This window comes from Telopea speciosissima, chromosome 3 (assembly GCF_018873765.1).
Source record: "Telopea speciosissima isolate NSW1024214 ecotype Mountain lineage chromosome 3, Tspe_v1, whole genome shotgun sequence".
NCBI classification, from domain to species: Eukaryota; Viridiplantae; Streptophyta; class Magnoliopsida; order Proteales; family Proteaceae; genus Telopea; species Telopea speciosissima.
In genome coordinates, this window is record NC_057918.1 from 627,570 (window position 1) to 698,841 (window position 71,272).

A 71,272-nucleotide genomic window follows, 5' to 3' on the forward strand; every position below is an offset into this window, starting at 1 on the left:
AGCAAAAAACAGATCGTATTTTACCAAAAAAAAAAAAATACAGATCGTTCCTCATAGTATTAATTATGACCATAGATTGTTTGATTGATTGTTTATATGCAAGAAAGGAAACTCTAGCACCCATTGCAATTCATTTGCATATTCGTCAATGTTAAGGCGATAGTTGCAAATTCATATGCACTGAAAAATGCAGTTTTTGGAAGATCCATGTCGTATCTTCCATTTTAGATGGCCCCCGCTGCTCTTCTGATTTAGACCAATCAGAGTGAAGGGGTCCTAAAGGCTTCAGGATCCAGATCTCCTATGGCACAGCTGCCCGTAGCAGCCTGTGCAACATGACAGGGCCGCATGCGCAATGACCACCTTACCCCCGCTCAGGCAAAGCGCTGGGCAGGAGATAAGACGGTCATTGTGCACACGGCCCAGTCTGCACCGCACAGGCTGCTACAGGTAGCTGGGCCGTAGACGATCTGCATTGAAGGCTCCATTGGGTAATTTAGAAGATCCGGGGCCATTTATCAGGGAAATGTTTTGGCGCGGTAACGGGGCCGTTTTCTTGGCCGTTTTGTAACCAAAATCGTCCCCTATTAAAGAACAGGTCTAACAAAAACTAGGGTCTATGGTCCTCCACTTGTCACCTTCAAACAGGTTTTGTTGTTTGATCCAAGAAAGAGTTTTTCCCCCTCCCCCCTGTCGAGCTTTTTCTATTTTTGAGTGGATTGTGGGAGGGGGGGGGGGGAGGCAGATCCACTCCCCCTACAGGACGAGACTGACTGGACAATACTTGAGACCTTTGACTAAACTCCATACAAACTCCACTTATTTCCAAGTCCCCAATTAGCTATTATAATACATGGATTGTAAACACACTCTCAGCCGGTTCATGGTTTGTAAATAGGAATGGAGTGAAAGAAGAACTGAGTTAGCTTTAACTCAGTTCAGACATCAGATGCAACACAGCCGGTTTCATGGATTATAAATAGGGATGCAGTGAAAACGAGCTGAGCCATTAGGTCTATATACAGACATGGTCTTTAATAATCTTGCGAGTAATTACTATGTAAATATGCATCTAGAACTGTCAACCCTGCTCATATATGGGAAAAGTTTGCAACTAGATCAAGTCACTGCCGCATGTATAGCGGCCCGTATGGTTAGACTGTCCTAACAAAATATGAGAATAAAACCAGGTTCACCTACCCCCACACATATCAGACAACACACAAGAACGTTAGAAAATTGGTTGTGATAGAAGAAAAGCAGTACCTGTTATCACCCATCAACCTCTCCAAAAACAGATCTCTGTGCATGTTCCCAGTGGCAAAATCAGATACACCCCTTGCCAACAGCAAATCCTGCCCATACTTAACAAAGATTTCTTTTCTCTTCCTTTTTTTTCACTTTTTGGATCATTATCATTACTATCATGAGGAACAATTATCCCAGTTATCCTTGCTTCCTCTTCAACCTTTGGAAATTAGGTTTGATTGGCTGGGTTGAGGTTGAACTGTAGTCAGTCACATGGTTGGGCTGAAAGGGGACCAGAGGCTTCTTCATGGACACACATGCATCTGCCCTCACACTGCCTATGACAACAGAGGGAGATAGCTTTGTTTTCAGCTGCCGGGGAACCTCCAGCCTTTCCAAGATCTTTGAGGTTTTCTCATCCAAGGGTTTAATACCATCCGGTGGTGTGACAACTGATTTCTCCACCTTGGGCTTGGAGATACAAGTGGGGGTGGGGACTTTATTGACAATGAGTTGCTCCCATTCCACTGCCATACAAGCAGTAGTATTACCTCCTTCAGTGGCCTGGGTCAGTTTCCGTTGTCCCTCTTCTCCTTTGTAACCTGCCTTTGTTGATGATATCAATGACATGATCTCTGAAGGCTCTAGCTCAGATAAGTCATGTTCAGATATTATCTCCTTCTGTTTTGTTGGTATTGACCTGGGAAATTAAAGCCAAGAAAGTAAGATAAAGAAAAACATGCAAACTGCAAGGGACTTGGAACACTGCCAAGCTCACTAAGTCTGGCCACGTTGATGAAATAAGCCTCACAAACTCAAAGTTGGACTCATTACAAACTGACATGGGTTTAATTGGGTTTAAATTGAGTCCACAAGTAAGCTCAGATAACCTATATCTAATTAGATGTGAAATAAAGAGGCAGATATTCTTGCTTAATTTGCTTATGTATGCAAGCAATGATTCAGAATGCACACTTACTGTTGGAACCCTCAACCAAAGTATCAGATTCCAAGGGGATTCATGCCACTACGGGCTGGTTTTAGGGAAAATACAGAATCCCACTGGAAGTCTTCAACAGAATTGCATCATATCTGAGATCTTTTCTAATCGATGTCCCATGTAAAGGATAGAAGTATAATAAAATACTTGACATTTTCCTCACTAGCAATTTCACACAAAACTGTTGACTCCCAAGTTTGAGGTTGTAAATTGAATAAAAAATTTTGCTAGTTCTCTGCAAGGAAGGGGGAGAAAAGCTCTCACCACCAACTTGGGTAAAAACCAGAATTAAAAAACCCAGGAATGAGATGGGAGACTCCTCCAGAAAGAACAAAACCGATTCAGTCAAGTTCTGTCAAGAAAAAGACTTTTGCTTGCCTGTATTATAGAGGATCCATAGTGCTCTTTTAATGTAAGACTAGACCAGAATACGTTAATCCCAGGCAGGATCAAATAGAAAACCCTCCAATAAACAAGAAATCATATGAGGAAACCAAGAGAACAATGGGAACGAAAATCATATGAGGGAACCAAGAGAACAATGGGAACTAAATTTAAGGGAAACAAGTGAACAATGGGAAGTAAAATCATATGAGGGAACCAAGAAAACAATGGGAATTAAAAATAAGGGAAACAAGAGAACAATAGAAACTCAAATGAGGGAACGATTTCCTTGGTTGAAATAACAAATAAAAACCCACAAATTTGTAACATGTTGAAGCAGGAATGATCTTGATGTAAGAATCTTCAAAGAAATCAATGTAAATCTGTTGAAAAGAAATCCCAAAAAGCTTGTAGCACTCTTGAACTCAATTTGACTGAAACTAGGGTTTAGAATGAAGAACCGATGGAAGGGAATGGAGAAAGGTGGGGTTGGCTATCTCAGCCTAGGCATCTCACCCATCCTATCTCAGGATTTTCACAAAGGCTAAAGCTAATATTTCGTTAATCAAATTCGTGCTCAATGCTGGCCTCCCTTACAAACTTATATAGAAGACTCAAAAAATGACTTGGACACTAAAAAGGAAAGGCCTAACCCTATCCTTAACTAATAAGGTAACCTAAATTAACAAAGAAAGTGAAATAATAAAGAAACAGACTCAAAATAGGACTCTATCTAAACTAAGGAAGTAAACCCCGTTTTCCTACTTTCTACCCCTATTTTAGGCTCATTAAATTGGCCAATTACAAAGTAAACCCATGGGATCAAAGTCCCAATACATATGACCAAACCAAAGCTTATTTCCACCAAAATAAGCCCTAAGTGACTTATCTACATTATCTTTTCTCAAGTAAAACTGTCCCAATGACACCGAGAATGCTCTAATGACTGATGATTGCCAACATATGGTTCGTTATAGAAGGATCCATAACACTTTCAAGTTTTAATTAAAAATCTGCAAACATCACTGCTCTTTTTTCAGTGAAAGTGTCACAATGATGCTGAAAATGCTCTAGTGAGTGAATGATGAAGTAAAGATAAAAAGTGATAATGCTGTAAAGTGAAACTTTTCCTGGGGCAATGAGAGATCTCTCAACAACCATCCTCAGCCATTTTCTAGTAACTGGGACCTAAGGTTTCTCATCAATGATCTGAGTTAAGTTGGGTCCTTTGCAGAGACGGTAGAGTTTTGCTAAGATAAAATCAGAAGATCATCTAGAGATCCACCAACTTAACTGCAGTAAAGATACAACGATATTAAAACATCGCAGAAAAAGTCCACCAAAGACCAAAGTACATTTTTTACTTCACTATGTCTACTATGAGAACTCAAGGAGGGTGGAAATGGTAGCTACCCAAATTGTAAGCTCTCTTTTACTAGCAAGTTTAGCTTTGGATGAAAGCCTCTCTCGTGCTCTAGAGGGTTGTAGTCTCTCAAGTCCATCTGGAAAGCAAGCCACCAAAAAATGAAAAAGAAATATATAATGCTCAAGTTATAATGAGAAAAAATGTCCAAAAAAAAAATATAGAGATGGTAAAAAATCTAGATGATTCAAATGGCATGAAATAGAAGTTCTTCACTTGGAAAAGAGAGAGAAAAGGATTTCTTCTAGCATCCAAGCTCGATAGGAAGGGATTTCATGATAAGGTCATGAAACTAGCATTTCATGAAAAGAGGCCCAGCATCACTAATAGTGTGTAAAAGCTCCTATTCAGTTCTGCTTAATTGAGAATAGAACGAAGGAATCTACCCCACCCACGGGCTTAGGCAAAGAGATCCTTCATATTGTGCATTGACGGTCTTTCTGGTTTGTTGATAAGGGATGAGAAAAAGAGATCTGTCAAGGGAAGGCCTTGATAGATTTTTACTCTCATGGATCAAAAATCTATCTGATTTTCTCAAGAGATAAAAGTTGTTGAAAATCTCAAACTCGTGGAGGAATTGGTGAAGAAAAGCAAGGCTCTGGGACAATGTACACATTCAAAAATCGGTTCTTATCTCAGGTGGCTTAAAGATTAGCTATAACTCAAACTATGTTAGATATTTTGTGCTTGCTACATTATTTGAAGATATAAAACATACTTCTGGTTAAGAAAGTTAGCCAAGGGAAAAAGAAACCTCCAACTCATGTGGGAAAGGAGTTTTATTGAAGACTGTTAGCACTTGAATTCCTAGCTTTGCCATGCCTTGTTACATATGTTTGTCAAGAGAATGCAACTTTGAGTAATTTCTCTTTTGAGAATGTGTTTAATGGATGTCAGAAAAGGCAGTATACAGTGGAGTGCATGGTTTTTTAGACACCCAGAACAATCCAACATCCTTTTTTAGCTTAACACATTCTGTAGGGCATGCAGAAGATGCTCTGGCTGTAAATGACAGTTTGAGGGAGAATTACATCCAAGAGACGCAGCTAGCATGGGGCAGAAAGGGAAAACTGTTACCGATGCCTTATTCAAATGCCTCCACACCACCTCTGCTTTTTCTGGAGCAGATTTTTTATGTTAACGAAAACTTAGTACAAGATTACAGATCCATTCTGATATGCCATCTAACCATGCGATTCCTCTTATCCTTTGGGATAGATTCTCTGGCAATACACTCATATCTCAATTACGGGGTTCCATCTGCTGGTCAATATGGAAGGCACAATCAATAGTGTTTTCAGGGGCATCGAACCTGATCCTCTTAGAACAATCACCAGGAACTGCATGTAGTGATTAAAACAGTCACTGATTATGTGACCACGAAAAGTTGTTAATCAACAAAAGCAAGTCCTCCTCCACCCCTCTAAAAAAAATGTCTCTATCTGGTTTCTTTCTTTCGTTTTTTGTTTTTTCATTTAAAAAGTAAATATTATGTATAAAACACTTTCTGATGACCCAATAAACTTGGGAAAAACACAGCATCCAGAGGATTTTCCCTCCGCGAATTTGGGACTATTCAGATAAAAAAAAAAACTGAGGCTTGTCATGATGGTCTTCCTGACATCAGATCTGGGAAAGCATGCCTTTTAGTCATAAAAGTATCATCCACCCTATCTTCGTGTAGTTGGACGATTGGACCTGTTCGCTACTGTTTCACCTAAAAGCTTGAACTGTTAGGGAAGGGCAACGTAGATGTATACATCAACAAGACCCATTATTTTGAAACCAGTTTCCAAAAGTTAAACAAAATGGTTAGAAGTTTTATCACGAACTCACTTCTGGTTCTTCCAAGGTGGGATTGAATGTGTTAAAAACAATATCTTACCTTTGATAAAGAGGTTTGAATGCAAAACTCTATCTCCTCTGGAGCTGGAGCATCGATTGATCGAATTGCGTCATGAACAGGCAAGATCTCCTCTGAGCCGGCAAGCCTCTGCAAATTTTATTTTTTTTAAATAAACCGTTAAGAAAATACACAGGGGGAGAAAGAGAGAGAGAGAGACAACAGACTGTAAGTCACTGATCAGTATGCTGCACCAGAAGCAAAGGATTGAGAGGTTGAGAATATACATCCTGCAGATCAGTACAACAAGAGAGTATAAGAGTATTACCCTGAGCAACATCAGCCCCTTGTCTGATGGTTGAAGGATATAGAAGCAATGGAAGGTTGCCTCCTTCATGGTTTCCATATTACAGTTTGAACAACAGACCAAACCCTGATCCAATGAATGTAGTGCTCGACAAAGCCCTTGGAAAACTGCTAGGAAAGGAAGGAAACCTAACTATTAGATACAGATAAACCGAAATGGGAAAAGTTTTGGATCATCCAGGTTAAGGTCCATATTGGCCTCATGTCAAATTTGAGGCTGAACACCTTCCCATCCCCAGGTATGTCCATGCATCCCCTCGTAGTCCTCGATTTTTTAATGGTTTGTTTCACCACCTGACCAACTCTGATTGGAGCCACTGGGATGAAACTTGACATGTAGACAGGGACCCCAGGGTCAACCTGTTGCCCAAATTTGAGCCCCATCAGAGCTACCACGTAGCAGATATTTGATGTCAGGTGCAATTCATAGACAACGTATGTGGGTGTTCCATAACACGACCCAACTGCAACTTTGAAATTATGAATAATTCGAATCAGGAAATTAGAGTCAAGAAATGTTATGAAGAAATATTAACAGTCCAAATCAGGAATTGAAATGAAGTCAAGGCATATAGCAGGAAAGACTTAAAGTCCAGACCTATCACATAATCATGTCAAGAAAAGATTGGAAGAAATATTCATGTCCAAAGCAGGAATGTACAATTAAAAAGCCACGTACGTTGAGTATTCAATTCCGGCTTGTCATATTCATCAGAAGTAGTTTCCGTCTCATGATTCGCTGGAATGACAATGTAGGAAGTTCCAATTACAACACCTGTTAATATTCACCAGAGAGGAAAAAAGGCATCAATAGGATTATTTGGAAGAACATGCCATAGCCATGAAGAGACCAACAAGAATAATCAAATGCATGGCAGAAGCATGTGGTTCAATTTGTGGATGACATGCAGTCTGACCATCAGGTCACAGGCCAATCTCAGCTTAGCCACCAGCCAGGGGGCAGAAAATTTAATGGGGATTTTGGATAGCAGCTTTTGATTCTGACACAATGCAGTGTTCATTATATATATATATATATATATATACTTAATTTACTGATTCCGAATCATCAATCGTCCAACTAAAAGGCTCAATGCTGATCTAGGAGATTTAGCTAGAAAGACATAACTGAAGGATTTAATCATCCGATGAACACATTTTCCAATGAACCGTTGAAAGTGCCCTTTCCTCTTTTTCTTTTTCTTTTGTAGCTTATCTAGGCAGCTACTATTATACTAGTAGCTTATGTCTTCGTTAATCAAAATAATTAATAAAAGTACTAAGGATAATCAAAATTTGGGGTGTTAAGAAATATCTAGGCAGCGACGATGCTGCCTTGATTAACGAAGACATAACCTACTAGTATAGCAAGATACAGACATTCTGAGTCCATTAGTAGCAGCACCAACCATGAACCTCTGTCCAAACACCCCCAGACAGAGAAAAATATTAGTGGCAAAGGGTAGCAAAGAGAAAAATTCATCAGCCCAAAGTGTTGCAAGGAGAAGAAGTCATCAGCCAAGGAGTGCAAAAGCAACCAAAAGTTTACAATGAGATTTTACCTTCACTAAGGGCATCCAAGTTGGTGCGCTCAATGACATTGAAAGCTATAGGAGTGGAAACTGGCTGCAGCTTTGGACAGCTACAGAAGGAGGGTAGAAACAGGATTGTGTGTTCTCCGACCTTGACTGTGTTTTCAACCAAATCGTGAACCCCCAGATCCTGACATGTGACTGGACAAGAAGTCCTACTGATCCTATTTCCAACAGCAATCTCTAAGGGAAAGCCATGACACCTGCATGTCTATTTAAGAATCACCAATAAATAAAAATCAACTACAAATATTCTCTAAAATATGTTTCAGATTCCTTACAGATATGCCTCGTCGGTAGAACATATTGGACTTGGTATGCTAAATCCATCAGAATGTGACATGCAAATTTTAAAAAGAAATGGCTGTACTTAAGATAATTGAAGCATGGAGTGAGCATTGTGAAGCTCAATACTGATGGTTAATCCAGATTAATCCAGGATAAGTGCCAGTTGCACTGCTTTTATCTTCTCTTTCTACTATGGAATCTGTTCTGACAACATAGTAGAGATCTTTGGCCTTCTGGATGGATTGAAGCTTTGCAAGAAGTCATATATTCTCACTTTGATGCACAGGGCAAGTTTTTTCCAATTTTTAATCTCTATGATGTATCTCAAAGGCCTTGGATGTTTGGTGGTAATTTTGTTTGGAAATCAATGATCTTCAGGAATTCCAAACGCAACAGAATTCACACTTTCAGAAAGAACAATCATGTGGCAGACAGCTTGACTACAAAGCATCTATCCATCACATTATAGTCTATAGTTACCTATAGCCTCTTTTCTCAACTCCCTTGTGCAACTATGTTATCCCTTTTTCAGAAATTTCTCCATATTTTTGGGGAGGGTGCTTTCTCTCTATCTTGCAGAGGGTTTGTACTCCGGCCTGACCCACTCCTTAGGGCGTAATTCTGCATCTCAATTAATAGAAGTTGAAGGGCATGCCCAAGGCCTGGAGTAAGATCATAGTTCGAGAACTCGCAGAGTTTCTCGGTTTTTCGAAATCCCGAGACGAGACTGCCTACGAGTCTCAAAATGTCAATATCTCGCCGAGATCTCGGTTTGACATAGGAAAATGCCCATCTAGGTCCTTTATATGAGTGCCAGATCTCGAGATCTTGCTGGAAATTCTTGGTATACAGGCACCTATCTATGCCAGGAACCAAGACAGACACTTATTTATGCCTAATATCATTTAAGTAAATGTTTTTGTATTTCATTTACTTAAGATATTATTCATAAATAAGCAAATACCCCCCTATTTGAATCCAATAAAAATAGTTAAAAAATCAAATTCCAAAAGGAAAAAAAGTCAACCCCCCAGTTCAAGAACAAAAAGTGGATTTTCGGCGGTAGGTGCAATTTTCAACTTTCTAATGCTGGGGTTTTTCTCAAATATAAAAATTCCATAAATCTTATTATGGTAAAGCATTGCTAAAAACCAAAAATGCGGTAAAATTTTCATTTGTTTTGATGTCCAAAAAACTATTTTCATTCAGAGCGATTTTGACAGCATTCACGCATACCGAATTAAGTTTGACAGGTACATAACTCTTTCAATATAAATAAGATTTTAGCAATCTTGGACTTGTTGGAAAGCTTTCAAAAACAAAGCTTTCCAACAAGTCCAAGATTGCTTAAATCTAATTTGTATTGAAGGAGTTATGTACCGGTCAAACTTAAAAAATCGCTCTAAATGAAAATATATTTTTGGACATCAAAACAAATGAATATTTTACCGCCCTTTTGGTTTTTAGCAATGTTTTACCGTATTAAGATTTATGAAATTTTTAGATTTGAGAAAAACCCCAGCATTAGAAAGTTGAAAATTACACCTACCGCCGAAAATCCAGTTTTTGTTCTTAAACTGGGGGGTTGACTTTTTTTCCTTTTGGAATTTGATTTTTTAATTATTTTTATTGGATTCAAATAGGGGGTATTTGCTTATTTATGAATAATATCTTAAGTAAATGAAATACAAAAGCATTTACTTAAATGATATTAGGCATAAATAAGTGTGTTTGTCCTGTGTCTGTCCTGCTTTCCCACTAACTGAAACTCCTATTTGGACTTTGTTTTTGCAAAATCTGATAGTGTCATTGTGTTTCAGACCCAAACTAGGTCTAAAACCCACCGAGATGAGGCTTAGAGTCTAGAAGAAAAAAAAATGCACCAACTCGGCGAGATCTCGACTCGGTTTTTCAAGGGTCCGAGTTGGCACCGAGACCCAAGTTTTCGAACCTTGAGTAAGATATGGAAATTTTTTTGGAAGGAAAAAAGATATAGAGAAATTTCTTACAGCACAATGAGGCCCTTCATTCAAATGATTTCCTATATCTTTCATTATTTAAGAAAACCAAATAATGGGTTGATCAGGTACTTTATACATTGCTGACAGGTCATCCCAGTCTTGTGCATGATACAAGAGCAGCAAGTTATTGGTAATAATGTTATCTTGTATGTACCAAAATAAAGAGTATAAAACATTCAACTTTTATTAACATTTACATGTAAGGATTATAGTAAGAGTTTCCTTCTCATGGAATTTATTCTTCTGGAACAGAAAATTCAGACTGAAAAACATGTTACCAATTTAGAGGCTGTAAAAAATTGGAATAGGTAAAGGCTCGGTAATTTCTTCTTGTCATGTTTGGGTGGGTATCCCCCCGCACCCTTCATTGGAGATGATGTACTTAAATCCAATTGTTGTAGACCTTCTAATCGAATTCTCATTCTCTTGCATCTCCTCCCCTCCCCCCCAACCAAAAACAAAAGAAAGTAAAGGCTTGGTTCATGGTGTTATTGGTCATAACCCCAACTTAACCATATGTGCATGGGAAACCAAAGAAATTTTTTGGATAACTATTTCAAACTAAAGTGATGTCGTTCGGAGCACTTCACTAGCAAGCAATTTGGGAGTTAGAACATGAAAATAAAGGACATTCCATATACATGAAGACCATTCTGTAACTAATGACTACCAATTTCCCCTAGCCATTGAGGTGAGTTGATATGAGTGGTAATCGAAGCACTACGACATCTCATATAAATCAAGTCAAATAGTATCTACTATGAAAATCAACAGAAACAAACACCATGAAACTTGACCAGCAACCCTCTTGAGCTATAATAAGTAAGTATCTATGTGGGGCTCTTGGATTATAACATGTAGTTAGATACATGTTCATTGATTACTAAAGGTAATCTTTAATGAATATTGAGATGACGCTACATTTGATATTGGAAAACGTTGGTTGATGGGATAATCGGTTTGTTAATATGACAGAGGCCAACCTTTATTTATAATGAATAAAACCCTAATATGAGAGAGTACAAGTACAGAAATATTCCTATAGACATAACTACCCTTATACCCAAATTACAACACTCCCCCTGAAGTTGGTGCATATATATCACGCATGCTCAACTTGCACACAATAGGATGAAACAACTTACTACTTAAACCCTTGGTACAACTTACTACTTAAACCCTTGGTAAAAACATCAGCTAATTGGTTCCCAAATTTGACAAAAGGAACATAGATAACTCCACTATCTAATTTTTCTTTTATAAAGTGACGGCCAATCTCCACATGCTTCATACGATCATGCTGAACCGGATTGTGAGCAATGCTAATGGCTGATTTGCTATCGCAATACAACTACATGGGTAATGGAACACAAACAACCAAGTCTTCTAGAAGACTCTGCAGCCATAACAACTCACAAATACTAGGAGCCATAGCACGGAATTCCGCTTCAACGCTGGATTGAGCAACCACAGCCTCCTTGCTTCACCATGTAACAAGTTTACCACCTACAAAGGTTCCATAACCAGTTGTTGACCGACGGTCATCAAGAGAACTTGCCCAATCTGCATCAATAAAGGCATATATAGATGGTCATGGGGAGAAAACAACACTCCTTTACCTGGGGCAGACTTCAAATAGCGCAGGATGCAAAACACAACTTCCAAGTATGTACATTAAGGGTCATGCATATAATGGTTGACCAGACTCACAGCATAAACAATGTCGGGCTGAGTATGAAAAAGATAAATGAGTCCGTCAACTAACCTCTGATATCGCCCCCGATCAACTGGTTCACCATCCTTGCTCAAGAGATGATCATTAGCTTCAATAGGAGTGTCAATGGACAACAACCTAACATCCCCGTTTCAAAGAGAAGGTCAAGAGCATACTTCCATTGAGAAGAAAGATACATTGAGTGGACCTGGCCACTTCTATGCCAAGAAAATATCGTAACTGTCCCAAGTCTTTAATCTCAAATTCTTTTCCCAAGTGTGCTTTCAAACGGGAGATTTCTTCAGTGTTACTCCCAGTGACAACAAGGTCATCAACACACACTATAAGAAGGGTAATTTTCTCACCCAAGTGCTTGATAAACAAAGTATGGTCAACATTACTTTGTTTTTAGCCAAATGTCACCATCGCCTTATGAAATCTACCAAACCAAGTAAAAGGTTATTGTTTCGAGCCCTATAGTGCATGTTTTAACTTGCAGACTTTCCCTTGAGTTTTGGAACAAGAAAAATCATGGAGCTCCATATACACTTCTTCCTCAAGCTCTCTATGAAGAAATGCATTCTTGACATCTAGTTGTTGCAAAGTCCACCCCAAGTTAACTGCACAGGAAAGTATAACCCAAATAGTGTTCATTTTGCAACAGGGGCAAAAGTTTTCTGGTAATCGATCCCATATGTCTAGGTGAATCCACGAGCAACAAGTCTTGCTTTATATCTCTCCACCATGCCGTCCATCTTTTGCTTCATTATAAACACCCACTTACAACTCACAGGTTTCTTCCCTGAAGGAAGAGTTACCAAATCCCAAGTGTCATCCTTTCGTAGAGTTTACATCTCTTCAACCATAACCTCTTTCCACCATGGATTCACAATTGCCTTTTGCCAATTCTGTGGAATAGAGACAGAAGACACAAAGGCAAGATAGGAAGGAGAAAGTGAATCATACGAAACAACTTGAGATAGGGTGTTGAGTACTAGTCCGCTTTCCCTTCCAAACAGCAGTAGGTAAGTCAAGAGAAGGATCAAAGGCACTAGAAGGTGAAGGATTACCATAGGGAGAAGTCGGTCCTGGATCGAAGGACACCGATTGGCTGGGAAGAGGCGGTGCAGTGGTGGTGGTGTTTATCTACTGTTTCCGAGAGTGAGTATACACCAGTAGTTCTGGCCGAACTGTCTCCTCCTAAACCGAGCATCAACGTCTTCAATGGAAGTGTCATCAGTAGAAGGTGCGCTATCCATGGTCACAACTAGCACCACATCTTCAAGTTCAACAAAAGTAGAATTCTCCCCTTGAAGAGGTGCCGAAGATTGATAATAGGCCACAGATTCATGAAAAACCATATCCATGGAGACAAAATCACAGCGAGATGGAGGATGATAACACTTGTAGCCCTTCTGGGTAGCTGAATAACTAAGAAAAATACACTGGAGCCCCCGAGGATCAAGTTTCCTATGAGCATGTTGATTCCTTGCGAAGCACACACAACCAAAGATTTTGGGAGGAACCTTGGTACATTAAGAAAAGAGCTAAAATTCAGTACCCAAATAGGCATCCGATTGATGAGATAAGTAGGAGTCAGGACTGCCTCACTCCATTTGAGGAGAGACATTCATCTCGAACATAAGAATGTCAACACAACTAGTTTGGTGGATGATTCCATGATCAAGAAGGTAGGATTGGAAAGTGCCATCCATATACTCCTTCCCATTATCACTACCAAGAATCTGAATTTTTGCATCAAATTATGTGCGAACCATATTGTGAAACAACTAGAAACAACGAAATACCTCATTCTTGTGATGTAATAAGTAGATCCAAGTAGTCTGCATATGACAATCAATAAATGAGACAAACCATCGATAACCAAAGATAGAAACATGACGGGCAAGACTGCAAACATCAGAGTGAATCAAAACAAATGGAGCATTATTTCTATTATTTACTAGAGTAAACAGTACGAGTTTGCTTGGCAAAAACACAAGCATCACATAAAAACTCCTTTGGATTACACTGCAGAAATAAAGAAGGATAATTTTTTACTAAGGTTCCTATAAGAAGGTGACCCAATCATTGATGCCAGCGATGCAACTCAAATAACACTGCATGTGTGAAGTTGGTTTGATGAGCCTGACCAGAAATTGGTAATGGTGAAGAGAGACCATCCTCTAGCAGATATAAACCATCATGCACTCTACCACAACCAATCATTTTTCCCATCACCAGGTCTTGAAAAACACAGTAGGAAGGATAGAAGGTGACTTTACAATTTAAATCTGTAATCAAGCTACTAATGGAAAGTAAATTGGTAGAAAAATTAGGAAACGTAATACAGAGGAAAGTGATAAGGTAAGGAAACAATGAATGGAACCATTTCTAGAGACAGAGGAAAGAAAACCATCAACCACCAGTACTCTGTCTTTTCCTGAACAAGGAGAATACCGAAAGAACATATTAGAGGAACCGGTCATATGGATAGTGGCACCCGAGTCAATGATCCAAGGACGGGATATGACTGATGCACAGTAACCTCCAAACAAAATACCTGAATGGGCAAAGTTTGAGTCAGAAATAACCATAATACTTAATCTTGGAAAAATTTTGGGAATTTCGGTGTGACGAAGACAAAATGACATGTCGAATTGAAAAACTACCAAATTTCGGTTGAAATTTTAGTGAAATTTCAAAAATTCAACAGGTTGTAACATTTCAGCCAAATTTCACCGAAATGTTACAAACCTAGGTTATAAAAAGGCAGAATCTCGTGACTCTCAGTCGAAATATAATATTATATTTCCACCAAGAGCTATCTGGTGACTCCCGTTTCGACTTTTTAAGCTGGTTTTTATTGTTTTGTGCTTTCTTCTTCAATTTTTCGCTGCATCAATGTCAGAATCACTTGGGAAAACATTATTGAAGCTTGCTCCACTGTTTCAGGTAAAACCCCTTTCTCTAAAAATGTTGTTTTTTTTTTAAATACTTATGATCAATACATGTTAGTTAGTGATGAATTTGTTAGATGTCGGCCGCAAAGCTGATCCGATTCATCGGAGAAACACAGTTTGATCATGCCACACAAGATACAGACCATGGTGCACGTGTCCCCACACATAAGGGTTACACGAGAGAGCCTCGTGGCCAGTTCCGTCCAAGTGGGCAGGCTGATTTTATGGACATTGATGACTTGTCTAGCTTTGTTGGTGGATTGAGTATGGGCGACCACAAATTGAGTGGACATTGGTATGGTCCATCTTATGGCGGTGAGAGCAACCCATCACCATCGGAGTTCAGTGCATCACATTCACATCTATATGGGCAGTACACTGGGGTAGGGGAGCATATATCTTCTTCATCCATTCCCAGTTTTGAGTATGACTCCGAGTTACAGGGATGAACAGGATAGTCTTTTGTGGACGACATCTTCTCCTACCCAACCCACCAATCGTACATGCTGCTAGTAGCGTCATATCACAATGGATCAGTGGGTAGTTCTTCAAAGTTTGGTGACCCTTACCCTAGGATAGGTTACCTTCAGTATATTGATGATGCAATTTACATGGCAACTGTGAAGGACTATACTCGTTTCTTCTCCCAGCCTATGACGTGGCATTCATTTGTCCTACAGTCAGAGGACAATGCATGTCGGCTCCATCGGACCATGAGTGGGATCGATCCTACATGGCGTAGCAATTATTATTAGTAGACACTTGTATTAGGAAAGTATATTGACATCCAAATTATTTACTTAATTCTACGACTCATTGAATCTATGCTTGTATGATTTACTTGTTTAACTTATTATATCTTCTAGTATTTAGACAATGTGTAAGTATACATTAGGATTCAACCGTATACTGCCAATCAAAGTTGCAAATCCAAAACACACTTGGAGTGACTATTTTTGCAATATGAACATTTATATATGTTTATCAAGCCTTAATTTGGCCTAGAACTCACCAAAACGGCCCACCAAAATGTCGTGCATAAAAAGAACAAGATTTCAGTGAAATTTCGCCGAAATCTTGGTATCTCAAATATTTCGGTCATGCCAAAATGGCCTACCAAAACGAGATTTTAAACTATGGAAATAACCACGGCAGAGGCAAGTGAAGAGGGCTTCAATTTAGTCATCAAATGCCGTAGCATGAGGAGCTCATCTAAGAGAGGGCGGTACTAGTGGACACCGGTGCAGACTCTGACGTTTCAGTATGGTGAGCATGAGATTAACCACAACCATGACCAGGACCCTAGGAGGTGGAGGTGGTTGGTAGACCATAAAGCTTCCAGCAGAAATCCTTGGTATGACACTCCTTGCCACAATAGTCCCACTTCACAGGTTCCTTCTCAGATGAGAAACAATCACTAGTACACCTAGTACTCCCCCGAGACTGATTACTAGGACCAGAATATAAAGCTGATCTCTCCTGTGGTACTGGCTGCAACATAGTAGTACGACAGCTGTCCTCCAACTGAATCAAGGAAAAAACTTGTTCCAAGGATGAAAAAGGCTCACAGCTAAGCACTTGGGCACGAATATGGTCATACTCAACATTAAGACCAGCCAGAAAATCATATACCCGCAGTTTGTCTTCTCTCTTCTTGATTTTGGTAGCATCATCAGGACAAATAGCTTGAAAGACATCATAAAAATCCAACTCCTGCCACAGACCACGCAACTCCGAGTAATACTAGGACAAAGTCGGTTCCTTTTGTTTGATTTCATGAACCTTCTTGCACAGTTCATAACCCTGAGGATTATTCCCAACCTAGGAATATCTATCTTCAGTGGCCTTTTAAATCTCTGCAGCAAATTCCAATAACAAGTATCCCCGTGCAATATTGGGATGCATAGAGTTGACAAGGACATTACCAAAGATTGTTTGAACTCCATTTTTTCTGGGATGTAACAGCAGTTGTCAGCTTCTCAGTTTCGCCTGTAAGTGTTAAAGTTGTTAGTAGATATGTAACAGGGGTAGTTTGGGAACTAGACTTTGAACTAGTTGCCTTATTATGTATTTTATCTTGTTTGTCTTTTTTACCTTGTACCTCCCTAGGGAGGTGGATGTAATAACTCCATTAGTTCTATTCAAGTAATATAGAGTGTGGAGAAGTCTCTCCAACACATAAGATTACAACCCAAAACATTCTCTTCTCTCTTCTCTCTTCTCTTGCCATCTTCCTCCTCCAACTTCTTCCTTCTCTCTTACTTACCTTCTTAACCTAAAATCTAACTTGGTATCAGAGCTTTAGGGTTTGAGAGTCGAATCCATCTTCTTGCTTCCATTCTTTCCTTCTCTTTGAAACCCTAGGGAACAAAGGGTTTCAAGGAGAAGCTCCCTATGTAAGAAATCTGTTGAAAGGAGCATGAAATAGGTTTAATATAACCTATCCTTGTATTTGCAACTGCTGTTTGAGCTCAGATGAAGCTCTCTTGATGATTTGAAGCCTCTCTATCCACTGCTAGAGTTACCGCCAGCTCCAGCTTGAAGTTTCTGTATCTCTCTCTCTCGGCATGGGTTTGAGGCTTGGAATGGAGCACTAGCATCGCCCAAGGGTGCTTGTCAAAGTCCATGTGTCCCTTCTTGCTGCTTAAAGGCTCTATGTGAGCACAACTCCTTTTTCGTGGAGCTCTGTTTTCTGCCCAGGTACAGCCTGTGACTGCTGCTACCTTTTTTTCTTGCATTTGGAGAACCATGGACTCCTCTCTTGGTTGAGAAGTGTTTATGGATACGTTGTTTAAGGTCTTAGCACTTGTTTGAGTGGGTTTTGCTCCTTGGAAGGTGTTGGGTGAAGTTCTGTCCAGATTTTACCTGTTTTTTTTTCTGTTGGAATTTACTTCTTGTGATTGGAATCCTTATTTGGGTTGAGTGTGTACTCCCCACTTTGTTTGGAGTTTCTTGTGTATGGTTAAGTGCCTTTTTTATCCCCATAATATGGCTGAATCTGATGCCTCTGGGCTTGGCACGGCTGCATCACAGCCTACTCCGGCAGCCTCACAGTTTGTCTTTGAGAATTCACACCCACAGATCTCCATTGTGAAATTAGACAACACCAATTATTTGGATTGGTCCCACTCAGTGAAGCTTTCCCTTCAGAGCAAAGGGAAACTTGGGTATATTACAGGTACCATTACTGCTCCAGCTCCTGGTTCCCCTACTTATGAGAAATGGGAGACTGAAAATTCCACAGTCATGACATGGCTCATCTTCTCCATGAAGCCTGAGATTGGGAGAAGATTTATGCGAAAGGAAACTGACAAGGCTATTTGGGACAGTGTCTAACAGACATTTGACAGGGTAGGTGACTCCGCCAAGGTTTATCAACTCCACCAAAAAATTAATGCAATGAAGCAGGGGGACAAGACTATTTCTGAGTACTACAATGCATATATTAGTCTTTTGGAGGAGTATGATCACTACAGGGACCTCCAATTGACCAACCCAGCGGATGAAGCAAAGGTGTATCGTGCTCTTGAAAAGGAGCGTGTCTTCACTCTTCTTGGTGGCCTGAACCCTGATTATGAACCCATCAGGCTCCAGATTTTGGGCCGGTCTCCTCTTCCATCTCTTGATGAGGTTTGCAGCTATTTACAGAGTGAGGAGACTCAGCGTGTTGCTATGGCACCTACTCCAGCATCATCTCTTGAGAGATCAGCTCTCAATACTTCCTCTTTCCGGGACACCCGTGGTGGTGGTAGAGGCCAAGGGCCTAATTATAGGGAGGACAGAGCAGTGGAGACAGGTGGTGCTAGTGGAGGTGGCAGAGACAGGTTTAAATGTGATCATTGTGGGAGATCTGGGCACACCAAGGATAGATGTTGGACTCTTTATGGTCGTCTTCCTAGTGCACGAGGTGGGGCTCGTGGTAGCCGTCGAGGGGGAGCTCGAGGTGCCCACTCTGTTATGACTGAGACAGATGCTACATAGGATGACTCTACTTTGGTCGATGCAGTGTTCCACAGGGTTATGTCACAGCTGAGCACATCTCCTACACCCACAGTGGCTAGCTCCTCTTCATCCTCCGCTTTGCAGGTTTCCACCTCAGCTTCTACTGCAGCCCAGTCTTGGGTCATTGACTCTGGTGCCACTGACCACATGACTGGTACGACCCATTATTATGATTCCTATACCATTTGCTCCGGTAAGGATAAGGTTCGGGTGGCCGATGGCTCCCTTTCCTCCATCTCTGGTAAAGGCAGTATCCCTATTACCTCATCTATTTCTCTTACATCTGTCCTTCATGTTCCTAACCTTACCCTTAATCTTCTCTCTGTGAGTCATTTGACAAAATCTTTAAACTGTTATGTCACTTTTTTTCCTTCTCATTGTTTTTTTCAGGATTTGGTGACGAAGAGGATTATTGTTAGTGGACGTGAGGAGCAAGGCCTTTACCTTTTTTAGCCTTTTTTGCCCACAGCTCAGTCCTATGTGTGTGGACGTAATGATAGTAGTTCTGTGGAGTCTGTTATGTTATGGCATAGTCGTCTTGGCCATCCATCTTTGTTGTAATGAGGAAACAATTGCCTCACTTATTTTCTTCCGTTGCTTCTTCTCATGTTTTTCAATGTGAACCATGTATGTTTGCCAAACACTGTCGTTCGTCTTATCCATATCATGGTAATAGAACTGTTGCTCATTTTCATACTGTGCATACTGATGTTTGGGGACCTTCCCCCATTAGCTCTTTATTTGGCTATCGTTACTTTGTGTCCTTTGTTGATGATTTTTCTCGTACTACTTGGATTGTTCTTATGAAACATAAAAGTGATGTTTGTGATGCATTTAAAACCTTTTATCAGATGATTCTTACTCAGTTTGATACTCGGATTAAAATTGTTCGATCTGATAAAGGGGGGGGAATAAATGTTTGGTGGCCTCCAAACCTTCTTTACTGACAATGGCATTCTCCATCAGCTAGCGTGTGTTGACACACCCCAACAAAATGGGGTTGTTGAGAGGAAGAATTGCCATTTATTGGAGGTCACCCGTAGTCTCTTGTTTGGCATGCATGTCCCCAAGACCTTTTGATCTGCTGCTCTTCTCACTGCCTCTTTTCTCATCAATCGCATGCTTACCAAACTTCCTGCTTTCAAATCTCCCTTGGACATCTTATCTCCCAAGGCTTCTGCTTTCTCTCTTCCTCCTAAAGTCTTTGGGTGTGTTTGTTATGTGCATGTAAACAAATTTGGTCGTACTAAACTTGATCCCAAAGCCCTCAAGTGTCTCTTCCTTGGGTACTCTTCTACTACCAAGGGTTACAAGTGTTATCATCCTTCTTCTCGTCGGTGTCTTATTTCCAAGGATGTCACCTTCCTTGAATCTGTTCCTTTCTTTGCCCCCTCTCAGGATCCTCTTCAGGGGGAGAATTGTGGGAGTGAACAGGCTGCTGCTTTCCTTTATCCTCTACCCATCTCTCCTTTTACACTTGACATTGGAAAGCACAGGGCTGCGGATGTGAATGTGAATATAGATTTAGTTGTTGACAGTGGCACTGATAAGGAGAAGGATTACCATATTACCTACAAGAGAGGTGAAGGCTTGCATAATGAAGGAAAGAAGACCTACCAAGAGTCCTCTTTGGATCCAGATCCACATCCTGAGATCCATCCTTCTCAGTCAGGTGACATCCCTTCTCCTCCATGTGATTTAGACCTTCCTATTGCTGTTAGAAAGGGGAAAAGAGCTTGTACTAATCTTATAGCCTAGTTTATTTCCTATGATGCTCTTTCTCCTACAAGTATTGCCTTTATTACTTCTCTTTCTACAACTTCTATTCCCAAGAATGTTAATGATGCTATGTCTGACCCAAAGTGGAGATAAGCTATGTCTGAGGAGATGATGGCTCTTGAGAAGAATGATACTTGGCAATTGGTAGATCTCCCTAAGGGACGTGTCCCAATTGGATGCAGTTGGGTCTATACAATTAAGTACAAATCTGATGGTACTGTGGAGAGATACAAGGCAAGGTTGGTTGCCAAGGAGTACAGTCAAGTCTATGGGATTGACTATCAGGAGACATTCGCTCCTGTGGCTAAGCATAACTCTATAAGAGTTCTTTTGTCACTGGCTGCCAATAAAGATTGGCCATTATATCAGTTAGATGTGAAGAATGCCTTTCTCCATAGTGACTTGGAAGAGGAAGTGTACATGCAACCCCCACCAGGCTTCAAAATGCCTTCAGCTGAAGGGAAAGTGTGTCTCCTCAAGAAGGCACTATATGGTCTCAAACAGTCACCAAAGGCATGGTTTGAACGCTTCCGACAGGCTATTCTGAAGAATGGATATTCCCAAAGCCAAGTTGATCACACACTCTTTACCAAGCGAGGTAATGGTACCATCACTGCTCTCATTGTCTATGTGGATGATATTGTGGTCACTAGAGATGATATAACTGAGATTGATACACTGAAAAGCTACTTGGCACAACAGTTTGAGATCAAAGATCTGGGCCCCTTGAAGTACTTCTTAGGAATTGAAGTATCAAGGACTAAGAAAGGAATCAACATATGTCAACGGAAGTTTGTTCTTGATTTGTTGACAGAGACAGGGATGTTGGGCTACAAACCAATAAATTCTCCTATTGAGCAAAATCACAAACTAGGGGAAGATTGTGGTCCTTCTCTGGTTGATGCTGGAAAGTACCAAAGGCTTGTTGGGAAGCTCATCTATCTTGCTATGACATGCCTAGATATCTCATATGCAGTGGGAGTGGTGAGCCAATGCATGCATGCTCCTAAAAGTAGACACTTGGATGTCGTGTATCCCATTCTTAGGCATTTGAAGTCTTCCCCAGGGAAAGGACTGTTGTATGCCAGACACAATCATTTGAGAGTAGGTCTCACTGATGCAGATTGGGCTGGCTCTATTACAAACAGGAGATCTACCTCCGGCTATTGTACCTTTGTGAGAAGTAATTTGGTTACATGGAGGAGCAAAAAACAGCACGTTGTAGCCAGATCCAGTGCAGAGGCAAAATTTAGAGCTATGGCTCATGGAGTGTGTGAACTCATATGGTTGAAAAGACTTGTTCAGGAACTGGGATTTGACACTGAAGGCCCTATGAGACTCTTTTATGACAACAAGGCTGCCATCAGTATTGCCCACAACCCTGTTCTGCATGACAGAACTAAGCATATTGAGGTTGATAGACACTTCATCAAAGAGAAGATCGACTCTGGCTGCATTTGCACTCTTTTTGTGAAGACTGGTGATCAGCTGGCAAACATTCTCACCAAGGCCCTTGCCTCTCCTCATTTTAATTCTCTTCTAAGCAAGCTGGGAATGCATGATATATATTCTCCAACTTGAGGGGGAGTGTTACAGTTGTTAGTAGATATTTAACAGGGGTAGTTTGGGAACTAGACTTTGAACTAGTTGCCTTATTATGTATTTTATCTTGTTTGTCTTTTTTACCTTGTACCTCCCTAGGGAGGTGGATGTAATAACTCCATTAGTTCTATTCAAGTAATATAGAGTGTGGAGAAGTCTCTCCAACACATAAGATTACAACCCAAAACATTCTCTTCTCTCTTCTCTTGCCATCTTCTTCCTCCTCCAACTTCTTCCTTCTCTCTTACTTACCTTCTTAACCTAAAATCTAACTGTAAGGTACCTTGCATACCCGCGGGAACCGATGACAAGTAGCAGAGCAAGATCACATCAATAATTGCTCTCATCCAATTTAAGGGAGCTAACAGGGATTGAAGGTAAATTGCCATGACTTCCATGGCTTGTGTCTTCGGTTCCAGTAGATGCGGTGGTAAGATCCGACATGATGGTAATGCAGGGTTACAAAGAGAAGGAAAAACTAAAGCATAATATGGTAAACAAAGGAACCGTGAATCCCTCTAGGCCATAAGTGGTCAAAGGCCAAGAGGGAGAAGAGGGACGAGGCCCTCAGTGGTGAAAAAAATTACCACTGAGGGTGGTGGAGAGAGAAACCGATACAGAGAGAGGCGGAAGGTGAGAGCGAGAAAAAGGCGGAGGGAGGTAGGGGTAAGGAAGAATAGTGGAGAGGCTGGCAGCAGCTAGGGTTTGGATCCCAAGGTGGATCCTTGCTCGAATGCCATGTTGGTTGATGGGATTATTGGCTTGTCAATATGACAGAGGCCAGCCTTTTATTTATAATGAATAAAACCCTAATATGAGAGTACAAGTACAGAAAGATCCCTATGGACATAGCTACCCTTATACCCAAATTACAACAGAAAATATGGGGGACATAAAGGATCAGAAAACAGAAATAGCTATCCCACATAACAGATCAACATCAATATGATCCTATGATCAAAACTAGGGTTGTCAATGGACCGCAACTTGTTTGAATCAAGCCTAAGCCTTGTTCTGTGGCCTGCCACTAAGCTCTGGTGGTGTTGGCTCATTATGCAAATATATCCTTATCTTATGTATAATGTTGTCAAAGAATTAGGTATAAACAACTGCTGATTCCAACCAAGATTTGGGCTGTAGACTTTGATACATGGGTCCTATGGACTTGGGCCTGAATCATGCTATTACGCTTACCGGACTTAAGCAAGCCAAGTTGAGCTATTAAAATTTCAACGGGCTGAACTAGAGTCAAACATGGACTAAGTCCCCTAGAGTGCCAAGCCCAAGCTAATCTGGATAATGCTCAGCTTGTTTATGGTAATTCTTCGCCATCATCAACAATTGCATCAACATGTAGCCATGTCAGGCCATAGATACAGAGCCTAGGATATTTGTCATCTGAAAGGGTGATATGACATTACAACTTGTATACAAGCTCAAAAATGTGCATATGGCATCAGAAGCTATTTTTAGGATGTATACACAATGATAATCGTACCTGACAAGGGCTGACCCCATCAATGATCTGGTTTATAGATGCAAACAAATTGCAGAAGATCTGGTTGGCAGAACCTACAAGTTCGTTCTTGAAGAAAAATACAGCCTGTAGCGGTTCCTCTAGGTCCCCTTTCAGCTCCAGTAGCCACTGTTTTACCAAGCCGGAGAAGAACCATGTATCTGCACACTTGTACAAATTTCCGAGTCTTTTAATTAGACTACCTCCTATTTATGGTGCTCGGAACCTGAAAAATGGCTCTCTTTAAAATTTTTAACAATCGACCATATGATTATGGGGCAATCAATTATCTAGAGATACGTCAATCTGATCCTCACAAAGGGTTGCCTAGACATAGACAAACCAAAAATTAAACATTTTAGTAGAAACATGGCTTCTCTCTTCTATTTCCAGCATTTTTTTTTTTTGGGGGGGGGGGGGGGGTTGGGGAGAGGAGTAGGAGAAGGTAGGAAACAGACTAACTCCTCTGATCACCCAATTTTCTACTATGACGCTTTAGGAACTTACTATCTCTGAGATTTGAACTTAGAATGAAAAGGCTTGAATGTTCCAGTTCATATGTTTAACGAATCTGAAGAATCCCGCACAACATTGAGGCACTTTGACAATTTTATCCTGAGGATTCATTGATATAATATAACTACCTAGATCCACAATTAACAAAAAACATATTTATATTGGGTCTTGGTTGGACTTTCACCCATGCCACAAGTCATCCTCATATACTTCCACATACATGTGTTTGGCCCTCCAAGGCCTGTTAGAGCTCTCTTCAACCTGCTCATGGCTAGATTGATCAGTTTTGGGCTGCAAGTTTTGACCAAGATGTCTCGGTATCGCAGCTAACCGAGACGAAACCTTAGGGGAGTTTAAAAAATACCAAGTTTCGACTAGTTTCAACCCTGTTTCGACCATATTTCGGTAATTTTGCAAGTTTCGACTTGAACACCTATATAAATTCACTTATCCCCATTGAAACTTGAGGAAATTTGCCTCAAAACCAAGACAGGCACTTATTTATGCCAAATATCATTTAAGTAAATGTTTTTATATTCATTTACTTAAGATATTATTCATAAATAAGCAAATACCCCCTATTTGTATCCACTAAAAATAGTTAAAAATCAAATTCAAAAAAGATAAAAAAAGTCAACCCCACCAGTTCAAACACAAAAAAAAACTAGATTTTCAACGTAGGTGCAATTTTCAACTTTTAAATGCTAGGGTTTTTTCTCACATCTAAAAATTCCATAAATCTTAATATAATAAAACATTGCTAAAAACCAAAAGAGCGGTAAAATATTCATTTGTATTGATGTCTAGAAATTCATTTCCATTCAGAACGATTTTAAACAATATTCGCGCACACCAAATTAGGTTTGACCGGAACATAACTCCTTCAATATAAATCAGATTTAAACAATCTTGGATTTGTTGGAAAGCTTTCAAATAAATCCAAGATTGATTAAATCTGATTTGTATTGGAGGAATTATGTTCCGGTCAAAAAAGGTTCGAGTTAGCCTGGAGAAAGTACCAAGTTTCAACCGAGATATGGTCGAAACCGAGACAATCTCGGTTTCTAGCTGGTCGAAACCAGTGTCGGCACCGAGTTCTCAATCCTTGATTTTGGGTGACAACCAAAAATTACGGATCAGCTATCCCAACTAATCAGTCACAGTTGCACAGTTAATAAATTAGTCATTGGTCAAAATATTTTGTGGAAAAAAGATTTTATATCATTGACTAGTGCAGATTTTGATCTTGCTACTACCATTAATGACCATGAGATGGACCCAAATTTTAAGCATCTTCAACCCCAGAATGGGCTGCCATATTTACACAGAAATAGATTTTTTCTAAAGAACCACCACTTAATAGCCAAATCATTTATTATTTTCAGTTCTTTACCTGGAAGACAGGTTTGAAGTGAGCAGTTCTCTACATCAGAGATGCCGTTGATAAATTCCTTGATTTTCTCGGAGAAATCATTTTGCAGGTTTAATTCTTGCTCCAACAATAAAAACTCCACTGAAACACATTTTTCTGCTGCATCCTGCCATCACAGCTCCAATACCATAGCTTGTCTTGAATCATGACAGTATGAAAAGCCAAATGCATGGAATGTGAACTAGAAATATCAATAAAATTTCAGACTTACCATGAGAGTCTTACGTGTAATAGGGCTGATGTTTCCTATCAAGCAAGAAATGAAAATCACTTTCCTTACTATGTCTTTATTTCCCCACGAGTATAAAACTTCATGACTTAAGAATCTTGCCCATTCAACATCTGGTAGTAATCAATATAATACAAAGACAACTTAGAAATAACAGCTTGAATAACAGAAAACTTACAGAATCAACATGAAGCAGATTATGCATCTCAAGGTTGAACAAGGCCCAGACATCATGATATCATCCATTCCAGATTTGCATAAAATGTACATGGTCGGATACATCTTTCCCGGATAAGTGGTGAAAAGAGACAATTACCCCCTTGGATGCTAAAGTCAACAATGCACTAAATAATAGTATTTGAGTTATGCATACAATACAATGCAGTAAGGTTTCAAAAATCGAAATTAGACTGTTGGACGATTCAAATTGGAAACGAAGGCCACCGATCCCAATTACCCTTGATTCTCAAACTGGTAGATTCAATCATGCCAAAAACAAGCATAGATCTCATTTCTTGGCCATTGTCTCCTCCCTTTGGTCACCAAAAGTGTAGAAGATGAAAGGAGAACACTTCTTGGTAACCCCAAGGGGATAGCTTAGTTAGCAAGGATCAAAATCTCACAATTAAGAGGTCATGAGTTCAACTCTCCTTGAGGCCTACCTATTTTTTTGAAAAAACACACACCTCTTGGAGCTGGATCGACAAGATTTAATACATATATATATATATATATGAAATCTGAAGAAATCCATACCCTACCCTCGATCCCATTTTTGGTTTTTCAGGCTGATTCCACCAGTTCCATCAGATTTTAATCTGAATCGGATTGGAATTGACGGAGACCACATCGATCCAATCCTGTGCTGATTCTGTATTTTAATTTCTTTAGATTTCATATATATATATATATATATGAAATCTAAAGAAATCCATACCCCACCCTCCGATCCCATTTTTGGCTTTTCAGGCTGAGCCCAACCAGTTCCTTCGGATTTGGATCTGAATTGGAATGGAGTTGACGGAGACCACATCGATTCCAATCCTGCGCTGATTCTGCATTTTCATTTCTTGTTATGCAGTCCAACAAACAAGATATTTTTCCTGCCAAGGAAAATTTTGGAATTTTTTACTAATCTTTGTAAAGTTGGCGAGGTTCTGACCATTTCATGCCCAATTGTTCATTTAGGGAGAGATGTTGTTATCATCGTTTCAAGGAAACTCGGTGATTTTCATTGACTTTACATCCTTACAAAGCAAGATCAAGTGGACTACTTCAAGACAGAAAAGGGGACCTTACGCATAGTATTGAAAACTAAATAGAGAGAGAGAGACAGAGAGAGAACCACCGCAGGTAGACCCCAAGCCATTCATGTCGGGCAAAAAGGCGTCACTAGGTAAGTTATTAACAGCGTGATGGAAATCGCGTAGGCTGAAATTTCTTCTCGGAGCGTATGCGATCTTCAGCTGTAATTGTTTTAAGTCCATTCGAGTATCAGTGAGAAAGGAATTGATTGTTTCGCGAGACTACCGTAAAAGTGCTTTAGAAACTCTGAGTAGCAACGATGACAAAAATAATCATGACAACGTCGTCGCAGTAATAAACGGCAACAACAACAACAATGCTGATCGATTATGTAAGTAAACTAAAATTTGATAAATGGGGAGAGATTTGAAAATTCCAGTTCTAAGTTCGAACCAAAGAAAATGAACCGACATCGAGCGCACAGTACCTCATCGGAGCTAGACATCCTGCATTTTCGGACGTAGCACAATCCGATTCTATCTCGGAGGAATTCCGAATGTCTCTCTCCTCTCGCTGACGAAACGGCGTAGAGATTCGCAAGCTGCAACAAGCACTGGTAGAGAAAAAGAAAGCGTGAGAAAGAACATGCGAAAACTCGTAAAATTGTGCAGATCCGATAATAAATTACAGGGAAGAATTGTAACCTGTTTTAAATCTCTGAGGAGTGAAGGCGATAAGCTTCGAAGATCCAGCAGGAAACAAAGGAGAACCATCACTTCTGCTTCCTCTTGCGTCAGAGTTTTCTTCTTTGTATTTATTATTGTCTGTCTGTTGAGGATGAGTGGACGATGAAATGAACTACGAATCGAGGTTTCAGGAGAGCAGATATCTGACTCATTGCTGCCGGAAACTCGAATTAAGTTCAGTTTTGGTTTCGGAATTAACTCAAAACTTCGCTCTTTCGCGCGCAGAGTAGTCGGTGCCAAAAAAAACACAAGAATATTGTAACTTTCCGATTGTTATCTTTTCGTTTCTCTTCATAAGGTTCTGGAAATTTTATCTTTTTTTTTATTCTTTTTTTTGTTGTGAAAAGTTGTTGTACACGCCACATGGAAGGGTATTGTAAGCATTCTTAGCAAAAACAATAACAATTAAAAAAAAAGAAGGATGGTACGGATTTAAAACTCTCAATAGTATATATAGGTTTTAAACATGTATATTTAAACAACAAAAGAAATTGCTGTAGTAATACAAATTGAGGAATTATTACAGGAATACCTACACCTAATGTTCCATAATAAACTATAGCATCCAACATGCATATATAGTCCAAGCCCATTATAAACTCCAAGATATATCATCTAATATCACTCAAAATACATTACAATTTTATTTCATACACCATTAAATCCTGTTAAACAATGTGACTTGGCTATGGTGTTATTCATTTTTGTCAATACAACCAACACACTCCCGAAATGATGCATGTTAAAAAGGAAAAGGATCTTATCCCGCCATGGCGGGAGCTGCACCTGTGCAGCACCACTAAACGACAAGAAAAATAGGGGTAAGGTAGTCATTTCACAGGTGGATCCCACCTCGACCCCACATGTGAAATGACCACCTCCCCCCTGTATTCAAGGTGGGTTTTGGTGCTGCACAGTGCAGCTCCCGCCACAACTGCACAAGATCCAAGTCCTATTGAAAACCCTTCAACAGATGCTTTAGTTTCTAGCTCAATTTTGGGGTCCGTGCATTGAACATTAGTTAAAGGAGATAACATGAGAAATGTAGCCCATCGAATGTTGATTAAAGAATCATATCGATCGAAATTCAATAAAGAGAGAAATGGTCAATTAAATAAAGCATTGTTCTACAAGTCTTAAGGTCTTCAAAAATGCCAACAAAAATAAAAATATATTTTAAACGTATTTAAAATGGAAATGCTCGTTGTTTGCTTTTTTCGTATAATTAGGAAATAAAAGATAAAACACATTTAAAATGGTAAAAAATGAATATCGGTTTTACTAACTATGGTCTGAACACAAAAATATCTTGGTAATGGTTTGGACTGGTGACTAATCAATTTTCAAACCAAAATTAAATCAGTTACCCCATCCCTCCCATGTTATCCTCTTGCTAATTATAGACTCTAGGGTGTTCTATTTTTGTCACTTCTTTTCAAACCACTTTCGATTGAAACTTAGACATAGGAGCTGACGCCGGGGTCCTCTATTGTCGAATTGCTCCTACTACCATGTGCACCTCAGACGCAATGAGATAGCAAAAAAACCGCCGTACCCCTACCCGAGCACCTTACCTGAGGGAGGTGTTTGGAGCACACGACAGGATTGACAACTTGAAAGTAGAGGATCCGGATTATAGGAGCTGTAGATCTTAAGCTCTAATTGTCAGAAAAATTTCAACCCCATACAACTTCCCATGTGTCAGAAGTAATTACATAGAGTATAGACCATAATGGATGGGACATCAAAACGGTTCCCTTTACACTAATATGCACTACTAAATGACAAATGGATGCAATTCCAAAGGAGTAGGCGTGGCAAATATTGCATCTTTCCCTTGTATTTCCTTTTCACAGATGTAGAATTGTTAACAGATTTGTGCCTTTTTTTTATCACTCCCCAGTCCCAATCCGAATTAAAATCCTCTGCAGTGCAGCATATGGCGGTGCAATGACGAGCCTGAGAGCTAAAACATGAAAGAAACTTCATCCAACAGTGCAAGCTCAATGCAAGACAGTTTTTTTTTTCTTCAACCATTTCTCCCGAACGCTAGACCTACCTGTAATTGAATATTACCAGAGATATATATAGATCTATAATGTACTTGAAACACCAGTTGCACCAACACGGGTCTACCAGTAGGTCCAGCAAGCACCATACGAGTTTAACTAATTGACAGGAAACTAACCAAAAAGTTTCTATCTTCAAACGCATAACACACTCGTTTGAAGTTGTTTGAAGTTTGAAGAGTACCTGCGATCCAAAATGTAGAATACCAACCAAAACAAGCAAACTTTGTCATTGCAGAAAAGCAGCAGCTGCCAATTGCCACTAATAAAACTAGCTTCTTACTTGCTTCTAATTTGAACATTCATCAAAAAGCACATCCTTGATGTGTAACTGTGATATTTCAGGTACGAATCCCACGAAGTGAAACCATCAAAAACTCAAACCACAAGTCGGGATCAAATAGAAGATACTTCATATCGTCACCAAAATACTGCTCACACAGGCAAATTTTCTTTTTTCCTGGTGTCCCTGAATAAAAAAGGCTAACATGTAGAGTTCCTGAAGCACAAAACCACAACTCACCCACCCGGGGGGGGAAAACATGGGGGTGTGGTTTACTAGCATTAAAGCTATGAAAAGTCACAAAATGCAAGATCCATTAAGAAATGCCAATTCATCTTCCATGGCAAGGAAAATTGAAAGGGAACGGATGTGTGAATCACTCATTTATTGATGATGAAGCTATTTATCATCTACTTGTCTTTTCTTCAGCCCCCCAACCCTATCTTTTTCGCTGATTGAAGTTTGAGATGAGTCCACAGCCCTAGCACAGTCATCAACATCCTCATGGGAAGAGGGTTTAGCCACATACATCTCTGATGAGTACTTTTTTATCTTCAAGGATATGAGGATACTTGATAAAATCCCAAGTAAAGGAAAAAGGTATGACAAGAACTGAGATTTCTGTGAGCTGGTTGCAGAAGCTACAGCAGCACCAGCAAGGCTGCCGATGGATGTATTCTGTAAAATCATGGGCAAGGATCCAATAACTGTAGGGAGGAGGAAATCAATGAGAAATCCAACTCTTGTAGCAGCTAATGCGTAATTTATGACATAGGAGGGAATGGGCGAGAAGCGAGCAAGAAGGACAAATCTCCATCCATCTCGTTCAACACCCCTAGATACGAGGTGAAAATATTTGCTTCGTTGCACCCAGTCCATTGCTGAGCTTGAACGCCTGAAAACAAGTCTAAGAAAATCCATGCAGAACACCAGAGTCAAAAAAAAAATCCGGTTTTGGCAGGCATCAAGTAGAAGCATATGAGAATACCCAAAAAAAAAAAAGAAAACAGAAACAGATGCATATGAAAGACAGCAGCACTGGCTCCAGTATAACATAGGTTGTAAATGGAGAAAGCTAAAGAAACACTTGTAACTGAACCTAGGCAGCCAATTGAACACAAATGAGTCTGACAGTTTCATAGCATAGCATCAAGCATAGACTTGCAGAAACTCTTGAGAAGACATTTCTCCACCAAGAACTTTATGAAAACAAAAGCCATATTAAACTAGCTTATTCTCAACAGAAGAATATGATAAAGGCACATCAAGACTGATACGAGTTCCACAGAAACAAAGCAAACAAGAGAGAGAGAGCACTTCAGAAAACTACTGAATTTATAAAGAAACATCAATTCATAGCTGAACTCATGCATTAAGGTCCAAGATATCATCAAGGAGGCAAGGACTTCCTAACTTCAAAGATGCCCAAAATAGAACAGTAAAAGAATCACAGACCACGTCCAATATATCAATGAAAACCTCAGCAAAGAATCTCCAATGCTTCCTTAAGAGCTGCTCCAGCAGCCTTCGTAATTTTCACCCCAAAAGCTATTTAAGATTGTACCTCGGCAACGTTCTTCAAGCTGTATCCTTTACCAAATAATGGCTAGGCTCAGATTAATTTTGTCAACATATAAATCACTGACAGGATAGCTGGTGCTAAATTTAACAATTTCCGTCAGAACTAAAGTGAAACCAATGTCGCGTAACTAGGGCCGTAAGACCAAACAAAGGCAGGATCTGCAAAGGTTTTGGGATTTTAAATTTGGAGGTTGGAGGAAAGCGGGGATAATGGAGGGGTTTAAATTTGTCCAACTGGAAGCATAGGCCATTGAAACCAGACTCTCAAGACCGAGTAAAGTCTATGAGACTGTAGATGTGTTCTAGGGATGGGAAAATACATGTGTGAAACGAAGCCTGGTTATGCAACTATGATATAACTGCCAATGTGTAACAAATCCGATGGCCAAAACCAACCACCTTCTCCTCCCTCACCCAAAAAAAAAATGAGCTGTCTCTGCCCTAATCCCTTTGAGGATTCCTCTCCTTGCTCCTGCTGCAGTCTTCCACCATCAACACCGCTTTTCCCAAATTCCAATCCAAAGCAACAGCAGCAACTGCCTGAAGCTCGAATGCATGATGATCCTTCGGATTACTAGCTCAGTGCAATCCCTGGCAGGGCCATTTACAGATGGATGGACATACATCATTGAACTCTCAGAGAAAACAAACAGAAGAAACCCACTTCCACATCTACATCTTCTGCATAAGCATCTCCATCCTCATTGTTGGCTTCTCCTGTTGGGGTCGGGGCTAAGAATACAGCAGAGTCAGCGGTTGGCCCATACCATGGACTCTCATGAGAACATGATCCAGCTCTTCCACACCTTGATGGCCCCAGGCACACCATTCAACAGGATAATCTGAAAGTTGCAGAGGCACTTGCCAAACAGATTGGGTTGCCTGCTGTGAGACAGTGATCAAAGATTAGCAATCAGAAATGGAGAAGATGGAGAAGACGATCTCTCAGGGGCCATCAGATAAACTAGCTGATGGGGGATATTGGTCATTGAATCAGCAGCATCATTATATTGTTACAAACACTGTCACAACAAGGTTTGTTACATGTATCAGCTAGGGTTCTCACAAAGTGGATGCTCAGAAATTTAGAGTGAGGGGAGGGGACAAAGATAATGATAGAGAAGAGGAGAGGAAATGATTCTACAGGAGTCAAAGTACTATATCTTTAAGTAGGACACTTAAAGGACCTTAAAAAGGAAATAAAAATTTTAACAAGATCTGGATGGAGTAATGGAGCCAGAGCCAATCAATTATACTTTTGGTTTGTTTTGGCTTCACTTGGATTATGTTTTGTGCAGCTCATCTGAAACATCAGCAAGAGTTGATGCAAGTACCACTTTGTTTAGCAATTTCATTTGTAGGTCCAGTGCAAGAAATTTCCATCGCACTCTGCACTTGGTTTTCAGCTTCAACTTTTTTGTTAGTAAGCAAATTAGAAGCCTTCTTCAATCCAGCCCTCCACTTGGCAATTCTACTACACTTGTGAATGGCTCCCATTTTATGCACCTCATTGTCTACATTACTCCAGAATTTTCCAAGAGAAATCATCAAGCTGGGCCATTGTGTTTTCAATTTGATAAGGAAAACTCTCCATTAAGAAGTACTTTTGAAATCCATAAAGTGTATATTGCCCATATTTGTGTGGCATTTCCATCTCTCATGATTCTTATCCAGTTTTATGATCCAACTTTCAAATTGATAACTGAAATACAAGTCCCATGGTCGGAACGGGTGGCAATTTTTTTCCCCTGATCAGTTAAGCCTCCAAAATGAGGGACCTAAGCTGCATAATCGGACTTTGAGTTGCACCCCCCATCCAAGCCCGATATAAATGGATCAACCTCAGATCGGGGTCTCTTGAGTCTTGACTCGAAATTTAACACCCCACAGAAAAAGAAAGAAGAAAGAGAGACGCAATAAAGAAAGCAAGTAATTGCAACACTCTACTCCCAACCGAACGGGATCCTCAATGGTCTTAACCCTCTCTCGGAATGAAATATTACCCAACGGAGGACAACCACAACCAGAAGAAGCAGATATGTCCAGAAACAAAAATTTTCCATCCCGTAACCCACACCCAATTTATCAAGTCACAAGGACCACGACAACAGAAGGAACTGATATCTTTCACAAAAAGTATACAAGTGCATTTGGAATTTATTATAAATAAAAAATGGGAATTCAGATGAAAACCAAAAAGCAAAATAGAAGTCGGAGAGGAGATGTCACCTGCCCATCCAGAAGGACAAAGAAGCACCAAGGACCTTAGCAGAGAAGACGCAGAGAACAGCAGGGAAGAAACCGAAAAGCAGAGAAGCACCGGCTTCGAAGAAAACAGCGTAGGGCAAGCAGAGAGCAAGTGTTACAGTGTGAGCCAGAACGTAAAGAGGAATAGCCCAAAATCCCAATCGTTCCGACAAATCACGGAAGAATTGCAGAGCTGCGTCCTTATCCCATCCATACTGCTGGCTCAACGATCTCAAAATACCCAATGTCGCGACAATAACAGCAACGATCGATAATCGCCCCACCCTCCCCATCCTCTCTTCAAGTTTTAGCCCACCACCTATGACCTACCAGACCAACAGGATTTTACCATTTTAACTCATCGTACATACGGGGTTATTGTCTTCGGAGAACTACAGTAGTGTCACAGGGCAGGAGATCCCCGAGGACCCCAACGCGGTCGCTGTGGCCTGTGAGGAAGAATCCATGGTTTTAAAAAAAAAATTAATTAGGAATCGGATCGGTCGAATTGGCCGTAGCGGAATTGGCAAAGACCGATCCGGACGATTCACATCGATTCCTATCAGTTTTTGGCCAATTCTGATCAATTTCGGCTGATTCCAACCAAAACGGCCGATTCAATTACTCTAGTAAAATAGAACAGCGAATATATAATAGTCACAGGGGTGTTTGGGTCATTTCACAAGCCCCCATTGAATTTATTTTTTTTGGTAAGCGCCCCCCCCCTCTTTTTTTTTTTTTTTTTTAATACCGTTAATAATAGGTATGGTTTCTGTTTTTTTAATATGATTCGTGATTTGTAGAAATTCAGTTCTGGGATTTTTTGGCTCCTTGCAGTTTTATAATTCGATATGGATATCTGCAAAGTGTTATGCTATTTCATATTAGTAAATGTCTTCCTAATCTGTTAGGAAATTAGTTTTGAAAATGCATTAATTTCTTAAGATATTTCATTGTTAAAATGGATTCAGAATGTAATGTTTTGTCCCTTCTTTCGGGGTTTTTTTTCTTCGTTGATGAGTGAGAGTGTGCTGCTCTTTGGGTTGGGATAAGACGGGTTATGTTCTCCCTTGTATTTTTTTCTTCATATTTTTAATTAATAAAATCATAGGGTCCAACCCGGGTCCCAGATAATATCCGGGTTAAAAAAAAAATAAAAATGAAGTAGCTTGTTGAAATTCATTGTAATATACAGATTTAAAAAAAAAAAAAAAACACAAAACAGTAGCTTGATAAAATTCATTGTTTAGTTTACTTATATATATTCTCTCTTCCATAAAAGAAGTAGCTTGTGTACTAAACCATACTTCTAACCAGTTTTCTAAAAGAGAAGTGTGTAAACTCATTAGCAACTTTCTCCTTGGTTTGCAGAATATTGTGAAATGAGGAAAGGATTGCTTCCTCAACTGCAATGGATGTTTGTCATTACAAAAGCTTTATTTTTATTTTTCAAAAACTATTTCGCTTCCTTTTACTTGTAATTAGATGGAGCCAGAATACATGGTCTAAATATACATCCAATAAAGTTTGTTAAGTTAAAATTGTTCTTTCCTAAGATCACTCGAGGGTTCTGGGGTTCCCTATTTACCATTCCCCACTAGATGATACAAGAGGAAGTCTCATGGCTCAGTCATGTTCAACAAAAGACAATGACTGCACCCGGTGATCTAGTTTCAGTAGACAGTATTAAATAGACAATAGGAAAGGCAGTTAGGGTGTGGGGAAAAAAATAAAATAGTAAAAAGGGGAGTGGAGTTAACCATTTAATGGAGGATATGAGCAAGAGTGTTTAGGCTTTGCTGACTTAATGTTTGGATTGAGCCGAAGTATACTTCAAGCAAGGTAGACCCCATGAGGCTATGTAGATGTATCATTCTATGTTCCAGTGCAGAAGATCTCATTCTACAAAAACTTTAATTGGTGTCCAGAACAAAGCACAAAGCTTGATGTTACAAGACCAGCATCATTCAATATGATTAATTTCTGGCAACATTGAGATTTTAGAAGGTTGGAACCCTAAAACGAGTTTTAATCCACACAACCTTATGAATGCAGCAGATAATGTCAGATGTAAACTATCAACATCATAGACCTATACCTACCCTAAATTCCTCAAACAAGTATATAGAATAATATAAAGCATGGTAAAACCCACAAGAAACATGAATTTACTTCACATAAATAGATGAACCTCAGAGAACAAAAAACTTCTTTAGCTTATTAAAATATATCTGCAACTGCTACAAAGTTCTCAACAATTATTGCCATAAAGACATCCATGAGGAGAGAAAAAATGACAGCTAAAACTGAAAAAATCCGCAATGTCGTCTTTGAAGTTTGTATCTTAAAGGTCATTTTGCTTCGCTCTCTTCATTTTTCAGACCGTAGCGACGATTGAACTTAGCAACCTGGCCTAAACTTTGGGCCATATGGCGCCTGGCCCTGAAATGGTAGACTTTACCAACGTTGTGAATTCTGGTCATCATGACATGCATTAACCTCCCACTCTGGGTTACATATGACATCCACTGCATTTGAGGATGCAATCCTTTCCTCATTTCGCAATACTCTGCAATCCAGTGAGAAGGTTACTAATGAGTTCACACACTTCTCTTCCAGAAAACTGGTTACCTAAAGTATGCTTTAGTGCACATTTAAAAAAAAAAAAAAAAAGAACACAATGATAAAATAAAGTATATCAATTTATCGAAGAGGGAAATACATATAAAAAAACTAAACAACGAAATTTCAACAAGCTACTTCTGCTTCTGATACATTTTAACAAAGAAATATCTTAAGAAATTAATGCATTTTCAAAACTAATTTCCTGACAGATTAGGAAGCCATTCACTAATATGAAATAGCATAACAATTTACAGATATCCATAGTGAATTATAAAACTGCAAGGAGCCAGAAGACCCAGAACTGAATTTCTACCAATCATGAATCATATTCAAATAACAGAAAAAATAAAAAAATGCCAGCTCTCAGATGCAGAGAAACCATACCTATTAATGGTAAAAAAACAATTAAAGGAGGGGGGGGATCTAGCCCTGAGAAGCATATGACCATATTTCGAAAGAGTGACCAGTTTTTGCATCAATTATGATATCAAAGAAAGGGGTTCCTGTTCTCTGCTTTTTCTATCATGGAAACATGATATCAGAGAAAGGGGTTCCTGTTAAAACCCCAAGTATTAATAGAAAACATAAACTTCTTTTCTCTCTGCTCAATTCAGAGTTCAGAGAGACTTTAGAGGAAGTGCCACGAAGAATGGGGTCTCTGTCTGCTAGGGAACTTGAAAGCTTGGGTCACAGGTTCAGAGAGAAAGCGCAGACACAAAGAAGGGATGAACCGAATAAACGTTTTCCCTTTTCAATTTTGGATTAATCTGTTTGTAACCAGACTTATTTACCAACTACTTGAGATAAGGTTTTTTCTGTAATCTCCCCTTAAATCCCCTTCTTCTCCCTCTCCAACTCCCCCGCTCTTCGGTTGAACAAAGATGTTGGTTCCCATATATTCATTGTTTGCATCATGGAGCTAGTTGTTTTCTTTGTTTCTCTATTGGTGTTGTGGTCATACGCCTGATCTCAGACTCAAGAAAGACCTCCTCCTCTTAGCAGATCTGTGTAGAATCGATAAATTCTAATTCAGTAAAGTGGGCAATCTACAAAAGGGTTTGATTTCTTCTATTTGTGACAAATTTCTCTGAGATGAGGCAACCCCAACTATTGTTTCTTGTCATGGTTTACTAAAGCAAGTCCATCTTCCATTTGTGACATATTTCTCTAAGAACAAAATTTGAAGCTTTGAATGTACTTTATCTTCGATCTCTCTGTATGACTATACTCAATTGTATACCCTCAATTTGTTGACATGGAAGATTATAGAGCTAATTGAATTGGACATTATTTTATCTTCGATCTCTCTGTATGACTATACTCAATTGTATTATACCTTCAATTTATGGAGATGGAAGATCTTAAAGCTAATTCAAATGGACATTATAGAGTATAAGGGAATTGGGCTGCTGGGTCAAATTACAGCAACAATCTCTGAATGTGTTCTGCCAAACTCCACTTGGCTGCGGCTGCCGATGATGCGCTACAGCATTGCTTTCACTAGCTGTTTGATCTGGCACTTTGTCTCCTATAAAAAGGAAACTGTATGACAACCAATGCTTCCCTAGCACCCGTTCCAAGGGCAAAATTTTGTTTGGTGCATGGGGATCTCACTGTCCCTTCTCTTCTTTTCTCCTCTTAATTTTTTTTCCTCAGAGAATGGGCATAGTCCATAGTTCGTACCGTGGGCTCAAACACAGCGAAGGATGCAACAAGGAAAGGAGAGGTTGAGGAACTCGTACATGAGATATGTTCCACAACATTTGCGGTTAACAGCTTCTCTAATTTGCAATTAGCTGATTAAGTTCCATTAGTCGTGATGAGAGGTATTCGCTGTAAGCCCACACATGAATCCCTTGCTTCCCTTTACAGAAGAGAGGAGAATACGGACGGAAGGAGTGAGTGACGATGGCTGAAATTTCATTATTAGCCCTCATATTATATTTCCAACTCCATTATATGAGGGGTTAAAAAATTCGGTTACAAGAAGACGCACGGCTGCAAATGGGCCGGGCTTTTTAAAACCCCAACCCAACCCTGAATCCTCCTATCTTAGCCCAGGCCTGCCCTGACCCTGACTCGGGGCCTAAAAACCTCAACCCTGACCCTGACCCTGACGCTGACGGGCTCAGCCAGCCCAACCCCACCCTGATTGGGCTAGACCAGGCCGGGCTGGCCCTGACCCTGGCTATTTTGCATACCATGAATGCATTGTGGAAATCACATTTAGCGCATTCTTTCAGGTGCTCTAAACCAAAGACAGACAAACATAGAAAGAGACAGTATTTAGCTTATATTAGCTGGCTGTCCCCATTTGGTCAGTTGTTGCATTAGAAGCAAGTTTGGTCAAATATGCAGATGAGTAGGACTCAGCTGATTCAGTCCATTTTTCCATATCCAATTTTAGGACAAGGAAAACAGTCCATGAACAAGTATTCAACAAAAGAACAATTGCAATTACCTGGTCATCAAACCAACAACCTCGTAGCACCAAGCAGTGACTAAAGCAAGAAAGATTTTTAGTGGTGTCAAGTACTTAATTCTGTTTTCCTCTTTTAATGGATCTTCAAAGTCAAAAGTTAATCTAGACAATGGCATTGTGAGATTGAGGTCTTCCAGTAAGACTTTGATCCATTCCATAAGATAAAAAAGATAAAAGTTGGAAATGGCATGCTCCAGGAACTTCGCAAAACATTACAGTAACTTTGGTTCTATATATATCACTAATGCAAAGATTAAAAAAAAATCACTTTCAAAATCCCATTCAAAACCAGTTTAATCTGATGACAGGAATTGATTCCAAAGATAATGTAAGACTGCAAGAGAAGTTGACATTAATTAAAATCTAATTCAAACCTGATGAATTGGCAGACCTATGAGTGGAAACCAATATAGATTTGAAGTATAAAAAATTGAATTTAGGAGTGTAATCCAAAACAAAACAAAAAAAATTGTTAATCATTGAAAACCCTTATATCTCAAGTAGATCTCTTATTTCCAAGAAGGGAACTGAGATTGTCAACATTGATGGTACATCTCATATTTCAATTAAAAGGAGCTGGGGAGAAAATCCCTGCAAAAATTAAATTAGAAAAAAAATTCTTCAAAAACTTGACCACGGGTATAATTCTCTTGAAATCTGGTGGGAACTTTAATCGAACCATTAATTAAACCCCTTAATGATTTAAAGTTTTTCTCTTGTATCACATATTAGTTTCTTCACAACAATGGGTGATGATGAGGTCTACAAGTAGTTAATATCAGTGCACATCAGGAATAAACTCCACACATCCCACTCAGACCATAAACAAATCACATAGACAAATCAAGCCTACAAGTACCATCAGAGTCGAGAGACAGAGAAACGCTCTGAAACCAGGGCTCAGATATAGTGTGAGAAGGTGAAAAGGAGAGCGACAGAGAGAGAACCGTACCTGAGTTGAGTGGTAAAGAAGTGGTAATCGCTCCCTTGCTCTTTTGCGCCTTTAGATCCGCTAGTGTTGCAGGTGTCGCCTTTTTTTCGTTCGATAAATCACAAACCGAGAAGTACCATCAGAGTCGAGTCGAGAGACAGAGAAACACTCTGAAACCAGGGCGTCTGTCCAGCGTAAGAGGGTGAAAAGGAAAGCGAGAGAGAGATAGAGAACCATACCTGAATTTGAGGGGTGACGAAGCAGCAGTAGCTCCCTTGGTCTATTGCGCCCTTACATCTGTGAGTGTTGCAGGTGTCGCCTTCGTTCGTTGGAGCTGAAGTTGGGTTATGCGAAGGACCTAATCATGGGCTTTGAGTAGCAAGGTATAGATAAGGAGAGGATTGGGGCTTTGAGGAGGAAGGTATAGAGGACGGGGTTGGGCCGGGCTTTTTAAAACTCCAATCCAATCCTCAATACTCCTAGCTCAGCCAGGCCCGCCTTGACCCTGCCTAAAAACCTGAATTCTGACCCTGAACCTGACAGGCTCAGCCCAGCCCAAGCCTGCCCTTATTGGGCAGGGCCGGGTTGGCCTGACCCTGTTTTGCCATCCAGGGATGTGCTGACCTTGACCCTGATCCTGGCCTTAATCCTAACTATATTGGAACCATATAGTCATAATATTCTTGAAACCACAACAACCACACATTGTTTGATAGCAAAAACTTTCAAGTGATAAACAAAATCTTTGGTTTTGTCTTTCTCTTCAATGGAATCAAACTCATGAGGTGGATTTTGCAATCCTAAATGTTAGTATATGTACTGGTAAACTTGTGTAGTGAAACACTACAAAGAACCTAAGGATATTCCTGGCTCCAAGGAGGCAAGGATTAGGAAATACATATTGGAGCTCTCCTGGAAAATTTTCAACTATTTTGGTTTGTCCTTAGATTGTTATCCTATTGAAGAAAGTAATTTTATAAATACACTTGGATGGGATGTCAAAGAACAATCTTGGTTAATAGAGATTGGTTCCTTTCTTAGAATTATGTTGTCATAATTCTGTCATTGGTATTATCTTCCGTAGTGTGACCATGCTGCAACATTGGATATCGTTATGTATGAGTGTTGAACAGAAAAGAAGAGTAGGACATAGATGGATAGACCATTTTATTTAGTCATTGTGTGAGTAAAGAGATTGTTGATTACCTCTCCCCATATAAACAAATAAAAAGATGTCATTTTATATAATCAGGGTCAAAATTAGGGTCGGCCTCATGGTCAAAGTCAGGGTTAAAGCCAGGGTCGGGCTGGGCCAAGCTTGAGGCATCAATCCTGGCCCAACCCGACCCTGACCCAAGGCTAGAAATTTCTGTCCTTGACAAGCCCTCATGGCCATAAATCTATAGTCCAAGCCTTGTTTAGGCTTAGAGCGGGCCAGGGCGGGTTCGGGCTGACAGGGCCAAACTTGCACCCTAGTATAGATGTGGAGAGGTTGGGACTTGGGGGTGTTCTATTGGGATCGAAGGAATTAGGGTAGGGTTTCACTCTGTTTTCAGGGTCAAAATTAGGGTCGGACTGGGCCGGGCTAAGCCTGAGGCCTCAACCTTGACCTGATCCCCACTCAAGACCATGATTTTTTGGCCTTGACCGGCCCTTTGGGGCAAAAATCTTTAGTCTAAGCCCTGTTCGAGCTCAAGGCAGGTTCGGGCCAGCAGGGCCAAACTTGCACCCCCTAGGTCACACACACACCCTCATATATATATATATATATATATTCATTTCGGTTTAGGTTCTAACCTCTGGTTCCTATGTTAGGTCCAGAAATAACCAAGTCCCACCAAGGTTTTGTTACTCAATTCCAAGTTGTAATCATATTCTATTCGACTCGATTCTGTTCTGGTTATTCGGTCTGAATCCGGTTTCAATTTGACACCCTTACTTTTGAGCGGGAGAAGGGAAACTTCCCCCCTACATAAACCCCCACTACAAATCTACAATTACTAAAATCCAAAAAACCTTAACAAACAACACCTCCCCCACACCCCAAAAAAAGAATGCCTCCTACTTTCAAAAGTTTTCATTCCATAAACATTACCGCGTCTTTTAAAGAAAAAAAAATATTGCATCTATTTTATAGTGAGAATGCCATATTTAGATTTTTTTTTTTTTTGGTGAAAGAAGTTTTATTGATCAAAGCGCAAAGAGCTCATGGAAACCTGGTTACAAAGATGGATGGTCCATGAAGTAGTCGCTCACTCAAGCGACATGGCTTTCCGAGCTAGGCTCACAACAGTCTAATTGAACCACCTAGGAATATAATTGAAAGAGCACTCAAGGAAAAAAGAGTGGGAATTGAATAAAAATGGCATACCTAGTGCACGAGGCTCCCGCCATTGTGGGGTCTTTGGAGGTTCATAATGTACACAGCCTTACCCCTACTTTTCATAGAGAAACTGTTTCCAAATTCAAACCCATGATCACTGAGTCAGTTGATCACAATGGAGAAACTTTACCATTGCACCAAGGCCCACTGGATATATAATATTAGTACTTATTTAGTATAACGCTAACCGGTTGTGTATCTATTGCACCAGCACAGCCGCACGGGGCCAATGAGAGTGCACACATAAACATTGATTTGGATGAGGTTTTTGATTTCACTGGGGGCTGAGCAGTCTTTTCGCACACTCGTGTGTTTGAGCGCAGGAACCACACGACTGGTTAGCATCCTTTTTCCTATATATATTTATGATATAAATTTAAAGAAGAAGAGATAAATAGTGAAAATGAACCATTCTCAATTTTTACCAAAAATAAATAAAATAAAAATAGTTATTCTTAATTAATTTGTGGAATGAATGACAACCACACCCCTCATCCAACCCCACATGTCCTCATTTGCTCACTCTATGCTGGTGCAGAAATCGCATAGGAGAAAGGAAGTATTTTGTGTCCAGGATTGTGGGACTTTGGCCTACACTAGCACTCTCATGTGTCTTTCTCTATTCTCCTCAAAACAAGGGGTCAAAAGTGTCTTTTCATACGGGGAGGAGAGAGAGAGAGAGAGAGAGAGAGAGAGAGACTTCTGGGAATGTTGGTGTAGGCCACTCTCGGACAAAGTTATCTTTCCCAAAAAATAAAAAAAAGTTATGGATTCATTATTGTATCGCAATTGATATAGTAGGATTAAATCCTCTGCAATTCCTTCATCTTCCGGTACCTTGCAATTTAGGACTGAGAGCTTGACATGTGGAAGAAGATTCATCCAACGATGCGAGCTCGGTTGGCCCATTTTTTTATTTGTATTTGTATTTCTTTCTTCTCAAATTCTGTACCATTGGATGTCGCATCTTTCACGTGTTGAGCTCTCAAGCCCGAACTACAAGACACCACAGGGGATTTGTTTCCGATATAGTATGGGATTCAATATTATATCACAATTGATATAATAGGATTAAAATCCTTTGTCTTGTTGTGTCTTGTAGTTCAGGACTAAGAGCTTGACACGTGAGAACATGGAAGAAGCTTCATCCAACAGTGCAAGCTTGATTGGTCAGTTTTTTTTTTTTCTTTTTTCTTGAGCTCGATACCGTTGGATATGGCATTTTTGGCATGTTCATATAGTATGGGAGATTTCTCCCGCACCTGCTTCATGTGGAACCTTTCCCATTATAAAAACCAACGAGGATGAAAGATAACTGTTTTTTTTTTCGGTAAAACAAAAGTAACTGTTTGTTATATTAGAGATATTGAAAAGAAAAAAGGGGCATTATATTAAGAAGTTTGGATACATATAGGTTATATTTGGCCTTTAATAACTGACATAAATTTACCCAATTTAAAGTCCTCTACTATCAGAGTCAGAGACTCCTTAACGATTACATTTTCTTTACCCAAAAAAAAAAAAAAGACTCCTTCACGGACAGCTCCCCCGGTTGCAATACGGTATAAATCTTCTTTATTGATTTTCCTCGGAGATAGAGAACCGTTCGAGCTTAGATTGATTGGATTGTTCTCTGCTCGATCCAAAAGAAACTTAGGATTTATCCTCGGTCACTTCGAGGTGGTGAGTCGTTCTCAGATCTCTAATATTTCTGATCCTAGCACTACAACGCCAGATCCGCTTCGTCTGTGAGAAAAAATATGTGATTTATTATTTTGAGATGCTCTTTGTTCCTTTCCTTCTATACGTGAATCTTCGATTGTTTTTACGATATATCTTGCGATGTCAGGCTGGATATTGATCTGTTTCCTGTCGTTCTATTTTTTTTTGTGCCGAAAGTTATAACGATTTTGCAGATATTTTCAATTTTTTGGTTTAACTGGGCCCGATCTGAGGCTACTTCATGACGGGAAGAGTTACAGGATTTTATAAGATCGCATGCAGTTTCTTGAAGTTTTGACTCTCATGCATTTTTGTTTCTTCTTCCCTTGTTGAATGGAGTTGTTTTGACTTTGCATTTCAAAAATCGTTGCTTTCTGATTGATTTGCGTCTAATCGTGAAGGTAGTTTAGATTGCATGCATCTCCTCCCCAACCATCTAACTTAATTCGACCTGCTTTCTATGTCCTTTTAACTAGTTTGAAATCTCATTATTTTACTTGATGGTGTTGATGTGGTCATTCATTTGCTGCAGATCTTGGCTGTTGACATGGCTTCAACAGCTGGAGCAACATCATGGCTGAGAGGAAGAGTGAAGGCTGTTCCTTCCGGAGATTGTTTGGTGATCATGGGGAGCTCGAAGGCAGAATTTCCACCAGAGAAGACAATCACATTGGCTTCTATCGTTGCCCCAAGACTAGTATGCTTTAGCCCTATAAATATTTTTGTCTTCACAAAGCGCTTTCCTTATAATCTATCTTTAGCTTATAATTGTCTTTTCCAATAAAATTTTTTTGGGAGGAGGGGTGGGGAACAGAGATGGAAAATAGTACCAATTATAGCTTTAGTATGGAGTTTACTGGTAAAATATTTGCAACAGCTGTCACAGTTCTTGTATTGATTCCGTCTATAAATCCGTTAGGAGTAATCAACTAAGAAAATGACATTATCCACTGCCACCACTTTTTGTCGGTTGGCTGATGTTGCAGAAGACTTACCCTTCAAAGAAACATAGTCACAAGACCATAACTAACAAACTTGAATGTGAAACCTGTTGGTTTATCAATCATAAAGCCACAAATACCCACATTACGCCTCTTGCCACCTACTGCTTTAGTATGTATGGAATTATTTCTAGCATTTAATGACTGCAGACAAGTGCCATGGTTTTCCATTCCCGTGAATTTTTGTTCCATTATCATAAAGTTTATTTATTTGAAGGCAATGTTCATTGGAATTTCAACAAGATTGTGGCTTTACATATCAATAGCATATTCTGGAGTCAATAGTCAGGATTAAGATATAAATATGTAGCATTTAGGTGTCAAGAATTTCTTTTGTACATAAGAGTTAACTCTACCACTCTTTTATACTCATTGCTGATGCTGACTATTTGTTGTGAAATATTTATTAATACTGTAGGCTCGTAGAGGTGGTGTTGATGAGCCCTTTGCATGGGATAGCAGAGAATATTTAAGGAAGCTCTGCATAGGAAAGGTGCTTCTGCTGAAGTTTTTCACTCTTTATTTGGTGATTGTACTATTAGAACAGAATATCTCTTGTCTGATTTTGATGATGTTGGTTTGATTACCACAGGATGTCACCTTCAAGGTAGATTACACTGTTCCATCCATAGGACGAGAATTTGGATCTGTTTTCTTTGGTGATAAAAATGTTGCGTTGCTAGTTGTTTCTGAAGGCTGGGCAAAGGTTATTATTTCTTCTCTCTGTACTCATTGCTGATTTGCAGCTTTATACTTACTTTCAAATCCCTGATATTGCATCTGGCTTTTTTGGGCCAAACTAATCTTATTCATGCAGGTTAGAGAGCAAGGCCAACAGAAAGGAGAAGCAAGTCCATTCCTGGCGGAACTGCAGCGTCTTGAAGAGCAAGCTAAGCAGCAAGGGATGGGTCGTTGGAGCAAGGCTAGTCTAACCTTCTATTACTCCTTTTTTTCCTTTTAGCTGTAGATCAGTTCAGATAATATTTTTTTTATCTTGTTTTGGCCTATGTTTTTTGAGAAAAGGAAGTTTCTATGATTGGTTTGCCGAGGGATGAAAATTCCTCTTACGACAGTATGGAGTATATGTCTATCTGTGCCTGCAGGCATGATGTTGCCTGCTCATGCATGTTTATCTCTGTTATCTGATCTGCTTGTTTTCTTGGGTGAATCTAACGTCCTTTCCAATGTTGGTATACTGGATCTTAGTAAGAATTTGGGTAGGTGCTATAAACCATTACATCGATTAGATCGAGATCAGGAGTTATATTTATGATAAATACATATGGTTAGGAATTTAGTTGGTTGATGCTGGTAAATCACATTAATGGGCCTATTATTGTGGAAATAATTCTTGGGTTGGGTCACATATGTGCCGGGCCTTTGGTCCAATGATTTTTCATTGTAATAGGCCAGGACTATGAGATTAGTCAAATAGGATTAGTTTAATCCAAATTTGTGGGGTTATTTTAGTTAAATAGGTGCTATCAACCATTACATCGATCAGATCAGGATCAGGAGTTATATTTATGATAAATACATATGGCTAGGGATTAAGTTGGGTGATCAAGAAGGCCCATTGCCTAGGTTGGTGACCTCCATTGCACTTGGGAAGGGTGTCCGCCTAACATCTCCCCAAGTGGGAGAGTGTACGTCATAATTTGTGGCAGCGGGGGTACTCGTTCGCGCGGCCCCTATTTTAAGAACCTATCAAAAAAAAAAAAAAAGTTGGGTGATGCTGGTAAATCACATTAGTGGTCTTATTTTAGTATAAATATTTCTTGGGTTGGGTTACATATGTGCTGGGCCTTTGGTCCAAGGATTTTTTTGTTGTAATAGGCCAGGACAACGAGATTTGTCAAATAGGATTAGTTTAATCCAAGTTTGTGGGGTTATTTTAGTTATTTTTATGTTAAAGTTGAGCTAAGTTAAGTCCTTGAATGATTAGAATATTGAGTTCAGATTTCATTTCATGTCTGCTATGTTCTTTAGAGACCTAACTGAGGAGTGTCAAATAATAGTCTGTCTTGGCTTTTCCAAGTAGTCGTTTGAGTTCCAAATTATTATAAAAGTATCATTGAAGTTTTCTTCTGGTACCTTTGATTCAGTTATGTTTTTCTAGGTGGATTCTCATATCCCACTTGGTGGATTCCAAGGGGGGGTGGTTTATGGATTTTAAAACCCCAGCAGGTGGATTTCTTCCCTGATAGCTCTTCTACATTTTGTCTCACTCTCTTACCAAACTACAGTCCAGAACTTCAGATTATCCATCCTCTTTAACCAGTGGCACCCTTGTTTTAGTTCATATTTTCACCCTGCGTTCTAGTTCTATATTTCTCTGAATTCTTCTTAGAATTGATTTGAACTTGAGTCTTAAGTTTCTGGTTATCTATTCTCTGAAATTCTGTTTTGAGTTGCTGAGCATAATAGCTAGAATAGCACAACTAGCACTGTTGATCTGTTTTCCTAGTTACACTAGGATAACTCTGTGCAGCATTGTCTAAATCTCAGTTTCTGAGATATCGTCTACAGGCAGATGCTAGTAACCAAGAGAACTACTCGACCTAAATATCAGGCCATTCTGATCATATATTTCAATTTATAAAATTCCCCCTACTTCTCTGGTCGTCTCTGTTTTCTGGTGATCCTGTGTTGCTAATCAGTCTCTTGTTTCTAGGTTGGGACTGATTATTGTATTGAAGAATTCTGAATCTGACTGTTCAGATCTCAATGGCATGGTACCCTTGACAGCATTGTATCAGTAGCCTTGCACTTCAAACTTAATTTCACCCGACCCATCAGAACAAGCCTAGCTGTGTAATGCATCAGGGATAACATGTCTATATTTTGTTTTACGGTCATAACAGGTACCTGGTGCTTCAGAGGCATCCATCCGGAACTTACCTCCCTCTGCAATCGGAGACCCCAGTAATTTAGATGCAAGGGGGCTCTTGGATGCAAATAAGGGAAGGCCAATGCAAGGCATTGTCGAGCAGGTTCGTGATGGAAGTACTGTTCGTGTCTACTTGCTGCCAGACTTTCAGTTTGTTCAAGTTTTTGTTGCAGGAATACAGGTAAGTATCAGGAAATTATCAATGTCCTTTTAGTGTACCCTGCACTCTTTTATTCTGTTCTTTTCATACATCTTGTCTACTTAATGTTCATGTACCTCTGTATCTTGGCATAAGTCCCCATCTATGGGAAGAAGGGCTGTGGTAGAAACAGTTGTCGACTCTGAAGTAACCTCTGATGAACCTAATGGAGAGGCTTCTGCTGAACCTCGACCACCATTAACATCAGCACAGAGGCTTGTAGCCTCTGCCGCTGCCACATCATCTACTGAAGTTGCTCCAGATCCATTTGGAAGGGAAGCCAAACATTTCACGGAGATACGTGTTTTAAATAGAGATGTAAGTGGGTTTTTCTTTGTATATTGTCTTGTGCATCAGTGAACCTGTCAATGTTCCCAGTTTCATGTATGATTTGGCAGGTCCGAATTGTTCTGGAAGGTGCAGACAAATTCAGCAACCTTATTGGATCAGTATATTATCCTGATGGTGATTCAGCAAAGGATCTAGCATTGGAGCTTGTAGAAAATGTATGTCATTTTTATATACAGCGTGTCATATTTCAATTTATCTTTGTTATCTATTTTTGTTGACTCTTTCAGTTCATGGATGTCAAGCATTCATTGCTGTTCCCAGAAACTATAATTGAGAGATACAAAGTAGTGATCCTGTATTCTTGTTGCTATTTATGGAACCTGCAAGTAAGCAATGACTTTGGTGCCTATGATGGCTCTTCTAAACATGGGGGAAAAAAAATTTGTTGGAATTAAAATCTTGTTACATGCTTCATTATGTATTGGTGATAATTTTATCATTAGCTACACGATATGCATTGAGTTTCTTGAAATTCTTTGTTTGTGCTACCTTACACGTGGACTGCTGCCTTAGTAGCGTGGCCCTTTCCATTTCAAATGAAGACAAAAAAAGGTTGTGTGGGATATCTGAGTTGTCGAAACTCTTCCTGGATTTTCACTTCCGTCTTCTCCATGTAGTGTGAAATAGGGTTGTAGAGTTATCTTTTAATTTTTTAGAATAGAGAATTAGTCAGAGTACTAATAATGTTCACACATTTCTGTATTCTTTTATTTTTCCCAAAACTGTGATGAAAATTGAAATATAACAATTTGAACTGCACAAAAATACAACTTTGCTCTTATTACTATTTGATTGGTGGCAAAAAAAAGTATAGAAAAATAAAGGCAATAATGTGCAAGGAGGAAACCACGTACAAGTATACCAAGACTAAGAGAAATGAGATTCAGAGCTCCCCACAAAAAAAGAACCTCACCAAGAAATGAAACAGCTCAAAGATTCAAAGAAAAGACATGAATGACCGCCCATACACCTAAAAAGGTCCCAAGCAATATAAGAATGATCACTAATACTGAACCGGGAAGAAGATCAGCCCACAGCACCAAGAACTTGGTCCAAACCTTGAAAATAAACCATGTAAATGCACCAAAAACCTGAACTAATTGGGTATGGCCCCAAGGAAAAAAGACCTAATATTAGAGGGTGGAACACCAGTCACATTGCCCTTGAACTAGATATTGTCCTTCCTTTCTAACTTGATAATATGTCTGGTACATTCCACTACAGTAACCTCAGAGTTTCCCTCAAATTTTCCCTTGCCAACACCATCTTTCCTGTTGTGCCACATTGCAGACATGCAGAGGTTCATGTCACAAGCAAGCAGGACCATCTCACTGGTCAATTTGCATCTTGAAACTAGCAGTGAAATGCCTCAGTTCTAGGTCATAAAATTACAAAAATGCCACTAGATCCTGTTGTCATAGAAGGGCAAAGTTTCCCAGTTGATCTGATAAGAGAATGTTTTCTGACAACCTATATATTTGCCACATGGCGTTTTTTAACACTCAAATTTATAGGTGGTGTCCATGTCATCATCTATCAGTCTTCTAAGTTTTGGCTCAACCTGATTTCACATGGGGTGAAAATTGGTTGAAAATTTTAACTTTTAGCAACTTTAGGGCAACATCAATTTAATGTGGAAGATACAAGGATTATAATCCTAACATTGTGGGCCACGAAGTAGAGTTTGGACCCAATACTTGTGGCTAATTCAATGACGACGCTTCCCATCCAGCAATTTGTTTTACCAGGGGAAACTTTCATGTGGCTCAAAAGAAGCCTACCATCAAGGTGAGCTTTTTTTGACAGGGCCTTGAAGTGGCACTTTTCCTACCATGGCTGGTCCACGAAATTTTGTACTCAATTATAAGGCAAATCCCCTTGCTCATTTTGGGATGAATGGACCAGTGAGTTGACTGTGGAGTTCCTCATCACATTAACCCTCCCATATCCATCCATGTGGCAGGGGCGTTAGTCATCATTAGAAGACAAACATACCTGACATTTAGTTTGCCATCAGTTGTCAGATCTGCTGTTACTATGGAATGATTATTTTTATATCCTTTTAGAGTGAGGTTTACGTATCAGATGTGGCCAATCTGACTTAGATTCAGCTAGTATTGGCTTACAGAACCTAACTTTGGGTAAGAATCAGCGAAATGTATGCCAACCCAGACTGATCCGTGTCTGGATTGATTGGGGAATCTGATTATTTGGTTTTGATTTAGATAATATACTTATGTGCATGAGGCATTCATCTAATTTCTAGGAGCAGCAAGAGGGTATGGAATGAAGACAGAATAGAAACTAGCTGTACAGTAAAACTGAATGTGAGATTCAGTGGCAGCAGGACAGCTATTGCATGCCCACTAAATTAGCATACTGTAACTCGTTGTGGGCATGTTTATGTGGGTCTTAATTTTCACCATTCCGTCTTGTTGGAATATGTAATCCAGAATACCGTGGGGGTATTTTGATCCTTTTGGAGTTAGTTTATTTATTATGTTATTAGTTTATGTCGGCTATGTGGGTTTTAGTCCCACATCACCTGGTTTAGTCTATTTGTAATTTTCCCTCTATTATAAATAGAGGGCTTACCTATCAATTAATAAATTCAAGTATTTACAATTTCCATCTTCTCTTCTATCCTCTCTTCTCTAGAGTTACTGGTTACAGGTCCTAGGTTTTCTACATGGTATCAAAGCTAGGCAACCAGTGATTGATTCTCTCCAAGATTGCCGGTTTGAAAGTCGTTTCAAGGTTCTCCGATTTATGGAGAAACCCTAGTTCATAAAATAAAATAAAAAAGAGAACTAGGGTTTCATTTCGGTTTCATATTGGTTTCTTCTTCTGGTTGTTTTAGCACCGTAGGCTATCATTCTTGGTCTACATCTGTTGCTACTGCTATCGACATGCTATTAGGGAATATTGTCGATTGAACCAGGTTATTGAACTAGTTTTTTTGGAGCTTGAATCTGCTATCGATTTCTGCTGCTGCTGCTATGTTCGGATTCTCCATGGGTAATGCAAACTGCTGCTCGAGTTTATTTCTGAATCGAAGATTGGGTTATCTCTTCGATTTGCTGATTGCTACCTCAAGTGGATGCTTTTGCCGCTGTCGATTCTTGAATCCACCTCCTTTCCGCCTCTGACTGCCGCTGCTATGGTTTTGGTATTAACTGGATCGAAGGATTGGTCGATGGCTGCATCGATTCTGCCCAGATTTTTGAATCAGTTCTGTCCAGCAACTGGGAGATTGTAGAATGGAGTTTCTACTGGTTCTTCCTTTTTGAAGATCGATCAAGTCTCTTCTTCTTCTGGAAATCACAGCTTGGTTCTTTTGAATGGCCATGAATTTGCTGCTGAAATTCCAGGTTACTTGGTATTTCCTTTGATTTTACTGATAGGGCTCTGGTTCACGCTGGAGAGTTCTGGAATTGATTCTGCTTCTCTGAAGTGTTTATTCTGATTTCTGGAACCTGGTATCGTGTTTGATTCTGCTTCTGTTTGCTATTGATACATTCTTTGGTGATTGGTGTTTCGATTAATGGATTGAAGAAGATGGAGAAAATTTATATACTGCTGTTTTTCGTTCCATGCTTTCTGCCTCTGGTCCATGATTCAATTTCCACAAGATTATAGTTCTTTTTTGGTTGAAGGTTGAAAAACTCTGAAGGTTTTGATTTCTGGTTTTACGGAAGGAAAGAGATGAATTTCTTTCGTAAGTTCCTCTTTTTCCTTTCTTAGTTTCATTCTTTTTCGGGTTTCACGTGGGTTGAGAGTTACTTTGTTTTATTCTTTGAGTTTTCCCATATTGCCCCCACTCCCTTTCCTTTATTATGCTATGTCCCACCTTTTATTTATCTTCCAACTTTCACAATCGTACCTTAATTTTTTTATTTCCTTTCATGTCCCATTACTTCTTTATTTACCATTTATCCCTTACAAAATTCTGGTTATTTACGGAACTGCCATTACCTTTTTAATACATTCTCCTATTTGACTGCCCAATTGACCCTTAAAAATTCTGGTTTATTCCTAATTTGCCCTTTGGCTTGGATTGTATTTAAAAGTGGATTTCCACCAAATTACAGTCATGCCATCCTTTTTTCCAACACCGTTCCTTTCAATAATTCTTATTCCCTTCATATCCCATACCTTTGGCATATACTCATTACCACTTTGGACGATAATGGTATTCTCTAATTTGTCATTTCTTCATTTTTCATTACCCTTAGTACCTCTTGGAAAATTCTGGAATATTATGTTTTTTGCCCTATCTCTTACATCATCTCTGTTATGTCCACGTGTACTACACGTGAGGGGGATTATGTACAATACACTGCGGACATTGCGTAACGAGAACATGCGGGAACATTGGTGCAAAACATAGAAGATCAGTTTTCTCCACCATTGCTATTGGGTATCCTTTGTTATTGGGTTGAGTTTGCCGTAAGGGGGAGATTGAAGTATTGAAGAGTATTGAAGATATTTGGTTGTTGCCTAATTGAGGATTTTCGAGTTGGGTTGATACGTATTTTTCCGCTACTGATTCGAGTTTGTTTTCGTTGCTTCTTTGCTCTAGTTATTTAACTTCAAGATTTTATGTCATTATGACAATGAGATTCATCACTGGATAGCTATTGAAGATCGCTGAAATCGCCTTTTTTGGAAGACATTCCGGTCGGTTTCTTGATCATGTCTGTCCAAGTTTTGAAGATCTATTTTTTCAAGTTCTTGAAGGTTTATTTGGGAGCTGCATTCATATGTCAAGCTGGATTCCGTTCAACTTGGTTTTTTCCCATTTTGTTCAAGTTGGACATTAATACCTTGTATGCGCCAACTTGAGGGGGAGTATTAGCGTTATTAGGAGTTCTTTTTCTTTAGTTCAAGCTGGATCTTCTTTCTTCTCTTATTTGTACAATCCGACTTGAGGGGAGTGTTGGAATATGTAATCCGAATACCGTGGGGGTATTTTGATCCTTTTGGAGTTAGTTTATTTATTATGTTATTAGTTTATGTCGGCTATGTGGGTTTTAGTCCCACATCACCTGGTTTAGTCTATTTGTAATTTTCCCTCTATTATAAATAGAGGGCTTACCTATCAATTAATAAATTCAAGTATTTACAATTTCCATCTTCTCTTCTATCCTCTCTTCTCTAGAGTTACTGGTTACAGGTCCTAGGTTTTCTACACATCTCTTCAAAGCTTGTTAAAGGAAAAACGTTTGGATGCGCCTTATGTCATTCTGAGCACCGAGGAAGATAAATTCCTCCATTATGTTATAATATCAAGAACTCTTAACCAGATTAGAGGGAGAAGAAGAAGAAAGAGAGCACACAAGTCCAAAGAGAGAAGAGGACCTGCGGTAGAACTGAATTAGTTCTCACGCAGGTCAGCTGCCTTTGTATTACTAACAAAATAGTAAGAGCAAAAGGACAGTAATGCCCCTACACTAAACCAAATAACAAAAGATTGAAATAACAACAGAAAAAGACCTATCTGCCCCTAGACACAAACTTCAGCATATTATTTTTAGTCTACTGACTCTCTGTTTCTCTCTCTCTCTCTCTTTATAAAAAAAGGGTTTGGCTAAATATGTGGAGTGGAGTGCCCATATGATGGAGGAAGATGCAAAACGACGACTAAAATCTGCTGAACTTCAAGCAAAGAAGGACCATTTGAGGATCTGGACAAACTTCGTACCTCCTCCTTCAAATTCTAAAGCAATTCATGACCAGAATTTCACTGGAAAAGTGAGTGAGGTTTCCAACCAGTGCCTTTTGAGAAATCTAGCCTCTTGGAGCGGTTAACTATTTTATCTCTACAATCTGACTTTTTCCCTTTAAATTTTCCCAGGTGGTGGAGGTTGTAAGTGGTGACTGCATCATTGTTGCTGATGACTCTGTCCCTTATGGTAGCCCATTAGCAGAGCGACGAGTCAATCTTTCAAGCATCAGGTCTCCCAAAATGGGCAATCCTCGTAGAGATGAAAAACCTGCTGCCTATGCCCGGGAAGCGAGGGAGTTCCTGCGCACACGTCTTATTGGCCGTCAGGTACATGTGTAGTTCATTCTCTTCTTCCCTAGCCTATTTCAAAAACTGGTGGTTTATCCATTTCTCTTTTCTTTTAATCATTCAAATCTGGCGGTTTATCCAAAATTTTTAATCAATTGTTTGCCTACCCCTCAGGTTAATGTTTCAATGGAATATTCCAGAAAGGTCAGCATGGCTGATGGATCTTTGCCAACAACCAGTTCAGCTGATTCTAGGGTCATGGACTTCGGATCAGTGTTCCTGGTGTCTTCTTCCAAGGGTGATGCTGATGACACAGTATCTGCTTCCCCTCCAGCAGGAAGTCAGCCAGTAGGGATAAATGTTGCTGAGCTGGTAGTTGGCCGTGGCTTTGGAACAGTTATCAGACACCGAGATTTTGAGGAAAGATCAAACTACTATGATGCCCTTCTTGCTGCTGAAGCACGCGCAAATGCTGGAAAGAAAGGGATACATTCTGCCAAGGATTCTCCCGTGATGCACATAACGGACCTGACAATGGTTAGACTTGAACTGTTGTTGTGTTTCTTTTCTTTTGTCTGTTAAATAGTATTGAATAGAGATGCTGTTGTTTTTACGGATTCTTGTAATGAATTGTCCATCTCAGGCATCTGTAAAGAAAGCCAAAGATTTCTTGCCATTTTTGCAACGAAGCAAGAGGCTGCCTGCCATCGTGGACTATGTCCTCAGTGGTCATCGGTTTAAATTGCTAATTCCCAAGGAAACCTGCAGCATTGCCCTCTCGTTTTCTGGTGTTAGATGCCCAGGTCGGGATGAGCCTTACTCAGATGAAGCAATTTCTCTAATGAGAAGGAAAATACTGCAAAGAGATGTTGAGGTACTGCAATTCCTTGTTTAAGTAGGGATTTATTCCATCTTTCTTGATTGGATATTGATTTTCTGATTGTCATGCCAGATTGAAGTAGAAATGGTTGATAGAACTGGAACTTTCTTAGGATCCTTGTGGGAAGGGAAGACCAACATGGCTGTGCCACTTCTAGAAGCTGGTCTGGCGAGGCTCCAAACTGCCTTTGGCACTGATCGGATTCCAGATGCTTACCTTCTTGAGCAGGCTGAGCAGTCTGCAAAACGACAGAGATTGAAAGTGTGTAACACTAGTGATTTAAGTTAAGATTAGTTTCATCCTACGAGATTGTTTATGGATTTTTTGTTGCAGATATGGGAGAACTATGTAGAAGGACAAGAAGTTGCTAATGGCTCAACTGCAGAAAGCAAACAGAAGGAAGTACTAAAGGTGCTTGGTGATTGGACTTGGATATTTGGCACCACCTTTGCATGTTTTCTTTTGTGAATAACTCTCCTTCCTGATATTTTCCTCCAGGTGAATGTTACAGAAGTTTTGGGTGGTGGTAAGTTCTATGTCCAAACGGTTGAAGATCAGAGAGTGGCTTCTATCCAGCAGCAACTTGCGTCTTTGAATATTCAAGAAGCTCCTGTTGTTGGTGCTTTTAATCCTAAAAAGGGAGATATTGTCCTTGCTCAGTTTACCATGGACAATTCCTGGAACCGAGCAATGGTAGGAATGATGAACTCTTGATTCTGATTCAATGCATGAGGATTAGTATTCAGTTATTATACCTTACTTATCTTACTGGTGAGAAACAAATTTTGGTGAAGCTACGTTTATAATACTGGCATCGTGCCTGTAGTTGTAATCATAGTTGTCATGGTGTCTAGGCAATCCTAGGTGTTGGTGGAGGAAAAAAATCAAGGCAACGCTTAGGCAACTATGGTTGTAATGGACATATTGAACCTTTCCTCCTTTATCATAATCTTGATAACATCATCTTTTAGATGAATGCAGCTGCTTCCAACCGCTGGTTATGGACCTTTGCATCTTCTTTTTTATTTTAATCTGTAGCGATATATTTTGGTATTTGACAGAGAGCTTCATTATTTGACCTAATGTAATTAGATATTTGATATTTTCATGTGAGTGGCTCCTGTGTTGAGCAGATTTAGTTGATGATCTGTCATCAAGAAACCATTTTTGCATAGGCATGAGTTTCCCCATTAATGGGGGATCACTGCTCAATGTTTGATTTCCTCTGTTTATGTCTATCTCCCATATCCATCACAGCACATGGTTGAAACTCAATCATATGCTACTTGCACTTGAAGATTTTTTAGAGAGTTACATTATTTATTCTAGTACTTCATACAGGTGGTAAATTATTTTTTCTTGGGGTGGTGGGTGGGTGTATGTTACATGAGGAATTTTTCTTATTGGTTTTTTATGTTCCTTTTGGTTTTGCTTTCTAACTTACTGATTAGAATGATTTTTTTTTATTGCCTTTTGAAATGTTTCAGAATGAAATTTAATTTGCTTCTCTTCAATATAGTTTTGAAAATTGATGTGGTTCTTTACCTTTCTAAATGAGCTTGAAGAACCATCGCCTTTGATCACATAATACATGGTTTATGTTAAGTTATTTGTGGTTGGTCCTATATGAGTGTCGTGTATGGTGGTACATTGTTGGGCAGCACTCGCAATGGGGGAGTGTCCCTATTGTGAGATAGCCCTTGTTAGTCATTAGTTTACTTCCTTGTTAGTTATTAGTCTCCTTAGTAATTACTTCCTAGATGGTTTCCTATTTTGTTCATCTTCCCTTGTTTAGTTGTGATTGTAACTCTATTTTATTATCATAAATAAATCATTGGCCCACGTTAGATTTCATACTCTGAATCTATCGCTGGCTCAGTTTCTTGTCAACTATCTTCTTCTCTCCCTGCTTGTTCTTTCTTGCTGTTCTGGTTGGCTGGATATTGGATTCTCTCAAGTTACAGTTTAAAATTTGCATAGTTAAAATCACTATTATATCTCTTTCCCTGTTAAATTGTTTTTATTGTTATAAGCTATTCTGACTAGAAAAACCTTATATTTGACGTTTACAGATTGTAAATGCACCACGAGGAGCTGTTGGATCCCAAAAAGACTTGTTTGAAGTCTTCTACATTGACTATGGGAACCAAGAAGAAATTCCATACAGTCGGTTACGGCCTCTTGATCCTTCTGTCTCATCTGGACCTGGTCTTGCTCAATTATGCAGCCTTGCATATATAAAGATCCCAAGCTTGGACGAGGATTTTGGTCAAGAAGCAGCCGAGTATCTTAGCCAATGCATTCTAGACAATTCCAGGGAGCTCAAGGCAATGGTTGAGGAGAAGGATACCTCAGGAGGAAAAGTGAAAGGACAGGGGACAGGAACAATTCTTTATGTAACTCTGGTGGATGTTGAAGCTAGTTCAAGTATAAATGCTGCCATGCTACAGGTTTGAATGACCTTTTTCAATTTCATTTTTGGTTCTATTAAAATTTTCTGATCTTCAGGTTTTCTCTGCTTCAAGTATATTGCAAGACTTCTAGCTTACTGATCGATTTTTTCCGCTGATTTTAATTCCGTCAAAGTTATCGAAGTGGCCGTTAGATTTTTTATTTTTTATTTTTTTAATTTAAAAATGTGGGTTGTACCCAAATGAAATAGTTTTGAGGTCATTTATTTGCAAAGTGAAGACAGAAACTAGCTTAACAAAGTTATGTGCTTTCAAAATATCCATGTCTGAGAGCCTGTAGATATTACATTTAAATCGTCAACCTATATCATATAAAGAGGAAGCTTAAGGAAAAATAAGTGCATTGATTTCTGTACTATATGTACTCTTGGTGGTATGCATAGCGAACAATGTTTTGTTTCCTTTACCACCAAAGAATTTACTCAGAATATTTTGGATTTCTTTCCATTGGTTCAGAAATTTAGTTATATTAGCCTGACCCTCTTCTCTTTTTAACCCCTTATTTGTGCGTGTGTGTGTTGGGGGGGGGGGGGGGAATTATCATCTTCAGGAAGGACTTGCGAGATTAGAAAGGAGGAAGAGATGGGATACTAGAGAAAGACAGCAGGCCTTGGACAATCTGGAAGAATTCCAGGCAAAAGCCAAGCGGGAGAGGCTGAAAATGTGGCAGTATGGAGACATACAGTCAGATGATGAGGATTCTGCACCACCTGTCAGGAAAGCAGCTGGCCGCCGATAAATACAACTCGAATTGCAAGCATGAGGTAATTTATGGAGCTAGCATGCTCATGCGGGTTGATAGTAAGAAATGTAGCGGAGGAGAGTGGACTTACTGGGAGAGCTATCTTTAGCCTTTCTGTTTTCTAGTATTAAATTGTTTTTTTTTTTCGTTTAATTTTGCCCTTTTCCCTGGTTCTCCAGTATTTTTGTTCTTCGGCTTCTTGTTTTTCTTTCCTCAAGTTGAGGTGAGGGACATTTTTTTTCCTTCTTTCCTTTTCAGTCTAAAATAAGGTGAACACCGGTCTTTCTTCCTGGCCTATTTGCAGATGCTCAATAGAATTGTGTATTTTTAGTGAAGTTTATTAGTTTCTTTCGTTTATTCCTTCACGCATGTTCTTGATACTTTGGTTTATGGGAAAGCAGGTATGACTGATGTATGTGGACTAACTGATCATTCCAACTGGAGTAGCTTTTTGGCCGATGTGGCCATCTATTAGTCAAAAATCAAAATGGCCAAATGTGTAGCCCAGGTGGTAATAGTTGACGCTTCTGTTGGAAAATCCCTTGGCTAGAACTTAAAAGTGTGTGCATTGTCAAAGTTGTTATAAAGTCAGTATATGGGTTTTGGGGATGGGAGGGAATGATGAGGTGAAGCTGAGGATAAACTCATTAAAGGCAGTATTAATTAGTGTTGTAATATCGGTATATGGGTATTTATGTCAGTATGTTTAGGGGCATTGATGTACTTGTATCTATTGATGCTGAAATCCTCCTTCCGTGGTCCGGTTCGGTCCAGTCCAGCGCAATCCTACACCATAATAGAACCAGAAAACAAAGAAGGTCAGCACCCTGGGGTGTGTCCCCAGAGGAGGTCCCTTCAATGCCTAAGTCAGAATTCCGGGTGAAACAGCAGTTAAGAGAGGGGGCAGAGATAGGGAGCTGGGTTTCGGAGTACTGTCTCTCAATGGCTAGAGCTTAGTTTCTCTGTAGCGAGGTTCTAGAATGTTACTTTCATTGCTTCTGTCCTTCTTCATATATCAGGTTCTGTCATTCCTCAAATGTCTTTTTTACCCCCTTTTTTAGGGTTACATAGTCTCGAAGACAGATTGTTGATCCGACTTGGGGGACCGCTGACCGAATTGGCAGTATTTGTCAGCGATTGTGCCCTTGGTGGTCCACATGTTAAGTTCATTTGCGTGTACTCTGGGCGTAGTCGAAGGTCTGGTTGGACCGCAGGCGCTTCCCTCTTTCAACCGGTTCCTTGGTCCGGCTTTGTCATACGTGGCGGACTGGCATTTGAGGTCGGATATGAGTCGTATCAATACCTTCTATCACTTATTATAAATAATGGTGGCTAATGTTTAAAGGACACATGTCAGATTTCTCCCAACCCTCAGCATGGTATATATAAGCTGAGATCCACATTGGGATCAACGCCCTAATGGTAAAACCCTAGCCCCCTCTCCTTTTCTTCCTGCGACACTTTAGGGTTGTGGTATTTTATTTTCACCCCCGATCGGTGGAGTTTTTTTCCAGGGGGCTTTTCTTGTTCTTCCCATGATTTAAACCAGTGTATCTGGTGGTTTGTTTGTTGCAATCTGCGTAGCATGTGTGGGAGACCTTCTTGAGACTGATTTGTGAGCTTCTTTAAGTTCTTCAGTCATAACCTTGGGATCTACAACTTCCCCCTTCCAAAATATTGGAAGGGGGAGGTTATTTTGGAGCTAACAGCTGGTTGGGAGCAATTATTTGATAGGGTCAAGATTGATGTAGTATATTTTACGATTTGTCGCCCAAAATGGTTAATTCAAATCAATATTTTTAAAAGCATGAAATTGAATTGAATTTGATGAACACACAAATTCAACAGAGGTAACTTTGGATGTTACAATTACAGCAGTGTGCTCACACAATGGCATAGAACTGTAGCAGATTGTGGTGATGCAGATTAACCTGATAGGTTTTCCGCAAATATCAAAAGATTTATGTATGAACATTGAAGACGGGGGCAGTGTGGTAACTACGGCAAGCCAGACCAGTGAGACGAAGTAATAGAATTACAGCAATCACTGAAATGATGGTCCATAGACTGTTGTAATAATCGCGCCTGAATGTCTCTTTCCATTTGTTATAGGGCGAGTTAAAAAATTCATGAAACTTTTCACAAAGATTACCGTAACAAAAGTGATTAGCAGAAATTTCATTGCAGAGATTGTTAAATAGAGTCGTCGATACCTTATCATCATCACCCATGTGATTCTTAATAATATATTCCACGACTACGGAGAAATGCAACATCCTCGATCAGCAGAATTAATAAGGTAATCCATCTAGAGGGCATATGATGTTATGTAATTCTTACCTACATAACGATAACGATGTTGCTTGTAAGCAATAAGGTTCCGAAAAAATGTATCTGTGTAATCATCAATACATAGTTGAGGGTTTTCAAATACTCCTTCGTTAAACTTTTAATTACGTCCATCAAACAACCATATGCATGCGAGCCGTCTCTTGAACTTAACACCGGAATGCCGCAGCTCTGCCGTCACACATGGCAGAGCTTCAATTCTAGTGCTGTACTTGATTCTCGATCCCTTACCTGAGGAAGAGAAGCCTCAAGTGTGTTGCTTAATAGATCCAATAAATGGTTGTGGATATTAATGCTCGATCTTTTTCTCGTTCTTTTGAGGATAATTGTGCATGGTTTCATGTACCAACCCCTCGAAAAAATCAAGAGCCAATTCGATGAGTGATTGAGGATCTTGTTTAGGATCCTTGCTTAGATCGAATAAGGTTTGAAGAACTAACATAGGTATTTGGTTTTCAAGCAATAATAAGTCACGCACAACCCTTGTTCTCCTTAAACTGGAATAGAAAATGGGCAGGAGACATCTGTCAATGGATGGTCGAATCGAATCGAATCGAATCGAAGAGTTGTTGACTAACTACAGGAATCGCACGCCAATGAGGTATTCATATTGGGAAATTCGGAAGATGACCAGAAAAATTTGAAAGAAAAATTAGGCCAAGGAGGGTTTGGCTCTGTAGAAAAAGGAGTGCTTCCCAATGGCCATCCGGTTGCTGTACAGATGTTGAGCAAGACTAAAGGGAATGGGCAAGACGACTTCATCAATGAAGTTGCCACTATTGGAAGGATTCATCACATTAATGTTGTGCAACTAATTGGATTCTGCGCAGCAGGATCGTAGAGGGCTCTTTTATAGATGAATTCATGTCTAATGGATCTCTGGATAAGTATATATATATATATTTGCTCAAGATTCTAAAAGCAACACTCTGAGCTGGGACAAGTTGTATGAGATTGCCATAGGTATTGCTCGTGGAATTGAATATCTACATCATGGTTGTGATAAATCCGAATTTTACATTTTGATATCAATCAAGCCCCACAATATATATTCTTCTTGATGAGAAATTTTCTCCAAAAGTTTCAGATTTTGGGCTGCTTGCAAAAACCTCAACCCAACCGATGATAGTATTGTATCTGTAACTGCTGTACGAGGAACAATAGGGAATCCGCCCATGGTTTTTCTTTTTCTTAAGATATATACAATAAATTAAAGAGAAACGAATAAAGAAAGAACATCAACCATCATGGTCAAAAGTCTCCATTGAATTTGAGTCCATAAATAGATCTTTTTGATTTTAGAATCAGGTTGACTGGTCTTATATATTTATCCTTTCAGAGTCTTTGTGTGGATTGTGGGTCGATTTGCATCCTATCATAACACGGGTACATTGCAGGAGTTTCAGAACACATCAATTGGAATTTGGGATCTCACCTAACCTAAGAGATTTTGCTGAGCATATATTAGGGAATCATGGGATCAAGAATTAACAACCCAATAGAACATTTGCCAAAAAAAATACCGAAAGAGAATATTGCTTGGTTCATGAATATTTATGTTGTTCAATGGCTGAGCGATTAGAGCTTCCACTATTTTGATGAAGAAATTAAACCCTAACCACATCCGAATGAGATAACTACCTATATATAAATATAGGGTTTTTGTGATGTTACATTAAAGAGACCACGTACGTTTCATTCCCTTTCGCATATAATATATAATATATGATCAATTGCCTGCCCTCAATAATAATAATATGAGTTTCTGCATTCTCATAAAAAAAAAAAAAAAAAAAAAAAGGGAAGATAGAACGTTACCTTACCCTCCACAATCCCATTAGCCTACTTACTTACGCACACTGAGAGACACGGATGCATACATGGGCATAACAGTAGAGAGGGAGAGAGAGAGAGAGAGAGCGCGTGTGTGGCAATGGGGAAATAAATTGGCTTTATTTGTTGTTGTGTTTAATGCTACTTTGAAGTTCCATTGATAAGAATGTATGTTGTTGTGATGTCATCCGTTTTCTTCTTGATTCCCTTCATTGAAACTTGAAAGGAATTTGAGCCTTAAATAAATTAATCCCCTCCCAAAACCAAAAAAAGAAAAGAAAGAAAAAGACAAAGAAAATAGGGGAAGAAGATGCCTTTGAAATTTGAATATGCTTTGGCTGTTGTATGTATTCCGGGGTGTCCCCAACCTTCCACCACCGGTCCCACCCCTTCCTCGTGCAGCTGTCTAATTCGTGTGGACAAAGACAAAGGCAAAAATAAAGATAAAAGATAAAGATGGGGGGCGACCGAGTCTGAAATCTGAATGGGTCGTTAATTTGTGTGATTTACTTACCCTATTGATTAATAAATGTATGTAAAACTTGTATGGAATGAATGGCTGGCTGTGATACTACCAGTCATCGAGGTGACATCACTGTCAATTGGTTATTTTTTGACCCTTCTCATTTTCAAAATCTTTATTTGACTCTCTTTTGTTTATCTCATCAGAGAGTTTGGATAAACAAAACAAAACATAACATAACTGGATGATGTACGTCGTATTTTACAATTTTACTTACAATAATAAATAAACAATTGGGAGAAATAATGCCACCCCCAGTTGCGCCAGACATGCTGCCCCCTGCGCCTGACATAGAAACATGCAAAATCACCGTTATAACCCTAAAACTCCAAAAATAATGATGAATGATATAATCATTTCACGTGCCTCTGTATCAGGTCAAGGACAGCATGTCTGGCACGAGTGGGTTATAGAAAAACCATACCAATTTATTTTCCTTCTTCCTTTTTGAATTCTTTCTTTTATTACAACAGTACCTTTTTATTATGTGGGTAACAAAACAATGCCCACTGAAGACTCACTGTAGAGGGACATAGAATTCCAGTAAAAAATCCCTCTGCGCCTCCCACCCTTCCCAGTCCACACACACACACACACACACACACTGACACATATACATTTAAAAAAAACAAAAAAGTTCCAATGCTCTGTAGACAACCACAAAAAATCCTTTTCAAGAAGAAGGCTTTATTTGACCTTTTACCCAATCACGATGATGCACCCCCAAACCAACCCGAGTCTCTCTGCCTCCTAGTCTCCAGTGCCCAGTCCTCACCGCCAGTCAAACTGTCAAACTCGAAATCAAGACAGGCCGCCCACCCACAGACAGGTCGCAGCCCCAATTTTTTTTTTAATTTATAATCATTCTTTTTCATTCATGGCAATGAAGGTAGCTTTAACTAAATAGTAACAATAGATCATGAATTTTTTTTGGTAACAATAGATAGATCATGAATTGGAGGAATATTAAAAAAATCAACTCAAGTCTCAAAACACTAATACTAAACTATATATATATATATAGGATATTTAGTTTTTTTTGGGTAGAAATATATAGGATATTTAGTTGGGGGTTATAATATAGGTCCCATTACTAATACACACTTCCCTATATAATAATAATATTAGAAGTGGCATTTAATTAATTAATTAATTTTCAGTAACCCCTTTTTTTCCACTTCCCTCTGCAGTCTGCACCACCCTCTAAGGCTCGACTACTCTCCCGACCACGAGGCCCACGCACGTTCTTTGTCTCTGCTCCTCTAAATCTCAGATTCATTTCCAGTCAACCATAAAGATTCCCGACCCCATTCCCAAAAGGTGGAAAAGAACCACCGACGACTACTCCTTCAGTTTTTTCCATCAAAGTTTCAATTTTGAACTCTCACGGAACCAACCAACCAGGTTTTCCTAACTTCTTCTTCCTATGGTTCTTCTTTGGTGTTCTAATTTATTTTAATTTATCGTCTGGGTTCTTTGTTTTACTTTTTTGGGTCTCCTCTCCATCTGGACCATCGCATAATTAATTAAGGAGATTGAGGAAGAAGAAGATTGATTTAACATATCAAATGAGCTGAAGCAATGGGCATCCAATTAAAATTCCATAGCCTTTTTAACCCAGTGAGATAGAGATGAGAGAGAGAGATAGAGATAGAGATAGAGATAGGGATTAGTCTGTTAATTTCCTCCTGGATCTCTCCTCCTTCTCCTCCAGGAACCCCCACCCCCACCCCCACCCCCACCCCCACCCCAAACTTGTGTTAATTAATTTGTTCATTCACCACAAGCCAAGTCTACAGAGTCGTCGTCCTCGTCTTTCCTTCATTTTCTACCTAGCGGTACCTACCTCTACCTCTGTACTTACTTAATTAAGTGCCTCGTTTTTGCTTGGTGATCATCTGAGTACTAAAATTGTTTTTCTAACGGAACGTAACGTAACCGTACGTAAGATAGACATGGGGATCAAGTTTTGGAGTCTTCAGATGATCCCCTGGTGCTTTCACCTGCGAGTCCTGGGGAGTAACCTCTCCTGTATGCAGCAGCAGCAGCTCCAACCAGATCATCAGGAATCCATGGAGTCGTTGTCGTTGTCGGAGTCATCGTCGTCTTCGTCGTCGTCGTCGTCGTCGTCGTCGTCCATAATAAAGCTAATAAAATTGGAGGGGGTTGTGAAGATCTACCACCGACCCATCCATGTTTCGCAACTCATGATGGAGTTCCCCAAGCACCTTGTCTGTCATTCGGGATCCTTCTACATTGGGCAGAAGATCCAGGCTCTGTCCGAGGACGACCAGCTCCAGCCAGGCCATAACTACTTCCTCCTCCCCAAACATTTCTTCCATTCCGTCTTATCATTCGTCACCATTGCCTCCTCATTTGCCTCATCATCCTCCTCCTCATCTGCCTCATCATCATCATCATCATCATCATCATCATCAAAGCAGCAAGTCCTCTTAAAGAAGGCGGCCAGTTGCGGCCAAGCCTTCGATATACAGAGGACTCCATCGGGGTGTCTTCAAATACGGGTTTCCGACGAGTTCATATCAAAACTAATATTGGAGGAGGGGAATGATGAGATGTGTAGGAATGGAAATCCAAGCAAAGCGAAAGGAGGTGGGGTTTGCACCACGTCACAATTGCAGAAGGATTATACGCAGCTAGTTGGGTCTCGATTGCAATGGAAACCCAAGCTTGAGACCATAACAGAGTCGGAAAGGAGGAGGAGGACCACCAAACTTTCTTCTACCTTTGAGATGAAGAGGAGGAAGAAACAACCACCCCCACCCCAAATGAGTCGGAGGATACAATTACAAGAAGAAGAAGACGACCATCATCATCATCTTGCTGCTACTACTACTACTACTCACGACAAATACTCCAAAGAACATGTTCATGTTCAGACTTGATTCTCAGAGGTCAGAAAAAAGGATTGTGAAAATTTCCCCTTCAACCCCTCGGTTTCCCTTTTCTGTTTTTTTAAACAAAAAAAAAAAAAAACATGATACATAGATAGATAGATAGATGTATTTGAATGAAGGGTATGTAGTAGCTTGAAAATCCCATTGTCGATGTAATTATAATATGTCATATAATTAATTTTTACAGACACGGTAGATTAAAAGCACATTCAATCCGTATGTAGTACAGGAAGAAAGTTTAGTTTACACGGACTTCCCCCTTACACCCTCTCCCCCTTTTTTTTTTTTTTGTTTTAAAAAAGAGAGAAAAAAAAAGGGGGAAGATTTCTGAAGATTGTTTGTTTGTTTGTTGTCATACCACACGGAAAGTGAATTCCGGAATCACGCACAGATGTGAAAGAAAGAAGGGAATGAATTCGCACACGTACCGGAGATTCTGACCTTACTTACAGGAGGAGGCTGAACTCTCAAGGAAGGAGGGAGGGAGGGGTGTTCCTGCTACAAGCCTAACAGTCAAGGAAATGGAATAATTCACTTTTCCTTTGGATTCATAAACACCCTCCTAAGTTATAGTATTTTCTAAAATACCTTTTTAAGATTCTATTTCCTTGGCTGCCAGCCTTGTTGTAGCAGCAAAATTTTTTCCCCGGGGCGGCGGCGGCTATGAATATGGATATCGACTCTGATCCATCACTACTCCGAAATCCAGAATTCCAGATACGAGATAGCATTGACTCTATGTATGTATGTCTGTGACGTACTCTGCTGCGAGAGAGAGAGAGAGAAAGAGAAAACTCTCTGTTCTCTGTTGCTGACATGTCATGTGGTGGGTCTACCATTGAGTATTAATATTATTATTGAGATGGAAGATTTATATCATGAAAAATAAAAAAGAATAGATTAGAGAGTGGAAGTGTAGAATAGAAGGAGAATAGGAGAGGGATCCATAAGGATTTATGGGATTGGCATGGGCCATGAAGAGAAGATATATTATGTATGTATGTATGAAATCTCTCTCTCACAACTCAAATCTCACCACCCGCCAGTCATGAGTCCTGACTCACGTCCGACCATACAGTTAATGTATGTATATACTATATATGTATGTATGTGCCAACCTGACGTACGTATAGCGGTTGTTGTTGTCGTTGTTCCTATTTCCCAATGCTGACTGATGACAAAAAAAGGTTCAAGCAAGGTGGGCAAGGGTAGGCAAGGCAGCGCTGACGCAGCGACTGCCTTCTTCCTTTTTGTTTGGTTATCGTCTCTATCTGTCAGCACTCAGCCGTCTTTTGATAATTTTTTAGTGGGGTAATTAGTAATTAAGCAGCATACCACTGTCAGTGGTCAGACCATTGGGTACGCCCTTTTGTGTTTTTTTTTTACCACTGACCACACCACACCCTAGTAAATAGTAACTAAGAAAGAAGGATATATATATATATATATATATTTTTGGGTAAAAGAAAGACTTATTTAATGAAATTAAATAAAAAAGAATGCAGAAGCACAGTCCTCAGTGCCGATGTGTACGTACTACTTGCTTATATCATAAAAGAAATATCTTTCTTTTAAAAAAAAAAAGGGCAAAAGAGACAAATTAGTTGTCAACGGTCAACACTTTCTTAGATCCGTGATTTCAGACAACGACAGCTGCAATGGTACCTGGGTCAATTCTGAAATTTCCAATTTCTCAATTGGTCTTCTTTGTCCTACAACTGCCACTCCTTTTAGTCACTGTGCATGACGCTCACGATAACAAAACGATTTTGGGAAATTTACGTATATCTCCCCTAAGGTAAGGACTAATTACAAATCTACCCATAGTTTTGGATATTTATGCGAACCATCCTGGTTTTCAAAATAATTGATAAATACACCCATAAAATGGACCGCGGTCTTCCTTTCACTCACCAATGTAAGACTATCTTCCAGACATATTGCTATGTTCTTTGTACTGGAAAATAAAAATATGGATAATTTACATATACCACCCTTGAGGTTTGATAAAAGGATATTTTCACCTCCCAGTTTTGGAAAATTTTGCGTACCCCCTGAGGTTTGTAAACGATAATAAATAAGCCCATTCTGTTAGTTCATGATTAATACCGTTAAAAATTAGACTTGAACTGACGGAATTGACCTTCAAAGAAGAACCCCTCCACCTCCCCCCCCCCCCAACAAAAAAAAAAAAACCAAAACCTGCAACTCATCTTCCCCAAGATCGATTGGGGAAGATGAGTTGCAACCATCCCAGCGCCCCATTGATTTGTCAATTACCCTTAATTTAATTCCTACTTGGGTTTCATGGTGGGGAAGTACCAATAACGAAGAAGAAAGCGCACTCTCAGCAAGATTGTTGAAGAATGCAACAACTGTAACTTGTGAAAAGGTTTTGCTGTAAAATAAAATCATATAATCCATAAAAAATAATAAAAAAAAAAAAGATGTGAAAAACCAATTGCCGAAATCTGGAATCTTAGGAAATAATGGAATCCATAAGGCCTAATCTTAGATACTTATATTGAAGAATGCCAAATTCAATCATGGAAAGCGAGAATTGCAGTACAGAGATCCAGAGTTTAGGTTGAAATTTTGAACGTTTCGGTGAATGGAATGTAGTTACCTTATCCTCAAAAGGTAAAGGATCTCCTCTACTGAAGGGATTCTACTAAAAAACTGTATCTTCCTGGAGGAATCGTCATCGAAGTGAACAACATTGTTTGTCTTCTTGGAGATTGTTCGCAGCGAAGCCGCATCAATGCCGCCGATTGAATCCCTAAGGAAAAGTTTCATGTACAAGGCTGCAAGCACCGCCACTGTCGCTGAAACCTGGAAGACATTTTGAAATTTCAGTGAGTAATGCCCCCAAAAGATCTTCTGTCACGGGAGTAATAATGGAGATTCAAGCAGAGAAGCGATCGAGGAGCAAAAATATAGATGGTTCTTCTCCAAATAATCCAAACAAAAAAAACAAAAAAACAGAGAAGAAAAAGAGAGCCCTGAAATGTCAAAGCAGTGGGGAGGAAGCGAGCAGTTAGAGTTCCGTAGATGAATGCTATAGACAAGATACCCGACAGAATCCCTAAACGGTTGAAAAGTGTTTTGAAACCCAATGACCTAGGGTTTTCCAGTTTAAAATCCACTCATTTTATTTCTCTTAATCATAATTATAGAAACAAAAGAAAAACCCTTATGGTTTTGAAACCTGCAACTCATCTTCCCTAATTCGATTGGGGAAGATAAGTTGCAGGTTTTTTTTTTTTTCCTTTGTAAGGGTAATTTTGTCCATTCATCTCTTTTTTTTTTGGTTCTTTTTAGAAGGGCAATTCCGTCAATTGAAGTCTAATTTTTAACAGTGTTAGTCATGAACTGACGGAATAGGCTTATATATTACCGTTTGCAAACCTAAGGGGGGTACGCAGAATTTTTCAAAACTGGGGGGTGAAAATATCCTTTCGTCAAACCTCAGGGGTAGCATGTGTAAATTACCCTAAAAATATTGTCCTATTTTGATCTCGTAGAAGGATTTCACAGCTTAAATTGATGGATCACTTTCGCTTCTCTATGTTCACGGTCTCATGTTTTTTTCCATCTCTCCATCTCTAGCTGGTCAACTGCTAATAAGATTTATGCTGCTAATGGTGAATCATAAAGGGAGGAAGGGGGAGTGAATAAGAAGCAAACTCTAATACAAAGTGCAATGGCAAGCTTCAATGTCTATATAGGTAAACCCACTGGATGATGGAAGCAACTAGAAGGTATCCACTGTCAGATAAAAATCTTTGGGATAAAACCTCGATCATAAATGTTACAGTGAAATCTGAACACGATATAATAATATACAAAGAAGAGATTAGGTGTACTTTCGACCATTTGTATATTGGTGGCGAATAATCAAGAACCTTTTTCGAAAACTTAACGATCTCAACTTTGATATGAGTCTTACACAACCTTCTATTATCTTTTTGGCTCTTCTTTGTGGAAAGAAGAAAGGAATGTTGAATATAGATTGCAAGAATCCAAAATCACAATATTTAAAAAATTGTTTCGACCCTAGTTCATTTACTCAATTCATAGATTGGTTCGTGTCTCTATTACTAACAGACCGTATTGATTTATGTGTGTAGAGTCCCACCAAAATAATAATTCAAAGAAAAGGAACTTGCTAGGCGACGGGATTTGCTTCCTCTTTTGGAATTTCACATTGGACTGGCTTCAGCCATCCATTAACTCCATGGAAGACTTGTTTGTCGAAGGAGAATAGTAAAGCTTGGGAGGGTGATTCGTCGATATCGTAAAGTTCTCTTTCTCTGTGTGTGTGTCTCTCTCTCTTGGCAGCAAAAGGTGGGGGGAAATCTTCTTAGCCACTCTTTTCGCATACTTATCTACAGGGCAGTAGTAGCAAGGTTCCTCTTACAGGATTCCAGCTTTGTGCTCATTCACATGTGCATGATGTTCTTGCCTCGGCCAAAGCTTTCGCGTTTCGGTCCAGTGGACCTCCCGTCCCTAAGACATCGCACCTCGCACGTACAATTTGCCCACTTGTCAAAATATTTCACCAATTTCATTAGAAATGTCTCTAATACCTCGATATCTTCATCATATTTTAATGGCGTTTTAGCGTTTAGTTCTTCATCGTGTTGAAGAAAATCTCGAGATGATTGGATTCGTAAAATGAATTTAAAATAAGATGGTGACAAGATAGTATGTGGGACTGTGGATGCTCTCCTCTCCACTGTGGATATATATGTTCACTCCACCAATCAATGGTGGTGAAGTAGTTAAAAATAGTGTATACAAGCGAGAGACTCGTCAGTGTTTTTGTGATTTACTTAATAGTGGCACTGGCCCGTGAGGGAAAAAA

The 71,272-nt window shown here is 39.5% G+C and overlaps 4 protein-coding genes, 1 long non-coding RNA gene and 1 other non-coding gene across 12 annotated transcripts in view; 3 read left to right on the forward strand and 3 right to left on the reverse strand.

Moving 5' to 3' along the window:
* Nucleotides 1-1,225: 1,225 nt before the first annotated feature.
* Nucleotides 1,226-28,030, reverse strand: LOC122655745. 5 transcript variants are annotated; one of them, XM_043850052.1, is made up of 12 exons: nucleotides 27,868-28,030; nucleotides 27,651-27,776; nucleotides 27,267-27,384; nucleotides 25,901-26,031; nucleotides 25,651-25,795; nucleotides 23,724-23,902; nucleotides 7,827-8,067; nucleotides 6,944-7,039; nucleotides 6,227-6,372; nucleotides 5,941-6,048; nucleotides 4,046-4,134; nucleotides 1,226-1,948 (listed from the first exon to the last, which is right to left on the reverse strand). In XM_043850052.1, exons 1-12 carry the CDS (start codon nucleotides 27,934-27,936, stop codon nucleotides 1,447-1,449), a joined length of 1,950 nt encoding a protein of 649 aa, XP_043705987.1. In that variant the 5' UTR covers nucleotides 27,937-28,030; the 3' UTR covers nucleotides 1,226-1,446. The 5 variants fall into 5 exon arrangements, with proteins under 5 accessions (XP_043705987.1, XP_043705986.1, XP_043705990.1 ...); XM_043850051.1 differs by having other exon boundaries at nucleotides 6,926-7,039; XM_043850055.1 differs by having other exon boundaries at nucleotides 6,926-7,039; nucleotides 27,852-27,989.
* A 2,618-nt stretch (nucleotides 28,031-30,648) lies between these two features.
* LOC122657043 lies at nucleotides 30,649-34,435 on the reverse strand. The gene is made up of 2 exons (XM_043851793.1): nucleotides 34,072-34,435; nucleotides 30,649-31,168 (listed from the first exon to the last, which is right to left on the reverse strand). Exons 1-2 carry the CDS (start codon nucleotides 34,380-34,382, stop codon nucleotides 30,661-30,663), a joined length of 819 nt encoding a protein of 272 aa, XP_043707728.1. The 5' UTR covers nucleotides 34,383-34,435; the 3' UTR covers nucleotides 30,649-30,660.
* Nucleotides 34,436-44,040: 9,605 nt separating this feature from the next.
* On the forward strand, nucleotides 44,041-58,882 carry LOC122653587 (ribonuclease TUDOR 1-like). 2 transcript variants are annotated; one of them, XM_043847473.1, is made up of 17 exons: nucleotides 44,041-44,193; nucleotides 44,765-44,929; nucleotides 45,652-45,726; nucleotides 45,826-45,939; nucleotides 46,051-46,155; nucleotides 48,098-48,304; nucleotides 48,419-48,640; nucleotides 48,721-48,828; nucleotides 54,257-54,427; nucleotides 54,531-54,728; nucleotides 54,864-55,226; nucleotides 55,333-55,563; nucleotides 55,642-55,830; nucleotides 55,903-55,980; nucleotides 56,068-56,262; nucleotides 57,642-58,019; nucleotides 58,591-58,882. In XM_043847473.1, the coding sequence occupies exons 2-17, from the start codon at nucleotides 44,780-44,782 to the stop codon at nucleotides 58,777-58,779; spliced, it is 2,973 nt and encodes a 990-aa protein (XP_043703408.1). In that variant the 5' UTR covers nucleotides 44,041-44,193; nucleotides 44,765-44,779; the 3' UTR covers nucleotides 58,780-58,882. The 2 variants fall into 2 exon arrangements, with proteins under 2 accessions (XP_043703408.1, XP_043703409.1); XM_043847474.1 differs by having other exon boundaries at nucleotides 44,046-44,190.
* LOC122657179 lies at nucleotides 46,767-46,928 on the forward strand. Its single transcript, XR_006332249.1, has one exon. It is a non-coding gene; the product is annotated as a U1 spliceosomal RNA (small nuclear RNA).
* On the forward strand, nucleotides 56,272-56,545 carry LOC122653593. Its single transcript, XR_006331833.1, has 2 exons — nucleotides 56,272-56,391; nucleotides 56,470-56,545. It is a non-coding gene; the product is annotated as an uncharacterized LOC122653593 (long non-coding RNA).
* A 4,128-nt stretch (nucleotides 58,883-63,010) lies between the features above and the next one.
* The window catches only part of LOC122653592, an 18,700-nt gene continuing 10,438 nt past the window's right edge, over nucleotides 63,011-71,272 (reverse strand). The window contains exons 2-3 of one of the 2 annotated variants that reach the window (XM_043847485.1): nucleotides 67,836-67,856; nucleotides 63,011-63,054 (exon numbers count right to left, since the gene is read on the reverse strand). The gene's annotated coding sequence lies outside the window, so the exon portion shown is untranslated. Of the gene's footprint in view, nucleotides 63,055-67,835; nucleotides 67,860-71,272 lie in introns of those variants that run through there. The other variant, XM_043847484.1, reaches the window with a different exon arrangement.

Coding starts and splice junctions, on each gene's coding strand:
- LOC122655745 (XM_043850051.1), bottom strand. CDS start 27,936: ATGGTTCTCCTTTGTTTCCTGCTGGATCTTCGAAGCTTATCGCCTTCA. Junction 27,777..27,867: donor TCCTCAGAGATTTAAAACAG/GTTACAATTCTT, acceptor TTTCTCTACCAG/TGCTTGTTGCAGCTTGCGAA. Junction 25,796..25,900: donor TTACACGTAAGACTCTCATG/GTAAGTCTGAAA, acceptor CTGTGATGGCAG/GATGCAGCAGAAAAATGTGT.
- LOC122657043 (XM_043851793.1), bottom strand. CDS start 34,382: ATGGGGAGGGTGGGGCGATTATCGATCGTTGCTGTTATTGTCGCGACA. Junction 31,169..34,071: donor TTGTCCTTCTGGATGGGCAG/GTGACATCTCCT, acceptor GGATTTTCTTAG/ACTTGTTTTCAGGCGTTCAA.
- LOC122653587 (XM_043847473.1), top strand. CDS start 44,780: ATGGCTTCAACAGCTGGAGCAACATCATGGCTGAGAGGAAGAGTGAAG. Junction 45,940..46,050: donor TTTCTGAAGGCTGGGCAAAG/GTTATTATTTCT, acceptor TTATTCATGCAG/GTTAGAGAGCAAGGCCAACA. Junction 48,305..48,418: donor TTTTTGTTGCAGGAATACAG/GTAAGTATCAGG, acceptor TCTTGGCATAAG/TCCCCATCTATGGGAAGAAG.